The 60,948-nt window shown below is 43.7% G+C and overlaps 2 protein-coding genes and 1 pseudogene across 2 annotated transcripts; 1 reads left to right on the plus strand and 2 right to left on the minus strand.

Annotated features, from left to right (window-relative positions):
- Positions 1–31,469: 31,469 nt before the first annotated feature.
- LOC133727327 (sugar transport protein 10-like) lies at positions 31,470–39,068 on the minus strand (annotated as a pseudogene).
- Positions 33,983–34,677, plus strand: LOC133736590 (uncharacterized). Its single transcript, XM_062164134.1, has 2 exons — positions 33,983–34,106; positions 34,215–34,677. Exons 1-2 carry the CDS (start codon positions 33,999–34,001, stop codon positions 34,524–34,526), a joined length of 420 nt encoding a protein of 139 aa, XP_062020118.1. The 5' UTR covers positions 33,983–33,998; the 3' UTR covers positions 34,527–34,677.
- A 1,241-nt stretch (positions 39,069–40,309) lies between the features above and the next one.
- Positions 40,310–40,960, minus strand: LOC133727337 (secreted RxLR effector protein 161-like). Its single transcript, XM_062154930.1, has 2 exons — positions 40,555–40,960; positions 40,310–40,401 (listed from the first exon to the last, which is right to left on the minus strand). Exons 1-2 carry the CDS (start codon positions 40,958–40,960, stop codon positions 40,310–40,312), a joined length of 498 nt encoding a protein of 165 aa, XP_062010914.1.
- Positions 40,961–60,948: the final 19,988 nt, after the last annotated feature.

Here is a 60,948-nt window from a genome sequence, read left to right on the forward strand (position 1 = left end):
CATCTGACCATATGACCTATGATCGTAGTTTCTTTCTTTTTCTCAATCCACCCTCTATTTCCTCTGTTGTCAATACCAATGGTGATTCTTTTCTTGTTTTAGGAATAGGGTCTGTTCGTCTCACCCCTTCTTTGACACTACATGATGTTCTTTATGTCCCTGATCTCTCTCATCATCTTATATCTGTGCCTCAGCTTAATACTCAATCTCGGTGTTCTATAACAGTTTTTCTGTACATACATGTACATTTGCAAGCATAATTAGCTATAATGGGCCACGCTCATTCGACCGCCAAAGGTACTAATTCCAACCAAAGGAATGACATGCAAACACACCGCCAGGCGGGCTACAACCTCGGCGGCGGATCACCCCCAGATCACCGCTAACGCGCCGCCACGCGCCGCTCCAAGATAGCATCAGAAGCTCCCAGAGCTGGGGACTGAAGCACATCAGTCCCACATCGAAAACAAAGAGAAGATCAACCTCTTCCTCACCTATAAAAGGTTCTCTCCTCTCTCCTCATTAATTAGGCATTCAATACTTACCTACTGTTACTTTGTCAACATAAATACATTGACTAACTTAGGCATCAGAGAGTTGAAGACCGCCCAGCGCGGTCTCCCTCTGACGCCCTTTGTATTTTACTTGACAGGTAGCGGAGGCTTTGAGAACGTCACAAGTATCGATCCGCCCTCCGGATCAGCGTTAACAAAGGTTCAGCTACCGCCGAACTTTTAGACATTAACATTGGCGCCGTCTGTGGGAATCCTTGAACAAAAGGTCATCCCACTACATCCACCATGACTAACGGTAGCGGAGGGAACGCTGAGGAGCGGGCGGACCAGTCCACCATTCCCCAACCCTCCGATCCAACGATAGGCGTTAACCGCGCACTATTTACAACACCGGTCAACCCCGGCGGCGAGGCAAACCCAAGCAGCAGCCGCCCGCCGGGCCAGGATCTCGTCGCTATGTACGAGATGGCACTGGCGGATCTTCATAGGGCAAACAGTGACAGAACCCGCCCCGAATTTCACCCTGAAATCCGAAGTGGACCTGCGGGGCCCACCTTAGAAGAAATTTTGCCAAAAATTTGGCAGAACTTCCCCTAAAGTGGACAACCCAAAACCTGTAGAAAAAAAATTTACACTTCTAAATCACCCATCCTTATTCTCCTGGAGCCACCCTGCTCCCCCAAACAACATTCCCCAACTCTCAAAACACAAAACTCAACTTAACAATTCAAATCCCAAAGGTTATCAGAGCAATACTAATTCACAAGGAAATAAAAAAGTAGAGTAAATGATCAAGGGATCCTACAATGCGGAAGTGGTGACAATTATGCCTCAAATGTCATGTACGCCCGACCTCCACTAATTTGCCTGCAAACTGGGCATTTGAAACCGAAGGGCCCAGGGGAAAGTACGTAAAAACGTTAGCGTGAGTGGACAAAAATAAATAATTTAATATGAATAAAAAAAAATAAAACTTCATACTTTCCCACATTTTTCGATATATATAAAATCCGGATGCATGCAACATTTATAGAACACTTAAGAAAATAATCCGAAAAACGTTGAACTCCAGAAAACCGACTAGCCCCGCTAGTCAAAACAACAAAGTAAAAGATTGAAATTTCAATACTCGAAAATATAAGTCCAGCCCCGCTGGTTAAGAAAACTCAGACTAGTCCCCGCTAGTCAAAAATAGTATAAGTAGGGGAAGATGATAGCCATACGAATAAGCCACTCAGGCTTGGTTGGGTGATAGCCTCCCAGGCTAAGGAACTCCCATAACTCCCGTAATATACCCTTACGCCACTAAGTGTAGCGATAGGATACTGGGCTACAGAATTACTGTCACAGAGACAGTAACCTGCGCCACAAAGGCGGAAGGGCTACGGTGATCCCATCACCGCGCCACAAAGGCGGAAAATCAATGCTAGCATGATAAAATCACCCCTCAGTATGGCACAGGGAAACATAACCGAAAATCCAGTAAATCCAAAATACATAAGGCTTCCCCCATCTCTCGTTAAAGAATTTCCAACGACGTGTCCCACACGCCAAAAGTATCTCAAAATCAATAGCAGAAAAGCGAGATCAAACAAAATCACAATTCTCAAACCGAAATCATTACTAAGGCATTCCCAATGCCAAAACCAAAGATCGAATAAATAAACAAGAAATAATTCCATCGAAATCCCATTTCGAAACTCCTTTAAAAGTCTCAAATCGAAATAAAATATAATTAGAGAATAATTCCGGAAATAACCTCGGAAATAAGATAATTCACCATTAAGATTATAAATCAAAAGCAATTTCGGAAACGAATCAATAATGAAAGTATTTATATGAGATAATACGAAATCAATTTATAATCTCATACTCGAAATGTAAATTGATGAATAAATAGAGCATACTTTAAGAAATAATGCATGCATCAATTACTTAAAAACAAAAGTCCACTCACAGTACTATTCCGACGATCACGTATACGAGTTCCTTCATCGAGCCAGGGCTCGGTACGACATCCTGTACACGATTATATTCCGTGAATAATTATTCAACAATTTAATATAATTCCTAAACTCAATTCCTCATAAATTACATCTCCCATTCTCCTCGGATTCAGCCCAAATTATACCACTAATACCAATTCGTTAATTTAAAGGTTCCAAAGTAGAACCGAGAGATATCCGACGGTCGGATTCTCGTAATTTGATAATCGAAACCCTAAACTTCAAAAATTCATAATTAATTCCAAGTTTCTCCAAAAATCACCAAACTTCACATACAAGCTCTACAACATTTATAGAATTTAATGGGCTAAAAACTGGAATTAAAACACTGCCCTACACGCCTCCACGCGCCACCAACAGTGGCGGCGCGTGGGCCCCACGCGCCGGCGGCCACCACCTCCGATGGCCACCAAATTTGGACAGTAGCATCTACTCAACACACCCAACCATTCATTCAACTACAACAAGTTCCAATTTTACCTGAAAGAGCTCCAATTCGGCCGATGAACACAAGCCCAGAAATTTCTCAAGAACCCTAAAATTTCAATTCATCAATTCGACTTCTACACAACAAATCGTGACACAAGGCCATAGGGGAAATGATCAGTGATGAAAACCGAACCTTCGATGCCAATTTCGTGGCCGGAAACGGCCGGAATCGCCGGAAATCGATGAAAGTTCCGATCGGCTACAGTAACCTTCACAGCTAAATTCCGAGCTCCACCGGTCGAGCCACCGCCAAACACCACCCCAGGCGTGACAAGGAGGAGGAGGCGAACCTGCCGGTGCCCGGATTCCGTCGTGGGTCGGCCGGAGAAGGAAGAAACCGGAGGGAGAAGAAATCGGGCCAAAGAGGAAGAAAATGTCGGGGGAGAAGAGAGAGAAAAGGCCGGGTAAGTTTCCAAAAATGGAAACTTACCACAGTAACTTGGCTATTTATAGAAACTTACCATGAACAGTAACCGTAAACAGTAACTTTACTATTTCGCTTATAACTATCGCATACGAGCTCCGATTTTTACGAACCACATATGCACGCGCTCGGTTTAACGTCCTCTACAACTTCCATGAAGAACATTTTCCCAAATTTTGACCCGAACAAAAAGTCAACTTTTAGGGCCACTAAAAGTACTAAACCGAAAGTAAAAGTGAAAGTAAAGGTCGTTTACCGTCCAAATGACTAGTAAACGGATAAATTAAGATACGGGACGTTACATTCTCCCCTCCTTATAAAAATTTCGTCCTCGAAATTTCATATCGCTGAGGAGTGCACACCAACCCGAAGTACACATTATTAACACACCAATCTCACACATACATAAATTCCAGTATAAAAGAAAATTCATTTCAACGGTTGGCTCAGATGATACCTGGTAATGACGTCACAAACCACCTGTTAAAAGTATAGCATTCATAAGTTCCTCACAAAAGTCGCTTAGTGTCAATCCAACCCATTCACCATCAATATTGCGATAATCACAAGATGGTCGTTGCTAATCGAAAATTCTAAAACAACAACTTCCTTAGCAACTACAAGGACAGCACTTCCTTCCTTGTTTGTTTGTGCTTAAATTCCTAATAGAAGATCGTTCACGTAAAGGTCCCTTAGTTGTCAAGCATAAAAAATGTCAGCCTCGAATGAACCTATAAGTTTTTAATCAAGTAGGTAAGGGGCCACTACACTTCCGCTGCGCTACTCTGATACCTGACTAAAATCATTGGTCCAGCCTTGAGCTGACGCGGCGAGTTAACTAAGAAAACTCATTTGATAGCTACCTTACTAGCCACACATAAACACCTTCCTCAAAACTTTTTATAAGTACGGTAATGTGGAAAACTTTTCTAACTCAAATGTGTCTCAAGATCTCTACTAATTACCAATGCCTCCAATCAAAACTGTTAATATTTCTCACAAGTTAATACGCACTTGACTACCGTGTCCTGTACCACGTCCTCAATAATCCAGTGCAAGCAAAAATTATAACCACTAGCTCAACGATTCAAATCCGGAAGAAAATGCATCACCCTCAAGTTGTTCTTAGCCGAGGTTACACTTCTTTAATAGTCATAAACCTGCAATCTGGTTGAATCCATGCCATTCCCGTTGATCTCTGTTGCCCTAAATGGTAATCTTAATTCGTATGCCCAGGTAATTCTCACTACTGAGGGCACCACAAATTTCCTAAGTCTCTTCTCACTAAGAGATAATCCAACACGACTCAACCATATTACAATTTAGTATTTTAATGGTCAGATGGAACCTTGATAAAACTTAAGCCTAATCAATTAATTCAAACTCAGCTCTTACTACCTGTTCAAGTCCTCTTACCGTTAGTCAAGTGGTGACCGGTTATCACTCGTACCAACAGCTTCCTATACATTTCCAATTAAGGGTCACTAGGGTGGCAAAACTCGCTCAATTACTCCAACCACTAATATCAAATCACCAACAATTCCAAACTCCTCCAAACGTGACTAAGAAACCCGATGTTTGAAGCAGCCTGTGAATGGTTCGATAAGTAAACAAGAGTGCATCGTGTTACGTGAGCGTAGAGCACCCCAAATACTGCAGAGAAGAAAATCAATTCGTGAATTAGGAAAAAGAGATATTGAAGCAACGACGTAATCCACAAATAGGAAAGAAATTCTTCCGTAGTCCCCAAAGGACTCATCGAGAAAACCATCATTAAATGCTGGCAGAATTCCAAAACTTATTGACTAGCATCGCCCCGCAAGGAAACTATCACCAAAACTTCTTCGTTACTCTAAGCTTCAAAACTTTGATCATAACCACATCACATGGGAATTCCACTTGCATTACTACGGACACTCCGTGGGGTTATTACGACCCATTCTTGATCCCAAGTTCAATGATTTCACCCAAACGGATATCCAACGACACCAAACAGTACCTTCATACGCGACAAAACGATCGCAGCCGTCGTAAGACGATCCGAATGTCCTTGATTCTGAAACCTTTCAATACCTCAATACTTCCTTTTCGTGCTTTTAATCGGTTCCAACTTCCAACTTTCGCTACATAGTTCATCCTCCGCTGACAACAACACTAGTTTTTAAGATGAAGGACACCCGTCCAACATCACGTATCACCTCCAGCGATACCAAGATCCGAAAGTGGTCCCACCACCCAACAATCAAATTCCAAGTTCAGACAAATAATTTCCAAACTCAACTCCAACATCTTGCCAAGTCATCGTACCTATAAATCCGTGATGGTGACCGAAACTCAATCATACCCACAACTTTCTATTCTTTCCCATCAAGGGTTACCATACGGTAGAAAGATCGATCAAAGTGAGAATTATATTTCAAACAGCTTAACCCTATATCACCAGTAATGGCACCAAGGTAAAAAGAAAAAAAAATTTAACTAAATTCCTCCAAAACAATCCGTTAAATATATTCAACCCGAGCAACAAACAGTTTACTAAGACGACAAAACACCCTTCGTAAAATCTTTCCTCGTATAACATCATCAAATCACACAAAACAATACCCGGATCCAATTTCGAACTAATCACCACAAGAATATATATCGTTAACAAACGTGTCACAATACATCTCACCCGATCTCAAAAATTTAGAACTCTGATAAAGCCTTAAAATAACTTCTGAGTAAACTAAGGGAACTCTCTCCCATGAAATATATCAAACTGTCAAGTAGCACAGCCCCACAAAGACACACACTCACGTACAGTATTCTTTACAAAGAGTTGGTTCAAATCCTCTCCATTATTTACTGACCAAGATCAAACTCCATTGCAAAACTTTAAGTGTCCCGTCTGCTTAAACTAAAAACACAAAACGGCTTCAAAACTCACTTCAATCCATCTCCATACTCAATACGATCCAAAACTTAAGAAGACATATTCATAACTCAAAGAGCCAAAAAAATCAATTTCCTTTACTTGAACAAAACTATGCCCACCAGTCATGGTCAGGTCAACAGACCAAAGTGTCCAAAGAGGAAAATTCCAATCTGGTTTTCCTTGTAAATTGCAAGGTATCATTCCAAAATGATGCTCGCAACATCAACCACGTATACGTGACACATTCCTCGAAACTCAGTTCAAAGTCAGAACCACTATTACTATTAGTCCCACTTCAAAAACCATTTTGATTCAAGGTATTCGAAGACGACCCAAAGCTATAGTCGCTCATCACGGTCACTCAAACACATAATCGAACTCCGTTCACGCACCTTAAATCTTGCCCAACAAACTTATTATCATCGAGGGAGAAACAACCACAACATTTCCTCGAATTACACATCGTAGCACAACTCGAAATTGTAGAGTAGTCTTACTCTACCATCAGCAGGGAAATGTGCAAAACATGCGAATAATCCGCTACGCAACGAAAACCCTAGGAGGTCGGCGTACAAGAGGCATAACACCTAAAGGAATATCATCTAGACATGCACCTTACACACTTAATGAATACATCAGCACCGAAGAGTAAACGATGGGGAACCGCTGCAGTCGGGCCATCACTCGGGAGGTACTGTGTAACATCAAGCATATAAGGTGACAAGATCGAAAATGGTCTACAGAATCAGACAACCTAATGCTCTGATACCAACAGACAGAACCCGCCCCGAATTTCACCCTGAAATCCGAAGTGGACCTGCGGGGCCCACCTTAGAAGAAATTTTGCCAAAAATTTGGCAGAACTTCCCCTAAAGTGGACAACCCAAAACCTGTAGAAAGAAAATTTACACTTCTAAATCACCCATCCTTATTCTCCTGGAGCCACCCTGCTCCCCCAAACAACATTCCCCAACTCTCAAAACACAAAACTCAACTTAACAATACAAATCCCAAAGGTTATCAGAGCAATACTAATTCACAAGGAAATAAAAAAGTAGAGTAAATGATCAAGGGATCCTACAATGCGGAAGTGGTGACAATTATGCCTCAAATGTCATGTACGCCCGACCTCCACTAATTTGCCTGCAAACTGGGCATTTGAAACCGAAGGGCCCAGGGGAAAGTACGTAAAAACGTTAGCGTGAGTGGACAAAAATAAATAATTTAATATGAATAAAACAAAATAAAACTTCATACTTTCCCACATTTTTCGATATATATAAAATCCGGATGCATGCAACATTTATAGAACACTTAAGAAAATAATCCGAAAAACGTTGAACTCCAGAAAACCGACTAGCCCCGCTAGTCAAAACAACAAAGTAAAAGATTGAAATTTCAATACTCGAAAATATAAGTCCAGCCCCGCTGGTTAAGAAAACTCAGACTAGTCCCCGCTAGTCAAAAATAGTATAAGTAGGGGAAGATGATAGCCATACGAATAAGCCACTCAGGCTTGGTTGGGTGATAGCCTCCCAGGCTAAGGAACTCCCATAACTCCCGTAATATACCCTTACGCCACTAAGTGTAGCGATAGGATACTGGGCTACAGAATTACTGTCACAGAGACAGTAACCTGCGCCACAAAGGCGGAAGGGCTACGGTGATCCCATCACCGCGCCACAAAGGCGGAAAATCAATGCTAGCATGATAAAATCACCCCTCAGTATGGCACAGGGAAACATAACCGAAAATCCAGTAAATCCAAAATACATAAGGCTTCCCCCATCTCTCGTTAAAGAATTTCCAACGACGTGTCCCACACGCCAAAAGTATCTCAAAATCAATAGCAGAAAAGCGAGATCAAACAAAATCACATTTCTCAAACCGAAATCATTACTAAGGCATTCCCAATGCCAAAACCAAAGATCGAATAAATAAACAAGAAATAATTCCATTGAAATCCCATTTCGAAACTCCTTTAAAAGTCTCAAATCGAAATAAAATATAATTAGAGAATAATTCCGGAAATAACCTCGGAAATAAGATAATTCACCATTAAGATTATAAATCAAAAGCAATTTCGGAAACGAATCAATAATGAAAGTATTTATATGAGATAATACGAAATCAATTTATAATCTCATACTCGAAATGTAAATTGATGAATAAATAGAGCATACTTTAAGAAATAATGCATGCATCAATTACTTAAAAACAAAAGTCCACTCACAGTACTATTCCGACGATCACGTATACGAGTTCCTTCATCGAGCCAGGGCTCGGTACGACATCCTGTACACGATTATATTCCGTGAATAATTATTCAACAATTTAATATAATTCCTAAACTCAATTCCTCATAAATTACATCTCCCATTCTCCTCGGATTCAGCCCAAATTATACCACTAATACCAATTCGTTAATTTAAAGGTTCCAAAGTAGAACCGAGAGATATCCGACGGTCGGATTCTCGTAATTTGATAATCGAAACCCTAAACTTCAAAAATTCATAATTAATTCCAAGTTTCTCCAAAAATCACCAAACTTCACATACAAGCTCTACAACATTTATAGAATTTAATGGGCTAAAAACTGGAATTAAAACACTGCCCTACACGCCTCCACGCGCCACCAACAGTGGCGGCGCGTGGGCCCCACGCGCCGGCGGCCACCACCTCCGATGGCCACCAAATTTGGACAGTAGCATCTACTCAACACACCCAACCATTCATTCAACTACAACAAGTTCCAATTTTACCTGAAAGAGCTCCAATTCGGCCGATGAACACAAGCCCAGAAATTTCTCAAGAACCCTAAAATTTCAATTCATCAATTCGACTTCTACACAACAAATCGTGACACAAGGCCATAGGGGAAATGATCAGTGATGAAAACCGAACCTTCGATGCCAATTTCGTGGCCGGAAACGGCCGGAATCGCCGGAAATCGATGAAAGTTCCGATCGGCTACAGTAACCTTCACAGCTAAATTCCGAGCTCCACCGGTCGAGCCACCGCCAAACACCACCCCAGGCGTGACAAGGAGGAGGAGGCGAACCTGCCGGTGCCCGGATTCCGTCGTGGGTCGGCCGGAGAAGGAAGAAACCGGAGGGAGAAGAAATCGGGCCAAAGAGGAAGAAAATGTCGGGGGAGAAGAGAGAGAAAAGGCCGGGTAAGTTTCCAAAAATGGAAACTTACCACAGTAACTTGGCTATTTATAGAAACTTACCATGAACAGTAACCGTAAACAGTAACTTTACTATTTCGCTTATAACTATCGCATACGAGCTCCGATTTTTACGAACCACATATGCACGCGCTCGGTTTAACGTCCTCTACAACTTCCATGAAGAACATTTTCCCAAATTTTGACCCGAACAAAAAGTCAACTTTTAGGGCCACTAAAAGTACTAAACCGAAAGTAAAAGTGAAAGTAAAGGTCGTTTACCGTCCAAATGACTAGTAAACGGATAAATTAAGATACGGGACGTTACAAACAGAGAGCGGGAGGAGGAGCGTAAGGAGAAGGCCGAGGCCCAGGGACAAGTGGCTACGCTCTTGGCACGTTTTGAAGAGCTAAAGAGGACCCTGGAGCCTACCGCCGGCCCGCCCAGCACTGAGCGAGCAGTCACGCAGCACCAGGCGTAGTCGACCCGGCACTGACACATTGGCACCAGGACCAGTCATACAGATGCAGGTACCGCTGAACCCACCTGAGTTGTCGGGAATGGGACCACCGCCCATCCCCCAACTAATGATTGAGCAGGAAGCGGAATCGGTGCCGCGTACCAACCGTTCGGAGGCTAGGGCAAGAACTGAGGGCCATCCGCCTGCGCCAAGGCGCAGGCAGGTCCAGCGGAGTACCCGGGCTGACACAGCCAGCGATGCAACCGCCCAGATATTGGAAAGGATGCACCAACTGGAGCAAAGGCTGATCCGGGCGGAGTCGGGCGCACCAGCGCCAACCCAGAATCCACTCTTCGCTTCCAGACCTGGGCCATTCACCGCTGAGATTCTGCAAGCTATCAGACCAGCGTCAGCAAAAACCCCAAAGATGGCGCATTACGGCGGATTGTCCGATCCCTTTGTCCACATGGACACCTTCAAGAAAGTCACCAACAACAAAGGATTCGATGACGCCACCTTGTGTCACTTGTTCAGTGAGACGTTAGACGGTGAGGCAATGAACTGGTTCTTTGAGTGTCTGCCGGGGTCTGTCAACTCATTCTATGCACTATCACATGCCTTCCTCTCCCGGTTCATCCTATTGTCCGCCGGACACCACAACACAAGTCAACTGTTCAGCGTCAAGCAGGGGGAGGACGAATCACTGAAAGCCTTTGTCACAAGGTGGCGGGCGGCAGCATCTCAGTGCCGTGACCTAGACAAAACAATGGCGTCAGCGGCCTTCAGGAAGGGACTGCTCAAGGGACCGTTCCTCTATCACCTCAACTACAATCATCCCAGTGCGACGTATGACCACGTCATGAGTGAGGCGGTCATTCACGCCCAGGCGGAATTCGTCACATACGGAGAAACCCCACCGCCACCACTAACACCAAAATCAACACAGCCATCTTCCAGCCATCAGGAAACCGCTAGCAAGACCCCCTCAGCACCATCAACTGACAAAAAAAAGGGAGTGGCAACAGGGCCACCACCAGAGCAAGCGGCAGAAGGACCAGCATTACCATAAGGGCAACCGCCCAACCCATGGGGATAACCGCAACAAGCAGGCGGAGTCCTCACAGCGGTATGCAGTTTTCACGGTCCTGACTGCCTCATATGAAGACATCTACAATCAGTGCAAGGATCAGATCCCACCGCCACCCCCTCCAAAATACCCAAAAACAGGCAAACCCAGGAACACAGGCAAGTGGTGCAAATACCACGAGGACAGCGGCCACAATACCAATAGCTGCAATGCTCTCAAAACGGCCATCGAGACCTTGTACCGTGACGGCAAGTTGGAGCAGTTCAAGGTGCGTCAACCACCACCGGTAATTGCCAACGCTGAGACCTTGGGCCGCATCAACACCATCGATGGCGGTGCTCCAATCACCAGCATGTCTCACAGGGCAAGGAAGCGCTATGCACGCGCTAATCACCCAAAGGAAGTCTGCAACATCCGCTACGAAAGATCCGCCAAGCTCCCAAAATCAGGTTGGGAACCTATTACCTTTTCGGAGGAGGAGGAGCGCGGAGTCAATTTATCCCATGACGACCCATTCTTGGTCGACGCCATTCTTGGCAAATTCTCAGTGGGGAGAATCTTGGTGGACAGCGGCTCCGCTGTCAATGTCATTTTCAACGGCTGCTACAACAACCTCAAACGGAACAGGAAATTACTCCAGGATCACGAACCACTGCTCAGCTTCTCCGGCGACGTCACACAACCGCTGGGGTCTGATTACATGAGACTGGTTATTGGCACTAGTCCATGTATGGCGGAGGTGCATACGGAATTCATTATTGTCGACTGCTTCAGTTCGTACAACGCCATCATTGGTCGACCAGCACTTAACAAGCTCAAGTGCATCATTGCCGGGTACATGCTTCTCATGAAGTTCCCCACACCTAACGGCACGGGCTGTGTCAGGGGAAGCCAACAGCTGGCACGAGAATGTTACTCAACGACTATAGCGCGGTCGACGCGCCGCCATGAAATTCTGACAGTGGGTAGTGAGGCACCGCCACCAAACATCTGTGAGGATCCTAGGGATGAGGAGGAGAAGTATGTGCGGAAGGAGCCGGTCGACCCTGACACGTCGCTAAAGGTTGTCTGCCTCTCGGACGAGCACCCTGAGCGGACAGTCCGCATAGGCGCCCATCTAAACCCAGAGGTGGAGGCGGAACTCACTCGGTTCCTACGCGATAATGCCGCCGTCTTTGCATGGTCATACGCGGACATGCCAGGTATCTCTCCTGAAATTATCACTCATAAACTGACCATCAAACCCTCCTTTTATCCCATCAAGCAGAAGCGAAGGGCCTTTGATGAGGAAAAATACCGGGCAATCAGAGAGGAGGTTGCCAAACTCCAGGACATTGGGTTCATCCGCCAAGTCATCTATCCCCAGTGGATCTCAAACCTGGTAATGGTCAAAAAGGCCAGCGGCAAGTGGCGGATGTGTGTCGACTTCAAAAATCTCAACAAGGCATGCCCAAAGGATAGTTTCCCGCTACCTCGTATCGATCAGCTAGTCGATGCAACTGCCGGACATGAGCTCCTCAGCATGATGGACGCTTTCTCCGGATACAATCAGATCAAGATGCACCCCAGCGACCAGGAATGCACCACCTTCACCACCGACAAAGGCCTCTACTGCTACAATGTCATGCCTTTCGGTCTGAAGAACGCCGGTGCAACTTACCAGCGGTTGATGAACGCCATGTTCGCTGAGCATCTGGGAAAAATCATCGAGGTCTACGTGGACGACATGCTAGTCAAGAGCGTAAGGGCCAGCGGACATGTGGCAAACCTCAAGGTCATAGTAACCATTCTCTTGGCCTACGGCATGCGCCTCAACCCAGAGAAGTGTTTCTTTGCGGTGACCGCAAGCAAATTCCTGGGCTACATCGTCAGCGAGCGAGGCATCGAGGCTAACCCAGAGAAGGTCCAGGCCATCCTTGACCTGGCAGACCCTGAATATAAGGTACACGTCCAGTGCCTCCAGGGCAAGTTAACCGCCCTTTCTCGATTCATCTCCAGACTCACCGACAAGTGTGCCCCATTCTTCAAGCTCCTCAAAACAACTCACAAGAAGGTCATCAACTGGAACCCAGAATGTCAGGCGGCGTTCCAAGGCCTGAAGGAATACTTGGCGGCAGTCCCTCTCCTTTCTGTCCCTGTGCAAGGGGAGACGCTATTCATATACCTAGCGGTCTCAACATCGGCAATCAGCTGCGCCATTGTCAGGCGGGAGGCTCAGGACGAGCTCCCAGTGTTCTACGCCGGTAGGGGCATGAACGGGGCAGAGACACGGTATCCTCCCTTGGAGCAGCTCGCCCTCGCACTCATAGTTGCCGCCAGACGCCTCCGCCAATACTTTCAGGCTCACACGATCCACGTGTTAACCAATCAACCGCTGAGGCAGGTTATGCAGAACCCTGAACACTCAGGGCGCCTCAGCAAGTGGGCCATTGAGCTCAGCGAGTTTGACATAGAATACAAGCCAATGACCGCTATGAAAGGTCAGGCGGTGGCGGACTTTATCGCCGAGCTCACCGAGCGTCAGCCAGAACCCGGCACCGGGGCGGAGCCTGGAACAGAAATGGTTACCGCGGAGGAGGCGGCTCCGCTACACTCAGACTGGAACCTGCATGTGGACGGCTCCGCAAGCGCCAAGGCCAGCGGCGCCGGAGTCATCTTAACAGGACCTGGGGGACTGAACGCGGAGTATGCGTTGAAATTCAACTTCAAAGCTTCAAACAATATGGCGGAGTACGAGGCCCTCATTGCTGGCTTGCTCCTCGCCATTGACTCAGGGGCTGACAGCGTCAACATATTCAGCGACTCTCAGTTAGTCGTTAACCAGGTCAACGACAGCTTCCAGGCCAAGGACCAGCAGTTATCGGCATATTTGGGGTACGTCAAAACGTTGCTCAAAAAGTTCAAATTTCACACCATCACACAAATCCCCAGGGAAAAGAACGCCAAGGCTGATTCACTGGCGAGACTGGCAACCGCCCTGGCGGAGATCTTCAGCATTGAGATCAACCCCAGCTGGATGGATGAGATCATTGCATACAAGCGCAACGGCACGGTGCCGGAGGACAAGGTTCAGGCGCGGCAGCTCAAGCGGAGAGCAACCCGCTACAATATCCAGAATGGTAAACTTTACCGCCAAGGATTCACTCATCCCAACCTCCGCTGCCTAACCCCAGAGGAGGGAAAGGCCGTCCTAGCGGAAATCCATGGCGGAGAATGCGGAAACCACTCAGGCGCCAGATCCTTGGCCAACCGCACAATGCGGCAGGGCTACTTTTGGCCCACACTTGGCGATGACGCCAGGCGGATTTCGCGATCTTGCCACAAATGCCAACAATTTGCAGATCTCCCACATGCACCGGCAGAGCCGCTGTCAATTATCGTCGGCCCATGGATTCACTCCACGTGGGGCCTCGATTTGATGGAAAAGTTCCAAACCGCCAAGGGTCAGTCAAGTACATCATCGTCGCCATCGACTACAACAGCAAGTGGATAGAGGCGGAACCACTCACGGCAATAACTACCGCCAAGGTAATTCGCTTCCTCTGGAAGAACATCTATTGCCGCTATGGTGTCCCGCATACAATCATTACAGACAACGGCACACAGTTCAACAATAAGGAACTCATATCTTTCACCGCCAACCTTGGCACCAAGATGAATTTTGCGTCAGTCGCTCATCCCCAAACCAACGGCCAGGTCGAAGCGGCCAACAAGATAATCAAGAAGCTGCTCAAAAAGAAACTCGACGACGCCAAGGGTTTGTGGGCGGAGAAGTTACCAGAGGTTCTATGGGCCATCCGGACTACTTCAACTTCCGCCACCGGCGAGACACCCTTTTGTATGATGTTCGGAACAGAGGTTGTCCTGCCTGTTGAAGTAACTCAGCCCACCGCTAGGGTCGAAGGCTACTGCCCGGAGACCAACAGCAACGGCATCAACCTGGACAGAGACCTCCTAGAAGAAAAAAGATACAAAGCCCATTTGCACAACTTGCAAAACAAACAACGGGTATCGCGTTTCTACAACGCCAGAGTCAAGGCCCGGAACCTCCAACTAGGGGACTGGGTAATGAAGGAAGTAATTCCACCGCCAACAAAACTCCGCCCAACTTGGGAAGGTCCATACAAAATTGTGGAAGTCGTTAGCCCAGGCACCTTCTACTTAATGGACAAGGATGGCGTCACGACGACCCACACTTGGGATACCGAACACCTTCGGTATTACTACAAATAGTCATACCGCTACCCAAGAGCATCTTGACTTAGCTAAATTCTTGCTCAATATTTCGCTAAGGGAAGCTACCCAACGGGTACTACCCCACTTTTGTACACGCTGATCAGTCAGCTATCAATGAAACGAGGAATTATTCAAACCATTGTTACCAAGTCTAGCACTGAGGGCAACTGGCAACGCCAGCAATCGTCAGCGGACCTCGTCCGCTACGTGGTGCACTTGGACCAATCTTAATTCCTTTAATGTTTCATTGACACAAAAAATATACAAGTCAAGCTAGGTACTAGCGGTACAAACACATCATAACAAACGTCGAAACTTCATTCCATTTCAAAATTTCTGTTACAAGCTATTGTACCTCAACGGCTACATATATAAAAAAAAACAAAACAAAAAACAAAGTTCATGGGGGAATCTCTGGCGGTCCCAGCTGGCTTCAGGGGTGGCCCTCGGCACCTTCTGTTGCAGCAGGCGGCGGCACGATCGCTCGACTCGTTTGATCGGACCCTCGAGCTGTCGGGCTAGGGGTCTCTATTGTGCCATCCGCCCGGGTGTGCGCCGCCAGAAATCCGGCACGCGACACCTCCGACGGTGTGGGAGTGGGGGTCTGCTGGGACCCTTCCATCGGATGTGCACTGCTTTCCCCACTGCCTGAGCGGGCACCTCCCGCTGGGCCGGGCACGACCTCTTTGTTCGGCGGGGCACTCTTGGCCAGCGGCGCATCAGGCTTTGACACTTTGGCGAAGTCGATGGCGCCCTTCCGCTTCAGCATTTCTATGTTTGCTAAAGCCCCGGCCTTCGCAGACTCGGTCATTGCCTTCGCATATTCCGCCGACCGCTTGAACGATTCCACAGCGGCGGCCGCGGCAGCATCCCCTTCAGCCGTCAGACGGGCAACCTGGCCCTCCAGCCGCTTCAGCTCCGTCGCCCTGGCGACCGACTCCCGCTGCACGATAATAAGTTTCTTATCCTTGGCAGCTATCCGCTCCTCCAGCAGGGAGTTCTTCTCCTCCAGCTTAATCACGCGATCATTTCTCTCCAAGTCCCGCTCGATCGCCACGTTGAGCTTACCGCGGACGTCGGCGAAGTCACTTTCAGCCATGACAAGCCGCCTCTCTGTCTCCGCCAGCTTCTCCCTCGACTCCCCCAGCTCCTTCTGGAGACTTTGAATCTCCTCCCTCAGCTCCCCTTCGACCAGAGGCTGCTTCTTCGCCGCCTCAAACATGTCGTACAGCCCGGCTGATACCTGACCAAACGCCGAGCTGTAGGGCGATTGGTCAATCGCTGTCGGGCGTGAGATCCCCGCAAGGCCGCCAAACCCTAGCCTTTCGCATAGGTGGAAGAGGAATTCCCGCTCGCCACCTGTCATAAACTCCGCGTAGGCGGCAAATGAGTCCAGGTCGCTGGCGGTGGGCACCTCTCCCTCCACTACCGCAGCTTTCAGCGGAGCTTGGCGGGCCTTCTTCTGATGCCGAGCCCCAATCGTCTCCACATCTTCATCCTCTTCCTCGTTGGGGGAGTTTATCTGCCGGCGCTTCCTCTCAAGCACCCTGGTATTTCCGCCAGCAGCCCTCGTCACCCTCGGCGGCGGGTCCTCCCTTGGGGCGGTCACATTCCCTGCCGGCTGCACCGGCTTTTCTTTCTGAGCACCACGCCGGTTGGCGGGTACCCTCTCCTTCGTCGCAGCCGCTGTGGCGGCCCCTTGGACAGCGGGCAGCCCATCATCGCCAAGGTGCGAGTGAAGCGGCATCTGCAACAAGACGGGAACCTCTGACTGGCTTAGCGCCAGTGTCTCGGGGTCCACCACGGTCTGCTGGGCCACCATCCCCTCGGCGTACATCGTCTCCAGGAAATTATCAATCTCCGCGCGGTCCATGGCATTTTCGAAAGCGTCCCGGCTCGATTTGTTACCTGGCGGCGTTTCTAAAAAAAAAAAAAAAAAAAACTAGGGCAACCTGACGGCAATTTCTTACCAACGGCCCGAGTTAATTTCTGAGCAACTAGCAACTCCCAGCCAGTCAGAAGTCGGAAGTCCAGCAAGTTGCGGCTCCGCCAACAACCTCTAATCCGCGCCACGCGACACTCCTCCTCGCGCGTTAAGTTGTACCGCAATCCCGCTGCACAAGCACAAACCAATTAGTCAAAATACATACAATACGGGCGCCCGCCAGATGCAGTCAGCGGAACTTCGTTACCGACCTCGAATAGGTTGGAACTCCGACTTAATCCTAAACGCCGGCCCTCCCTCATTCCCCACAGCCTGGTACTCCCACCCTTCTGTGGCGACGCAGAAGCTTCCCCGCCAATAGGACATGGAATCCCCTAGATTCTCAATCAACTTGGGCGCTCCCTGGCGGCGGCTCAGATTCACTTGCCCTCTACAACCCTGGCGCCTCACGTAGGTTAGCTCGTAGAAGTGCAGCACCTCCACCACAGTAGGCCCCTCGCACCCGGATAACCGCCACAGCGAGTTCATCGCCAACATCAACCGCCACATGTTGGGGCAAATCTGACCAAAAGCAAGGCCAAACTCGCACACCAGGATTTGAAGATTCGGCACCAGCGGGAGTGTCACTCCTTGGCGGAATATCGCCTCGTGTACAGCCGCCGCGCCCTCTGGGAGAATCGACGCCTTCTCATCTACCGTCGGCGGGCGCAGCTTCACCGATCCCGGCAGCCGAAAGGCCTTCTTCATTCGGGTAACGGCGGCGGCATTCATCCGCCCTCCTGCCTCATCAACAGCAGTGCCATCCGGGAAGAACCACGCTGACTCAACGTGCTCCCCCGCCGTTTCTTCTACCTCAGCGGAGCCGCTGGCGGCGCTATTGCTCGCCAAACGCTCGTCGCACCTAGCTTTTGCAGCAGCGGCCTCGCCCGCCCTAGAGCTCTCTGGACGTGGACCACGACCCATGGCTACTTCCCAGAATATGGTCTGTAGCGGCTCAACCTCTAGCGGTTCAGGCAGTGAGGTTCCTGCATGGGCAGACGGACGCAACGAGTCAATAAAAGCCCTATCCGCCGCGCTGAATGACACGTCAGACCCGGAATCCTCACTGCTCGAAATCTCTATGACGTTAGCCATCCCAAACCCTAAAACCCACACCAGTTAGCACAAGCACAGATCTAGCCTATTCTTACATCAGTCACAGCCAAGAACATCAAGGGCAATTTACCCAGAAAATGCCAAAACAAGAACAAGCACACTCCACCCAGATTCGACCATCTAGCACATCCCTAGACACCAACTCTCTGCCAACCACAATAAACCACCCCCCCCCAAATCTCGCCTCACACCTCAGAACACGGAAAAGCACAGAAAAACTCCCAAAATCCACAACACCAAAACCCAGAAAATAGCAGATTCAATAAAACAGGGACAGAAATCAAGAAACCAACCTTAGTGAGCGAGAGCCTTCAGGGGGGAAAATCTTCGTTTTTCCGGAAACGATACCTCCAAACTCTGGCAGCCTCTCCCTTCGGTATCACACGAGCAAGGCAGGAAGACGACGACTACGTTTGAAGCTTTTGCCAAAGTGTCAAATCTCGCTGAGTTTCCCCCCCTTTTATGTCAACATCAGCGCGTTCTCAGCCGTCCGCTAAAAACGACATCACGCACCGGCCGTACACGTGTCACGATCTTCCACTTACTCTCCGGATTAACCGAGGCGTCGCCTCGGTTACGGAATCCATGATTACCATCATTAATGGCGAGAAGACGGCTAGGCTTAGGAGACAGACCTCCGCACGCTAACCCTCTACGGGTTGGACACGTGTTAACCACCACCAGACGAAGCGTCTGGTGGAAATAACCACTTGCGATTCCGAAGTCTCCGCTGAGCGAAACGCCGCCAGCGGAACTTCTCCCTTGTCATTTTCCATGTGACGAAGTCTCCGCTGAGCGAAACCCCGCCAGCGGAACTTCTCCCTTGTCATTTTCCAAGTGACGAAGTCTCCGCTGAGTGAAACCCCGCCAGCGGAACTTCTCCCTTGCATTTTCCAAGTGACGAAGTCTCCGCTGAGCGAAACCCCGCCAGCGGAACTTCTCCCTTGTCATTTTCCAAGCGACGAAGTCTCCGCTGAGCGAAACCCCGCCAGCGGAACTTCTCCCTTGGCATCTTGCAAGCGGGGCATCTTCCGCTACACACCTCTAGCGGAGCCCCTTATCATCTTGCAGGCCGCGTACTTCGTTCAGCGCAGTATCGCTCAATAAAATACCGCCAGGCACGTCTATTGGACGCTGCTTCCTGCTCCAATCAGCGGGGGGACTTCCGCCAGCGGCGGATCCCGAGGCCACGCCTCACTCTGATAACGACCGCCACGCGGCGTTACCGTCAGACGGTCCCTACGGGACACGGGGACTTGTGTCAACAGTCTACGACGGCCCTGATCAGGCACGTTGACCCCCGTCACTTGGGTGCTAAAGATTGGGCTCGCTACCCAACACCCTCTGCTCCGCGCAGCTCCCCCTCAACAAACAATTTACAGACCATCCGGAGGTCTATCTTAGCCGGGGAGTGGGGGACTCCCTGGGGGGCCTAGCAGAGGCCCACCCGAAAGGGTATAAAGCGTTTGCTCAGTAAAATCCATGGTTGACAACGCACTGACGCTAATTATGCTCTTGCAAGCCTAGCGGAAGAAAACGCTTCGAACCGCCGAACAACTCCCCAACCAAGATTGCCCTCCTTGACTGGGGAATTGGGGGACTTGTACATACATGTACATTTGCAAGCATAATTAGCTATAATGGGCCACGCTCATTCGACCGCCAAAGGTACTAATTCCAACCAAAGGAATGACATGCAAACACACCGCCAGGCGGGCTACAACCTCGGCGGCGGATCACCCCCAGATCACCGCTAACGCGCCGCCACGCGCCGCGCCAAGATAGCATCAGAAGCTCCCAGAGCTGGGGACTGAAGCACATCAGTCCCACATCGAAAACAAAGAGAAGATCAACCTCTTCCTCACCTATAAAAGGTTCTCTCCTCTCTCCTCATTAATTAGGCATTCAATACTTACCTACTGTTACTTTGTCAACATAAATACATTGACTAACTTAGGCATCGGAGAGTTGAAGACCGCCCAGCGCGGTCTCCCTCTGACGCCCTTTGTATTTTACTTGACAGGTAGCGGAGGCTTTGAGAACGTCACAAGTATCGATCCGCCCTCCGGATCAGCGTTAACAAAGGTTCAGCTACAGCCGAACTTTTAGACATTAACATTTTCCTTTGTATGTGATTTTTCAGGACCTGCTCACCAGGGAAATAATCGGCAGTGGTTATCTGAGGGGTCGACTATTCCATCTGGATTGCGTGTTTGCAGGAATGAAGCCGGAGAAGGCAGTCCAAGCAGCTTTGATTTAGACTGGGGTTACTAATCAAGTTGAAGAATTATGGCTATGGCATCGGAGATTGGGACATCCTTCCTTTAGTGTCATGAAGAAATCTATGCCATCCTTGTTTCTGGGCATTGATGAGTCTAAGTTGCATTGTGAGTCTAAGTTGCATTGTGAGTCATGTGTCTTAGCTAAAAGTCATCGTACTAGTTATCCTTTGAGTACTACTAGGAGTTCTTTTCCTTTTGATCTTATTCATTCTGATGTCTGGGGACCTTCCAGTGAGTCAACCTTGTCTGGCAAACATTGGTTTGTTTTGTGTATTGATGATTATACCCGTCTTACTTGGGTCGCTTTGTTGAAACACAAATATGAAGTCTTCTCTGCTTTCCAAGAATTTTTTGCTCTTGTTCAAAATCAATTTGGAGCCAATATTAAAGTCTTTCGTTCTGATAATGGGGGGGGGGGGGGGGGGGGAGAGTTTGTCAATTCTCAGTTTCACCAATTCTTTCATTCTCATGGGATTATTCATCAAACTACTTGCCCTCAAACCCCTGAACAAAATGGGGTGTCAGAAAGAAAGAATCATCATGTTCTTGACATAGCTCGGTCTCTTCTATTTAGTGCTCATATGCCTAAGTATCTTTGGGGAGATGCAATTCTTACTACTTGTCATCTCATCAATAGGCTACCTTCCTCTGTTCTCAATGGTCAAACCCCCTATGCTGCCCTTTCAAATCATGTGTCTGTCCCTTCGTTTTCTAATCTCCCTGCTCGTGTCTTTGGGTGTGTTGTGTTCGTCCATGTTCCTAAGAATCAACGGTCCAAACTCGATGCCAGGGCATTAAAGTGTGTATTTGTGGGCTATGGTGTTCATCAGAAGGGCTACAAGTGTTTCCATCCTCCTACACAGAAAGTTTTTGTTACCATGGATGTCACCTTTTATGAGGATGCATGTTATTTTTCTCCCATCAATCCTTCACTTCAGGGGGAGAAACACACTTTTTTGGAAGAGAAGTCTTATGGGATTAAAATTCAGCCAATTGAAGCCAATGACACTCCTGCAGAAACAAAAAAGGCAATTACTGAATCGTCTACCCTTCATCATGCAACTGCCGAACAGAGCGTTGCAAGTTCCGAACCAAAAAATACAATTGTCGAATCGTCTACCCTTCAAGAAGAAGCTCATAATCACTCAGTCTCTCCCTCTCCATCAGTGGTCTCCCCTGTTCAATCTTCATTTGAGCATGCCAGCGAACACGACGTCCAAAATTTAGCAGTTCAAGAAGGCCAAGCTCCTCCACCCCTCTTAGATACAGATAACCCTTGTCAACCAATCCCTGAGGAGCGTCCCAATCTTGAGGTTAGTGGTGTTTCTTCTAACTCTGAGAATTGTGATAGTGTGTATGTTTTTCCTCCTAGGTCCACCCGTGGTAAACCACCTCGTCAATATGAGCCAAGTTTAGATGTTAAGTCTAAGTATGCCATAGCTAACTTTGTATCCACCCACCGGTTATCCAAATCCCATGCTTCTTTTGTGAATCAAATATCCTCTGTATGTGTTCCCAGTAAAGTGCAGGATGCTCTCAAGGATCCCAAATGGTCTCAAGCGATGAATGAAGAGATGGAGGCATTGGAGAAGAATAATACTTGGGAGTTGGTGCCACCTCCACAAGGAAAGAGAGTTGTTGGATGTAGATGGGTGTTTACTATCAAACACAATGCAGATGGTTCAGTGAACAGGTATAAGGCAAGACTTGTTGCAAAGGAATATACTCAAACATATGGCGTGGATTATGAGGAGACCTTTGCTCCAGTAGCAAAGATTAATACTGTTCGAGTGTTGATGTCTCTAGCAGCTAATCTAGATTGGCCTTTGCAACAGTTTGATGTAAAGAATGCCTTTCTTCATGGAGAGCTATCTGAAGAAGTTTATATGGATCTACCACCAAGATATGAGGCAAGCACAAGAGGTAGATTTGTGTGTAGGTTAAATAAGTCCTTGTATGGACTCAAACAATCACCACGAGCTTGGTTTGGAAGATTCTCTCAAGCTATGCGTCGGTTTGGGTACAAGCAGAGCAACTCTGACCATACATTATTTATGAAACGCAGTGAAGGTAAATTAACTGCCTTGATTATTTATGTTGATGATATGATAATTACTGGTGATAATTCAGAGGAGGTTGAAAGATTAAAAGATCTGCTTGCATCAGAGTTTGAGATGAAAGATCTTGGTTCTCTTAAATATTTTTTGGGGATTGAGGTCGCCAGGGGGAGTTCAGGAATTTTCTTGTGCCAGAGAAAATATGTGCTTGATTTGTTGACAGAGACAGGAATGCTAGGGTGTAGACCTGCTGAAACTCCTATTGAGCAGAATCATAAACTGGCTGAGTACCCTAATCAAACTCTTACAGAGAAAGCTCGTTATCAAAGATTAGTTGGCAGATTAATTTATCTCTCACATACTCGGCCAGACATTGCATATGCAGTTAGTGTTGTGAGTCAATTCATGCATAATCCAAGTGAAACTCATATGGAAGCTGTGATCCGTATTCTGAGGTATTTAAAGTCTGCGCCTAGAAAAGGCTTGATGTTTTCAAAGCATAATCATCTGGATGTTAGTGGTTATACAGATGCAGATTGGGCAGGTTGTGTTACAGATAGAAAATCCACTTCTGGTTACTTCACTTTTGTAGGTGGTAATCTTGTTACTTGGAGAAGTAAGAAACAAAAGGTTCTGGCAAGGTCAAGTGCTGAAGCAGAGTATAGAGGTATGGCTCATGGAGTTTGTGAATTACTTTGGTTGAGAAATTTACTTCGTGATTTGGGATTTAAACCCAAACGAGCCATGAATTTGTATTGTGATAATAAGGCAGCGGTGGATATTGCTCACAACCCAGTTCAACATGACAGAACTAAGCATGTTGAGGTTGACAGACATTTCATTAAAGAGAAGCTTGATGCTAAGCTTATCTCTTTTCCGTTTGTCCACTCAGAAGAACAGTTAGCTGATCTCACGAAAGCAGTATCGAGCAAGGCATTTCATGACTCACTTGGCAAGTTGGGCATTCGTGATTTGTATGCGCCAACTTGAGGGGGAGTGTTGGCGTGAGTCATACTTACCTTATTTATGTAGATATTCTGTAATATGATGTGATCTGTAATATTCTGTAATATCTGTAGTATTATTATATTTACTACTTGCCTTAGGAGTAGTACTTGTCTTATTAGGCACAATTGTAATTTGTATATAATTTCTTCTTGTAAGGTGAATGAAATATCAAAAAGTAATTCAGCCAAAATTGTCTCTTGTTTCTTGTTATATTTTTGACTGTTCCTAGCCGTGCCATCCTCCATCCTTGCCGTGAATTCCACCTTGTGCCACCACCTTGGAGCTGCTTTGGGTCTTTGGGACGTGACTAAGGGTTGTTCATACCACCTTCCATATGTCTTCTTCACGGTTTAGTGTTCTTGTAGTTAGAATTTCTGTTTTTGATTTTTTTTGTGTAAAACTGAAACCATGAGTGTATAAACTGAGTTTTGGATGCGATTTTGATGATCTTTTCAATGTTTGATTTGTTTATGTGTCTTTGATTTTTGTTAGTTGCCGAAATATGGAATGATAATCTGGTTTTGTTTATAGAAAACTCTTATGTTTTCTTGTTCTTTGGGTGCGCAACTTAGAATGATTGCATGTAATTGGAGCTAGTAATTAGGTTAACGCTTCATGACCCTAATTCAATTAAGTAGTAAAGGCTTTGGACAAAGGTCGAAATCAGATTATGCATGTAATGAAAAGACTTGCTTCGAGTACTTGAATTTGCATGTTTATTGACTAAACTTTCACTTGTTCTTAATGATTCGAATGCATGAGATTACAAGTTGCTTCAATTATGTGATACTTGCTTTTGAAATATATTGTTTGGGCGCTTGGCTTGATCAATTGTGTAAAGGGAAGTCAAATAAGGGACATTGGTTGCTTATATCTTTGTTTCTTGGGTTGATAACGTTCCATGGTAACTAATAAGATAAAAGATTGCATGAATGAATTGATCTTGAATTGTTCTTGATAAATTGTTTTCCAAAAGTTCTTCTTTTCCCACCTATGTATACAAAACGTTTTCTTTCTTTATTGTTTTATGAAAATTCATATTTTGATCTTCAAAACCCCCCTATTTTACTTTTTCTTGTTTGTGTAAATAAATAAAAAGGGAAATGATGGAAAAGGTCACTTTAGAGAGTGAAATGATAAAAAGATCACCTACTTTCCCACTTGATAAAAAGGTCCATTGTGAATTGTTAGTAATATTAATTTAGTCCTTATGAATAATGATGTGATGTTAAAAAAGGTCAATTTTTAATTTTTTGATTCTGATTCTGCCCTTCAAGCTAATTCTCTCTATATTCTTCTCCTCCACAGCGACACAGATCTCCTCTCTCGAGTGTCAATGGCGAAGAACGACGCGCCCTTGGGATCAGTGGGCGAGTTCTTCAAGCGGTGCCAGCAATCCGGCCAGCCTTTGATGATCGACGTCTCCAGAGATCGGAGCCAAACTTGCACATGAGGCTCTACGATGATCTCCTTACCAACGGGTTTGATTCTCTTCTCAATTCTCCCTAGTTTTTTTTAGCTATGGTATTTGTAATTGTAGTGAATTAAACATTCTGGAACTTGGAATTGGAATCAGGTACTACACGACGCGGCTGTGGATTGGGACACCGCCTCAGATATGCACTCTGATTGTGGATATGGGGAGTAGAGTCACTTATGTGCCTTGCTCTAACTTTGAAGCATGCGGTAACCATCAGGCAGGTTCGGCTTCATTTCCGATCTTGACTTAGTCATTAACTTAGTTACTTTCGTGATCTGTTTATTCCTGATTGGTTTTCCATCAAATTCAATCTTCTCTGATTTTGTTGTTATTGCTTTGTTCTCAACATCTAGATCGCTGTATAGGTTTTGCTTTTAGATGCCTTTGTATTGGTGTTTGCCTTTCTAGGCTTGATTTGTGGTTCTGTACTACTTGTCTAGGAATTTATGGCTATATATTTGGCATTTGTGTGTGCAGAAACTGAAGTCCTCTTTTATTTTTGCATAATTTCTGCTTAATTGAAGTTCTCTGATACATGCATGGAACTTGACAATTTTGTTTTTCCAAGTGTTTACTGGTTCAAGTAAATTTTGACTCCTAGGTCATGTATGAAAAGGTGATACTTGGTGTATTACCAGGCAATAGTTACCCATTAATGCACTGATATTCTTTACTTTATTTGTCTATACTTGTTGGTCTACTTTTGTTTGTGTACATTGTTATTTGCTTTCCAGTGTTTGCTTTGGCTCATGCTGTCGAACAAGATTGGTGTAAAATTTAAGATCCATCCGTGCTTTGAAGTTTTATCATTGCTGCGAATTTTCTATTTAAGTGCATATTAATTTGGTCTATCTCTTTTGAAATGAAACAAGCGGTTAGATTGCCATATGTAACCAAAGTACACTTTCTTTAGTTTCTATTCTGCCAATTCCCAGCTTGACACCCTTGTAATAAAATGTGAGGCACAACCTAGGTTGAATAGTTGTTCATAATTTCGTTGTGATTTTTCTATTGTCTTCCTCGACCATCTATTTGGTTTAATTGAACCTCAGAAGCACAAGGTAGCTACTGTCGAATTCATGAATTCTAGACAAAGATATTGTCTTCCACCATCTTCTTCGTTGATCCATTCTACCTCAACCCCAGCTTTGACTGTAAAGCTTTGACACCAGTTCATTTGATTTGGAGGCCTGTTATAGAGTTTTAGAATTTCATATGAACAACAAATGGGGTAATTGCAAAGTTAATTATGCTCCATCTAGTTATCTCAGCTGCTTGAAAACTGTGTGAGTGTATTAGTTTTCTGTAAAATGCTTTCTTGGGAGAATCAAGGTTTGCTATTTTCAATTTTTTTTTCGAGTTTCTTTGTTCATCCTTATCCTGGCTTAGATTTATGACTAGTTTTTCTTTGAGATTATTATTCATTTTGTTGTGGATAGGTGAAAGATCAACAATGCGAAACTTGTTAGGGGATTTGGCTTCCATAATATATAAATCTGCCTGAAAGGCCTAAAGTTTACTCCATGATATATAAAGTTGTTGACCAATATTGTAGATGTAATGATGTATTTTCAGTTGCATTTTAACGTAATAATTGCTTTGCTAATGACTTCACTGGCCAGTGACTTAACCAGTGACATGGTCAGTGACTTGTACGTATAACAGTGACATGGTCAAGGACTTGCATTGTAACATGGTCAATGCATGAATATAACAATGATTAGCCAGTGACTTGACATGTTCTTGTTCCATTTTAGATATAACAGTGACATGGTCAAGGACTTGCAATGTAACATGGTCAATGATATGAATATAACAATGATTAGCCAGTGACTTGACATGTTCTTGTTCTATTTTTAAAATAAGAAGGTTAGCATTGAGTTTGCAAGTTACATGACCAGTAACTTGGCCAGCTACTGATCTGGCCAGTGAAGTCACATGCCATGTCAATGACAATGTCAGTGACATGATCAATTACATGGTCAGTTACATACATTGTAAGTTACATGGTCAGTTACATGATCAGTTACATACATTGTAAGTGACATGGTCAGTTACATGATCAGTTACATAATCTGTGACATGAGGTTAACACACGTTGCCAAGGAGTTAGCCTTTTCCAGTGACTTCTCTGGCCAATGACTTGTCTAGCGACCTGGCCAGTGACCTCACTGGCCAGTTTCATTATATCATCCTATAAAGTATGCATTTGAGGTTAGACTGGTCTCTTTTCTTTCGGTGTTTTTTTTTCTCCTTCTTTAATTATTGAATTTCTAGTGTCACATCTTGGTCTGTATGTTAGTGTGGTTCATGGTAGTTTTGGAGGTTTGGATTGGTTAATTGTGCCGACTTGGTCTCTGTTTTGTTTATATTCAAGAACTGATTGTTTGCTTACAAATCAAAAGTTTATCTTCACTTTTATTAAAGCTTTTGGGTAATTTCTCAATCCATTTTGGTTTCTGGAGAAGATTCGAGAATGTGTGCTGCAACCCATGATGTCCTCTCTACACCTTCTCTCTACCATATCATTATTTTCAGTTATCTTACTGATCTATTAATTGCTTACTGTAAGCCGAAATACTAACAGAAGAAGGTACAATAGAGAAAAAAGGAAAGACAAGAAGTTATTTAGCATGCGAGGCTATTGCTATGTTAGTTTGTAGTTTATGCTTTGTTTTTGTGTGTGTGTGTCCATCTTATTTTGTTGCTGTTTCATGATTTCATTTCATATGGTATTGTGTGTTAATACTCATTTGCGATGGAAGTACAATTAGTTAGTTTATCCATTATATGACAGCACAACACAATATGCATATAGATAATAAACTTCACGGACCCTCACTTGAAGATGAAAGACTATGTTGAATGACCATGCCTTCAAATAACCCTCTTTGCCATAACCAGCCCCTGTTTTGCATTTTTTTCTTTTTTGATGCACTGAGTAGACATTAAATCTATACTAGGTTTGATGCTGAAATATGCATATAAGTTGAGATGTTCATGTCAGTTACATCCAATTCAGGTCACTGGCCGGGTCACTGTTAACCTCAAGTCATTGACCATGTGACTGGCCAAGTTACTGACCATGTCACTGATCATGTAACTGTTAAAGTCACTGATGATCTTCTTATTTTCACAATTTTGTACAGGATATACAAACAGAAGACACAGGGCGGGGTAAAGGAAAACATGGGGAAGAAAGTGAAGAAGAAGCAGAAATTCCAGCGAGGAAGAAAAATATTATAAAGAAGAGTAACAAGGACAGATGAAATTTTTAGAAATATGTTTAGGGCTTAGAATGCAATTGACTAGCCAGTGACTTGCCCAATTGTAAACTCCAGCTTACTAAATCAATTAGTTTTTTGTATCTTTTTATGGTGTCACTGTTATGTTTAGTTTTTCTTAATGAAACATTATTGTTATCGACCAGTGACTGATCAGTGACATGTAATGTGACCTGCCCAGTAACTTGGTCAGTGACGTGTATAACATTGATATAGTCAGTGACATGCAATGTAACCTGACCAGTGACTTTTGAAATAGATTTTTCTAAAGATTAAGAAAACTATCCAGATTAATAATGTTATCAATTTCAATATTAAAACGAAAGTTTTAGTCTTAATAAAATGAAAATTGGAATAAAGAACAAAACTATATATTTGTTCAATGAAATTTTGAAACTGTACTATATTACAAGAGGATTTACAGTAATCCAGTTAGAACAATCTTCAACAAGTTCATCAGGGACATGATTAGGAAAATTGTGTTTGGTGATGAAGTACAATATGTCCATGCTCAGGAAGAATGCCCTTGTTTCTGCTGATAGAATATGTTTCTGAACCAAGCTAAAATTGTACCTTAACTTGAGGCCTACAAACAACTGATCCCTGGATTTGAACCTCCATCATACTGCAGCATAGGCAATCCAACAAAGACACAATTAGACAACAACCGGTGATAGTGCAAGCCATGGAGTAAATAGTTTCTCTCATGACAGCTGCTGGTTATGTTTAGAAAGGGAAATGAAACATGCAAAACAAATAAATCTTTTGAGCATCTTAGAATGGTTGTATATGAGGCAACTACCTCAAGTCCCCATAAATGGTTCAGTTGGAAGCTGAAATTCTAACAGAGCTCCAAAATCATGCTCAGACTTCTTTCACTCTAATTCATTCAAAAACGGATTAGAGTAGCTATTATTTAGATCTCAAAATAAACACCAGAATTGAACAAATGCTCTAAAAGCAAACTCCGTTTCAACAAAATTCAAATCATGCAACACCCAAACCAACCAATATCAGATTCAAAAATGGCATCATAATAAGGCATGATAAATAAACAAAAACAATAGCAAAGATCATAGCTTTTCCAATGCTCCACTTAGTGTGCAGCAAAACACATAAGACAAATTCATGTGATCATAAACAATCAAGATCAATTGAAAACACGAAAAATGAACCACCTTTACCTTGGAATTCTCATTGCCAACCTGGTTCTCTAGTTCTGCAGCTTTGAATTCCCAACCATCATCATCGTCGTCATCAAAATCTGAGATTCAAAAATGGCATCGTAATTTAAAATAGGTTTTGAAATTACCGCCAGAGACGGAGATCTAGTAGGCTGAGTCGTCGAAATCACCGGAAGAACCCTGATCCCGCCGATTGGCGCCATTGCTGGAGTAAGAAGACGGTACTTGCATAAGGTGGCTGACCAGGGAATCGAAAACTGAGTTCATCATCCTCGTCGTCGTCATCGGCGGTCGTCTGCGATGGTGGATGGTGACCTGGATTTCGGTGGATTTGAGAGAGAGCAAGAGGGGTTATTCTAAAATGGATCAGGGAAGAGAGAGAGAGCTGATGGCATGAGTTGTAATTAAATTTAACTCTAGTGGTAGGTTGGAAAGATGTGACCTTAATTATCATGGGGATATTTGTGTCCTGAATTATAATAAGACACTTCAAAATGACCTTTTTTTATCATTGGCCCTAAAGAAAAATCGGTTTTAGGTTTTCTAGGATGCATGTTCACGTAAATAGTAGTTAATATAATCTGAAAATAACTTAAATAATTCGTAAATAATTGTTCTTGTACATGTTCTTGGCCGAAATATATGTTAGTGTTTTCTAGGAATTATTTTAGTGGTTTTTAGGAATTTGTTTTGTGTTTTTTAGGGATTGCTAAAAAATAGGGATTTCTTTGGTGTTTTTTAGGAAAAGTAGTTAGAGTTAGTTTTAAACTTGTATTCCTTGTTTGACTTGGTTTAGAATTTGTTTTCTTGTAGATTAAGTATTCCTAATTAGTGTAGAACTAGTAATCCTTGTTGTATGTGGATTTCTAATGTAACTATGACTTGTAAAATGTATATAAATAGGAGTAGGATTTCCATAACCTTTTCTAACTTAAATTCTCTCTTTGTTTCGAATTGTGTGAGTATATATATGTTAGTTTTCGTTGCTTTCTCATTATTTGTTCTCTAACTTCGTGTTAAATGTATGTCTCTAGCTTTCTAATTCTTTCTTTGTTGTTCTTCTAACTTTTGTGTGAACTTGTAAATGGTTTTTAATATTTTTCGTGAACTTTGTATATTCTCCTCTTAAATTTCGTTTCACATGTTTGTACCATCAATCCCCGGCTTGAACGATCCCTGCTTATTCTATACTAACAACTACATTTTTCGGGGTTTAAATTGGCGAATGCTTTTGCACGTATCACAAAGATATGTCCATAACTTAGGTTTCTTTATAGGATGCCCTGCATTGTTAGAATTGCTCAGAGTGAAGTGGGGATACCAGTAGACTTTTGAGGCATGACGCATGTTCGATGAATTAAGGTTTAGTACTATTTCTTCTTTCTTTCTTTCTTTTTTTGTTTTTTTGTTTTTTGGTCACAAAGAAGCCTAATAAACTGAAAACAGAAAAAGCAAAAAAACTACTTATTCTGGGCATTCCCAGTTCTTCTAGGCCTAGTAATCTCATCGATGGTAAGCCTAAAGTGCGTGAACAGAAGGAGAATTAAATATGATGAACCCAAAATCGCTCTCATTCGAGATGGTTTAGTACTATTAATCCTTGCTGTTATGAATATTCATGGTTTATTACTTGATCGAGTGTTGCAGTAGTACGATGGTTTAAGGGGTTTTCTACTTGTCTTCAACTGCGAAGAAAAGATTTGATAAAACTCGATCATTTCTTGTCATCCACAAAACAAATAATGTACGTACATGTATATCAAACTTGTCTCACTGAACTATAGTTTTGGTATGTCTACCATCAATAACAGCATCAACCGGGATGTACTTGCCCCAAAACCATTGAGCTTTCCAGACTGCATTGATCTCTTCAATGGGAACATTCTTTGTCTCAAGCATAAGAAGCGCAACGAAAATGGTCATAATAATCACAAAGCTAGCAAAGAAGAAGAAGAGACCAAACTTCATTTTGCAGAGCATGGTGAGGAACCCTTGGCCAATAATAAAAGTGAATAACTACATGTTAACTGAGACATTGATGGCCTGTCTAGCTGATCGGATTTCCAGAGGACATATTTCACTAGGCACCAACCACCCCAACAGACCCCAAGACCATGCAAATCCAGCTACGTATGCACAGATCAAGAACAGGAAAAAATCGGCTTTGCCTTTTGCCAATGATCCTTCTCCACAGAAGCCAAACTTCAATGCAATCATGATGCACTACAAGAAAAGTAGTCTACCACAACATCACAATAACAACATGCTCCAAATGCTCGTTGCTACTTACAGTATTCGATAACGAGCAAATAATGTGCGTTGTAGTAAACAATTTAACACCATATGCGTCATTTGCACGTTGTTAATTTGGTTATCAACATTAACCTACTTTACGTGTTGTTATCTGCAAGTTGTCAATTAAGTTATCAACAAGCAGGTGTGCACGTTGTTCAAAATTTTTCAAAATGACAACATGTGACGAACGCTGTTAAAACTTTGAGATAAAAAATATATATATAAAATTATGAGGGGAACTGTCCGTTTTATTCTAAATTTTAGGGAAAATTTGAAATTTGGTTAGACCTAGTTTTTACAAAGTCACTAAACGCCCTAGTCAAAGCCAAAAGCTCTCGCCATAGTCGACGGTGACCTTCATAATGTTTGACGGTGTCGGAGCCACCTAGTCGTTTCAGACTTCAAGTAGTCCTTCCCTCCCGCCATCAACTCATCTCCAGGTACTATCGCTCTTCATTCTCAATTTTCCATTTCAAATTCTCAGTTTCAAATTCTCTCAAGGTATCAAAATCAAATTAAGCTCAGATATCTCTTTCTCCCTCACTCACTCACTCGCAGCATCTCTCAGCTCAGCTCAGCTTCTCTGTCCTTGATTCCCAAGAAGATCAGCTCGCTCTTCTCAGCTCATCTCTCAGCTCAGATCAACTTCTCTTTTTCTATTCACAAACTCTCATCTCCTAAGGCCAAATATTATGCCAGTATTTTAATTTTGTGCAGCTTTTGAACACTGATTTGGGTCTTGTACTTTCGCAGGATCTTCCAAGCTACTAGTGTCAAATACTATCAAAACTTTCCCTGATATGTCAGGCACAGGTTACTTTTCTTCTGCTCACCTGTCAATTTTTTGTTGTGGTTGTAAATTAAAATTAGTCTAATGTTCCATTCCAATTTCTTTTTGACTTTGCTATTTCTGACTTCCTTTTTGGTTTGAATTTGTCATTCTGAGGTTCTAAAGTACATCATTTTTTTATTCTTGGAACATAGAGAGAGCCAAATGGCAGCAATGAGGAGCCAAATGGCAGCAATGAGGATCCAAAGTGGGTTAAACAAGTGTATACTTCAGCCTTATGGTATATTATTGTAAGAGAGGCAGAAATTTTAAAGTTGGTAAGAGAAGCTGAAACTCCCTTGTTCTTTGGCTGTACAACTATACAAAGATGTCAGCATCAGTTGCTTTATTGAAGATGAAAGCAAGACACTGTTTGACTGATAAGGGATGATGCACAAACTAGCAAAGATGTACAAACTAGCAAATTCTATAAGGGATGATGCACTTGCAATAGTTTTAGGACCTGAAACTCATGGACGAGTTCGTGGGCTTGGGTTTGGTGCTACACCATCTCGAGCCAATGCTACTATTCAAGGCAGTGCAAAGGTTAAAGAACTTGAAGCTACTGTATTAAGTCAATGACAGAGGCTTGCTCAGGTTGAAGCGAAGCTTGAAGCTCTTTTAAAGGCCACTCAGGAGGTAAAATCTGCTCTTGAAGCTTGAATGCATTACTACTCTTTGCTTTGAATTGTGGCAGCTCTATGAACGTTGTGCGAGTATTTGCTAAGTTAAAGAATCTCTTATAAAGACTGATTTTTCTGGTTAATCAATGAATCACTAACTTCAAATATGAACTTGAATTGAGCTTTGAGCTAAGCTAGATGTTAGCTTTGATTGGCTGTGTATTGGAGTAGCTGGGTACATGTTAAGCCTTATTTGGTCTAAATTGATTGGATTAGTCTTGTGAGGTTAGGAATGATTGGCTGGGTACATGCTTTACCTGATTTGGATAAAGCATTGTATTCTTTTTCTTTCTGATTTGTTTGGCATGCTCATAAGCTTTGGTGGCAGAGTGCATTTCTGTTTCATGTTGAGTGGTAAGGAGAGAGTATTCATGTAGTATAATTTTTCTGGGGGGAAGAAAGTAGTTATGTTAGAGAAATGTAGTACCTGCCACCAATAAGACCCCATTATATTCAAGTCCTTCAGCATTGTGCTTAACTAATCCATTGGGAATGAAGAAACATAATCTAATGTGTCTTGAACTTAATGTTATACAGGGACCTCCTCAACAGAACAGAAACTTAGAGAAACTGATAAATGCACATGCAACTACTTCTCAGGTATGTAATCTCTGCTATAATTTGTAAGATTTACGAATTTAAGTTGAAACAACTTCTAGTTAGATGTTTAAACCAATATTTGATTCTCTTAATTTCTTATATTTGTAGTCACAACAATCAAGTCGACCAATCAATGCTCCAAGCAATGATCTTGAAAATAGAAGATGTGCACTTTTGAATTGGAACAATTATGAAGAAGATGAAGTGGTGGCTGAAGGGAAGATCTCTTCAACAAATCCAAGTACAAAAGTTCATTGTGTGCCTCTTGGACGAGATTGTTGGAAGGTTTGGGTTGATGTGGTGTTTGATGAGTATCAGACTATGGAAGTGTATAGAGCAACCATGGATGCCAAACAACTTGGTGAAGCTGTAGGAAGCACTCTTGCATGGCCCAAAAGCTCCATTAAAATGCTCCCTTAGTAGTTGAAGTAGCAGGTACATTTTGCTTTACTAGAGAATTTATGTAGGTCAGGAAGTACCATGCATGTTTTGTCAATGCTGATGAACAAAGAATCCAGTACTTTGTCATGCTTGTTTTGTAAAGAACATATGTATAAGAGAATGTGGCACTCTTAATGAAATGTATATTTTTCATACATGGTTAGTGTGTACTAATATTGGCATGTGAATGTGTTTTGGTAATGGTGAATGTTTATAGAGGTACAGGAAAGCATAGCCCAGCAAATTGGGTGCAATAATATATACTGAAATGTTATAACAACGTATTCAGTAATATGACAACATACCATGTTTGCTGTCGAAAACTAAAGACAACATGCTGAGAGCGTTGTTAAAACTTACAACACGCGCTTGAAACGTTGTCGAAAATTTATGACAACGTGCAGAGCTCATTGTTGAATAATTACAACAACGTGCTTCGCCTCTTTTTGATAACGTGCAAAGCGCGATGTTAAGGACTCAGGGACTTTTAATGACTCTGGCATCTACAACATGCGCCAAACGTTGTCAAAAGTTATTGACAACGTGAATTGCATGTTGTTAAACATGTTTTTTCTTGTAGTGATGGCAACAGCGATCTGACAAATGATCATTTGCACACCACCTTCGAGGAACAGTTCTCTTCTTCCAACCTTATCAACTGTGGCGATTGAAACCAAGGTAGCCAAGGTATTAACGGTGCCAGTGATGACTGCAGAAGCATCATCTCCCATACCTAAAGTCTTGAAAGAATAGGTGCATAAAACATGATCACATTGATGCCGGTAAGTTGTTGGAAGAAAGGAATGAGACAGCTAATAACAAGTTGAGGCCTATATCTGGGCTGTGCTATGTTTCTCCATGGATTCTCCACTTTCTTTGCAGCATCACTTGCATTAATAAGGTCTTGGAACTCATCGTCCACGTTTTCTATGCCACGAACCTTTTGTAACATTGTTTTGGCCTTATCAGGATAACCTCTAGATCTGTAGAATTGAATTTGGAGTGTCAGGTAAAAAAAAGTGCTCCTACGCTCATCATCAATGCCAGTATGGCTACAAGAGCTAAAGAAACTCTCCACCCATGTCCGCCCTTGATCTTCGAAGTGCAAATAGTTAACAAGATTGACCACTAGAATACCAAGCGTGACGGCTATGGAAAAGCCAATGTTAAGTTCCCCTCTAATCTTTGCTGGTGCCATCTCGGCTAGATAAACAGGAACAGCCTTCATCCCAATTCCCAAGTATGGTTTCAAATTAGCGAGCAGCCTAGCATTTATATGTATAATTGTATATGGAGTATAATTGCATACTGGGGTTATTTCTTCAAGCCCTTTTTTTTTTCTTTGGTAAAGCAATTCTATTAGAAGCACATAAAATATTTAATCAATTAGCCAAACACTTCTTTCGTATTCAATCGAAAGCGGTAACTAGAAAAAAAAAATCTACATATCATATGCTTTTTCGAAAAGTTTTTTTTTTCTTTTTTTTTTCCCTTTTTACTTTTAGTAAACTCAAAAACCATTTAAACACTGTAGAAAGAGCATGATTTTGTAGTTTTAATGGAGTCCCGAACAAGCCTTCATAAGAGAAAAAAAAAATAGAAAAGATAATGCATATATGCATGTTACTTGATTAGCAAATCCAACACCAAAACCGAGTAAGAGATGACCAATAATTAGTAACACAATGCTGTTGGCAATACCATTTAGAACAGAACCTAGGAGAAAAACAAGGCCTGCCACAAACATGAAGACTTTTCAACCGAATCTCCTAGTTACTAATGAAGCAAAAGAAGAAAGCCACCAAAGCTGCAAGGTAGAGGGAAGAGGTGAACAAGGTGAGGATCTGGCTCTCAAATTTGCAATACATATTGTTACCGGCCATCACCAGACTCATTCTTCATCTTTTTCGCCACAAGAACTTGCTCAAGAATGGCTCCATCGAAGTCACTCTTCCTACCAATATCATATCCGAAGAGGAGACCGCCTGAGGCCGCCACTATGCAGGTGAAGACCACAAAGAGGGTGACCCTTCCTTCATAACTCTTACCCCCACCCTCTATGGTAAAAGCACCCCCAGCGATATTGTTCTAGCTAGCTAGCTAAAGCCTTTTTCTTGGCCAAAACGATGCCTAAATGAACGAGAGACAAGTATGTTTTGCTCTTTCTACTTTTCCAAATGTTACAGAATGTCTCTATCTCTCTAGTTTCTATATATATTGTTAGCTCTTTCCTTTCTACTAATAACTAATCCCGCAGTCTGCAGGGATAACAAGGGAAGTAAGCTTGGATTGTGAGCTATATCAACTGAACTTTGAAAATGTAAAACAGTGTGAAGAAAAAGACTTGCATACTCTTTCAAAAAAAAAGAAAAGACTTGCATACTACTAAAACACTAACAGTCCTTAATTTGTTTTTGAACAAATCACAAACGACTTTCATTAAGTTGCGAATCATGCGCCAAACTAAAGGCACATCACAAATTCACAACATGCACTACTCTCATACTCGTATTTTGGATATGTCATATCTGGTATTTCAAAAATGACAAAAAAGATGCCCGTTGTGAATTTAGACACCCGGTATATGTCATACTATGTTGAGTATACTATTTCGGATATGTCACTATATACTATTATACTTATCTGGTATATGTCATACTATCTTGAGCCAATGGCTAAGCTTTCAGAGCAAAGATGTGGTTGTCCATATGTACGACCCATATTTACCTAAGCTGTTTTGATGTTTTTTTTTTTTTTTTGGGCTGAAAGATGAGTGAAAGAGAGGAGTAACCTCCCTAACACTCTAATGAATTAATCAAAGAAAAAGTAGATAACAAGAGAGGGTGAAAATACTAGATGGAACAAGTATTGATGAAAGTGTTTTACTTCAACGAATTTATCCAAGGAAAATACAATTCACAACACAGAAATTTACTGACGCAGTGTAAACCTCTCCACATGAGGAAACTTCACTGCGTGGCTTTTAACGTAGCCAACACGAAGGAACAATCCAATATGAAACACCAGAGTTTACAGAATACAAGTAGTGTTGTTCATAACAAACACTTTCATTTAGCAACAAATGCTAACTTGTTTTACAACTGTTCTAACTCCTAATACAACATTCTAGACAATCTATCTTCAACCTTCATTGCTCTCAAATGAATCACTGATCTTGAGAATGAATGTGAGAGATTATGCAATAGAATACATGAAACAAGTAGAGAGAGTTTTTCTTTCTCTTTTTTTTTTTTTTTTTTTTTTTTTTTCTGAAACTGATTTGAAAAACGAGTTGTTCACGTAGGAACAATTTTATGCATAAAAACTCTACATCTAACTTCAGTTTCGAAACCTTTTATAAGGGAGGAAAACTCCCCCTCAATCAAATATTTTCTTAATTAACAAATAAGATAAATATGGAAAGATGTAAAAACTGAAATCAACACTTCCTATTTATCTACCATGCATGTCAAAAATCTTTAATGCAAATGTATACCAAATCAATTTAATCGACATGCATATCAATTTAAATCATCTAGCATGATATGAAATGAATACCACTTATACTCAAGATCAGTGAGAGTGATCCTCCTTGATTTCCTCTTGAAGATCTGATCTTGCAGACTTCTTTAATTTCCTTTAAGCCACGAACAAGTAGGAGAGATACTCTCCTAGTGCTTTGTAATTTCTGATTTCCTTATGGCTTTGGGAAAGTCATGTGTCGAATAGGGATAGTCCAATATACTTACAATCTCCCCCTTTGGGCATTCCCATTCAACACATGACTTTTTCATGTTTGAACCCCTGCATGTTAGATCTTATAGAAAACAAAGATTTGCTTCTTGGATCAGGAATCAGTTTCCATCCTTTTCAAGATCCAAGTTGCCAAAATAGATCTTACATAATATAGTAAAAATAAGCATCCCAATTAGTTTGTGCTTATGCACTTACAACCTAAAAAGCAAAAATAAGTATTGTTCAACATAAATTAAAATGCAGAAACATAAATAACAACAAAAAAAATTAAAAAGTTGTTTACTTCTCCCCCTTTGAATGGGAAGGCCCAACGAACTCCTCCATAAGCTTGGTTACAGTGTCTCCAAACTCCTCGCTGTCCATTGAAACTGAGCTCTCCTGCGGTGCAACTTCCTCCGGGACTGCGGTGGATGGACCGGGAGCGTCAAACCCGGGGGGTGGCGCTGCATGTTCCGGATCTCCTTGGTGAGGTTGGTCAGGGCATGATGAGTACGAACCATAAGAGAGTGCATGTCGTCCATGTCGGTAGTGAGGCATACATGCAATCCGCCAGTCAGCCACCAGGATGGCGTCACGAAGGCTATCCAGGGAGACAGGAGGAGGAGGTGCACCAGAGGGGGAAGAGCGAAGAGGAGGACTCCGACTGCGTTCTCGGTGCATGCCAGGATGGAGAAGGCCGACTTGTGCAGCGGCCTGACGGCCCTCCTCTGGAGGAGGAAGGCGCCGGTGTCCACCGAGGCGAGTAGTTATCTTTGTGTGAACCATGGTGAAAGAGAAACAGTGTATGAAGGAGCCTACACACTTAGACAAACAAGAGTGAAATCCGAAAGAGATATCACATGTTATTAATATCGAACCAGTAGGGTTATACAAAATCAAGGGACACACCGGTTGGGATAGCGTCTCCAAAGTGGAGAGGAATTATGACAATTTAGTTATCCGAGATACACGCATGCAAATTACTTCTCCCCCTCAACTTAGGCTCAATCAATAAGGAAATTAAGTGCAACCAGATGGCAATCAAGTGAGAACTCGAAGAGACAACTAGAATCACAAAATCAGCAATTTTATCACACAATCTTTTCTTGTGCTAAGTATCAAGGCAATGAATGCAGTTGTCATATTGAACAGAGAAAATATAGCATAGTTGAAACACAAAGAGCACTAATCAATTAATGAAAGGAACATATTTCCAGGTATCAACCACGATGTATTCCATCAACAAATAGAGTTTGTACTCATTATTAGACATGACCTATTAAACCGGTGAAGAATGTGAGCATGAGCAGTACATGGGGCTTAGAGACATGTTCAGTGAAAGAGAGAAGAAGTGAAGAGGAAAACTTCACACATAGACTGAGCTCAGGAGATCTCCTAGAAGGAGTAGGAAACATTATTCCCAGATACTTATTTGATTTGAGTGATAGACTTCTTTATTTTGTAAACAAGAACTCATGTAACAAGACCCGTCTTAGTAACTCCCAGACCAAACGATCTTAGGGTACTAAGCATAACAAGGATGCTCCAAGAAGAGAGTCTCGAGTTGTTGTTTGAATTTTCACAATTTACGTACACATTTCACCTACCAACTCGTTTCTTGCAAACCTTGGAAAGTTCACCACAACCAAGGCCTGATTACTTTGAGTGATAGGATACATATATCCATTCTCGTTTCTTACAAATCCTTGAAAGTTCACCACAACAAGGACCTGATTACTTTGAGAAGAGGGAATTAGCCATCTGAGCATATTAAGCATTTTGCCTACTTCACCTATTCTCCCATGACAAGGAACACGAAACATGCCACCACATAAAGCTATAAGTGAAGTACATAGTAAAGTGACGTGATTCAATGACTAATCATGAGTATATAATCATTTGTCCAGAATAAGGCATGGCCATAAAATATACATAGCTGAAAATATATGCATTTCACTAGTGACAGTGGTCAGAGTATACTACGATCACAATTTCCTCAATCAATAGTGGACAAATGTCTTTGTGCCTTACTGCTTAGAACATATCCCTAGAGCATTTCTCAACATCTCAAACCTAGCAGTGTCAAGTGGTTTAGTGAACAAGTCAGCAAGTTGACTATCTATGGGCACAAAACTTAGTTCAAGTATATTGTGTTCAACCAATTCTCGAATAAAGTGATATCTAAGATCAATGTGCTTTGTTCTAGAGTGTTGTACATGATTTTTTGTGATGTTGATAGCACTTGTATTATCACATAAGATGGACAACTTACCTTGAGAGATGCCATAGTCATGAAGCATTTTCTTCATCCAAAGCATTTGCGTGCAGCAACTCCCAGCTGCAACATACTCAGCTTCGGCAGTAGATAGAGAGATACAGTTTTGTTTCTTGCTATGCCATGCAACCAGATTGTTTCCAATGAAAAAGCATCCCCCAGATGTGCTTTTTCTGTCCTTCAGATTTCCTCCCCAATCAGCATCAGAATATCCTGCAATCTCTACATTAGTGTCGAAGGTATAGAAAAGACCACAGTGAATTGTACCAGCAACATATCGGATGATCCTTTTTACAGCTTCTAAGTGAGACTCTTTGGGTTGAGCTTGAAATCGAGCACACACTCCCACACTGTAGGAGATATTAAGACGACTGGCAATGAGGTATAACAAACTACTAATCATGCTTCTATAGATAGAGGAATAAACTCATTTGCCTTCCTTATCTTCACTCAACTTTGTGGTGGTGCTCATGGGATAGTTGACTATTTTCTTGGATTGAAGACCAAACTTCTTGACCAGGTTTTCCGCATATTTGGTTTGAGAAATAAACAAACCTGTGTTAAGCTGTTTGACTTGTAATCCAAGGAAAAATGTTAGCTCACCACACATACTCATTTCAAATTCACTTTCCATGATTAATTGAAATTCTCTGACAAGATTCCTAGATGTGGAACCAAAAACAATGTCATCAACATACACTTGAGCAATAATAACATCATTGTTTTCATGTTTCACAAATAAAGTCTTATCAATGGAACCCCTGGAATACCCCTTTTTCACAAGATAATTTGAAAGCCTTTAATACCAAGCACGAGGAGCCTATTTCAGTCCATACAAAGCCTTCTTCAGTCTATACACATGGTCCAAGTGATGTGGATCTTGAAAACCTTGAGGTTGTTCCACATAAACTTCCTCGTGTAACACGCCATTGAGAAATGCAGTTTTGACATCCATTTGATATAGTTTGAATCTGAGATGACATGACACAGACAAAAGTAATCTCATAGACTCTAATCGTGCAACAGGAGCAAAAGTTTCATCAAAATCAAGTCCCTCGACTTGTGAGTATCCTTGAGCCACTAACCTAGCTTTATTTCTAATCACATTTCTTTTTTCATCACTTTTGTTTCGGAAGATCCATTTGGTTCCTATAATGTTGCAGTTACTAGGTCGAGGTACCAAGTACCACACATCATTCCTAGTAAATTGATTCAACTCTTCCTGCATAGTACTAATCCAGTGATCATCTAACAAGGCTTCCTTAACATTTTTTGGTTCAATTAAGGACACGAAACCAAAATGGGATATCACATTCATACTTATCAGATTTTCAGTGATAAAGCATAATAGAGCATTTCCTTTACTTACCTCATCCTGACTTACCTGAGCTGCAACTTGCCTTCTTGTTATCAGTCCATCTGATATATTACCAATGATGTCCTGACTAGAGTGATCTTTTTGTACCTGCTTGTAGCCTCTTCTCAAGGTGGGGGCAGGTTCAAAGATGCCATCATTTTTACCCTCTTCCTCAGCTTGAATATCCTTGCTTGTTGTTGTTGTGATTGAAGAGGATGATGTATCTGCACACGCTTCTTCCTGTTTCATACATTCATCATTAATAGAGACATTAATAGACTCCATAACAACACGAGTTCATTTGTTATAGACTCTGTAGGCCCTACTATTCAAGGAATACCCCAGAAATACACCATCATCACTTCTAGCATCAAACTTCCCAAGATGCTCTCTGTCTTGTAGAATGTAGCAGGGACTTCCGAAAACATGAAAATGTCCTACATTTGGCTTCTTTCCTTTCCATATGTCATATGCTGTCTGATCAGTACCTGCTCTCAAGAACACTCGATTAATTGTATAGCATGCAGTACTTATAGCTTCAGCCCAAAAATTTGTACTTAATCCTGCTGCATGTAGCATAACACGAGCCATGTCCAGCATAACCCTATTTTTCCTTTCCACAATGCCGTTTTGCTGTGGCGTAATTGGAGCTGAGAACTCATGAGACACACCAAGCTCACAAAAATAGTTAGCAAAGGAAGGGTTTTTAAATTCTGTGCCATTACCTGATCTTACCCTGACTATGCTAGTATCAAATGATTTCTTTTCAATTATCAATTTTTAACTCAGATTCTTAAATGATTCAAATGTTTCAGCCTTATCTTTAGTATATGGTGAGAAATCATCCACAACAACTAGTATATAGCTCTTACCTCCAATGCTCTCAGATTGAGCAGGTCCCATCAGATCCAAATGTAATAGTTCCAGTACCTTTGTGGTCGTTGCTGAGTTTACCACCTTGTGAGGTGCCTTGGTTTGCTTTCCAATTTTACAATCACCACAAATCTTGTCTGTTTTACCATTTAGATTAGGTAGACCCCTAACATATTGCTTGGAGGAGAGCTTCAGCAAATCTTGATAGTTCACGTGTCCCATTCTTCTGTGCCAAAGCTCAAATGTTTCCTCTGTGGATCTTACAGATAAACAGGACTGCAGGTTGAAATTTTCATTAGCTTGAATATGGTAGCAGTTATCAAAAGATCTCTTACCTCCCATGATACTTTCTCTTTTCTGATTCATCACTAAACACCTGTGTTTGTTGAACCAAACATCTTCATAGTCATCAGCCAAATGGCTGACACTGATTAGATTTGCAGTTAAGCCTTCAACATACAACACATTTTTAAGATTTGGTATACCTAGAGTGTTTACTGTGCCCCGAGCTAGGATACTTGCTTTTCGTCCATCTCCAAAGGTGACTGAACCGGTCGTGCTTTCATCCTCAAATGAGGTAAACCAGGCTTTGTCTCCAGTCATGTGTCTGGAACAACCACTGTCTACATACCAGAAATCTCGTTGCTTGTCAGCCAAGGCGGTTAAAGCTACCAGGCAAGTGGCCTCTATATGAGTAGTTTGCTGATCTGAACTAGCACTTTCCAAAGAAGATGGATCATCAGTTTCTTTAGTAAGGGCTAGAAGACACTTGTAATTTTCTTGGTCCAGACAGGCTTTCCTATTCTGGTTTGAAAGTCTTTCTGAGAGAACATATCAGTTAGTTTATTAAGGAGTTCCTTCTGTTCTCTAAGTTCACATTGTAAAGATTCAACAGTACTTTTTTCTTGAGAAACTTGAGACATTAACAATCTCTCTTTACACCTAGGTCTGATATGGCCTATCATACCACAGTGATGACAAGTTGGAATAAAATTTCTAGAGTTAGGATACCTGTTTTGACCAGTGGAGGATTCTTGGTCAACTTTTACCTGAGGAGTGTGTGCTGGCTGACCTTCCTTCATGCTTCTCAGTATTGAGACTTGATCATCATATGCGACTTCCTCCTTTTTGACAGGTGATCCAGATGCTCTTACAAACTTTGTACTTTTGGAATTCTCTCCTGTGTATCCTAGCCCAAAGGTGTCATGTGGTGCTCTTCTTGCCCCAAGTAATTTGGTCATAGTGCTAGAGCTTACCTCAAATCTGGTGAATTTATCTTGAGTCGATTTTAGCTCATCTTGTAGGGACTCATTTTTAGCCAATAACTCCAGATTTAGAACTTGTTGTCCCCTCACGTCCAGTTCCAGCATTTTGATTTTGTTGAGATATTCAGCCTTTTCAGCCTTCCAACTTGATGAGCCCTGATCACTTGACGAGATAGCCATCTCAGTTACAAAGTTGCTTCTTTCCTGTTCCCATGTGGATTGTGAAGTCTCCAACATGTGCTCCACTTTTTCTTTTTCTGTTCTTAGAAATTCAACTTCCTTTTCTAAGCTTAAGTTTCTTAGTAATGTGGCATTAGAAGCTTTGTAGAGTTGTTTGCAGCGGATATTTGTTTCATCATCAGAAAATGCTTCGTCACTGTCAGAATCAGGTAGAAGTGACGATACAAGAGCCAAATTTTCCACTTCTTGAGACTCATCATCACTCCAAGTTGAAAGAAGAGATTTGTTGTTGTTGTTTCCATGCTTCCTATTTCCACAGTCAGTAGAGATATGGCCATAGCCACCACACTCATAGCATTTAGGTTTTCCAGAGTGAGTTCCCTTGAAGCTTCCTTTTCCACTCTTGCCATTGTAGTCACTGCTGCTACTGCTTCCGCCATAGGTGTTTTTCCTAGAAGCATTGGGATTTCTAGAGGAGTTCTTGCTTTTGAGAAATCTTTTGAATTCCTTTGTCAGTAGAGCAAGATCTAGTGTTTCTTCTTCCTCTTCAACTCTTTTTACTGCCTTGAAGGCTACACCCTTATTCTTCTTCTCAGGTTTTAACCTCATCTCATAAGTTTTGAGATTGCCAATGAGCTCATCAAGTGGGTACTCATCAATATCAAATGAGTCTTCTATACTAGTGACTTTTGAATGGAATTTTTCTGGCAAGGCCCTGAGAATCTTTTTGACAATCTTATCTTCATCAAAAGGTGCTCCCAGACTACGACACTGACCAGAAATTTTAAGAATTCTACCATGGAAATCATCAATAGTTTCATCATCTCCCATAGTCATAGTTTCGAACTCAAAGATCAGTGCTTGTAATTTCTGGGCACGTACCTTTTTATTTCCTTCATATGTAGTCTGTAGAAGATCCCATGCCTGCTTAGCAGTATCACAGTGACTGATCCTCAGTTTTTCCCGTTCAGATAGGGCTGTGAAAATGCTGTTCTTAGCCTTGAAATCTGCTTGCAGATCACAAACTTCTTCCACAGTCCAGTCCTTCCTTGGTTTGGGAGTGGCAGTGGAAGAGCTTTCTCCTTTTGCTTTTACCATAGGTATAGTCCAGCCATTTTTTACAATATTCCACACATGTTCATCTTGAGCATAGAGATATGATTTCATGTATATTTTCCACAGAGTATATTTTTCACATCCACCTTCGAACCATGGAGGACTATTTATAGATCCACCAGCAGCCCTATCACGTGAATGTTCCATCTTTCCTGGGATCACTAGAAAGTTCTAGAACCCGCTCTGATGCCAAATGAAAATACTAGATGGAACAAGTATTGATGAAAGTGCTTTACTTCAACTAATTTATCCAAGGAAAATACAATTCACAACACGGAAATTTGCTGACGCAGTGTAAACCTCTCCACTGAGGAAACTTCACTGCGTGGCTTTTAGTGTAGCCAACACGAAGGAACAATCCAATATGAAACACCAGAGTTTACAGAATACAAGTAGTGTTGTTCATAACAAACACTTTCATTTAGCAACAAATGCTAACTTGTTTTACAACTATTCTAACTCCTAATACAACATTCTAGACAATCTATCTTCAACCTTCCTTGCTCTCAAATGAATCACTGATCTTGAGAATGAATGTGAGAGATTATGCAATAGAATACATGAAACAAGTAGAGAGAGCTTTTCTTTCTCTCTTTTTTTTTTTTTTTCAGAAACTGATTTGAAAACGCGTTGTTCACGTAGGAACAATTTTATGCATAAAAGCTCTACATCTAACTTCAGTTTCGAAACCTTTTATAAGGGAGGAAAACTCCCCCTCAATCAAATCTTTTCTTAATTAACAAATAAGATAAATATGAAAAGATGTAAAAACTGAAATCAACACTTCCTATTTATCTACCATGCATGTCAAAAATCTTTAATGCAAATGTATATCAAATCAATTTAATCGACATGCATATCAATTTAATTCATCTAGCATGATATGAAATGAATACCACTTATACTCAAGATCAATGAGAGTGATCCTCCTTGATTTCCTCTTGAAGATCTGATCATGCAGACATCTTTAATTTCCTTTAAGCCACGAACAAGTAGGAGAGATACTCTCCTAGTGCTTTGTAATTTCTGATTTCCTTTTGGCTTTGGGAAAGTCATGTGTCGAATAGGGATCGTCCAATATACTTACAGAGGGGGACAAAATCAAAACCTCTCGAAGCAAACTAAAAATTAAACAAACCTAGCAAAACCGAAACTGAGGAAGACCCATAGTGGAAAAGAATACTTCAATTCAGGGTTAATTCGATAATTCTATTTATCCCACAATGAGGGTATATATACAAGTACAAAGGAGTAGTCTAACTCTAATAGGAAACAATCTTTCCATAATTACAGGATATCCTAATTAAATAAAATCCTAATTACATACAGATTTACAGCGATTCTACACTCCCCCTCAAGTTGGTGCATAGATGTCTACCATGCCCAACTTGTCAACTGAGCTGTCAAATACCTTCCTGGACACTCCTTTAGTAAGAACATCAGCTAATTGCTCCTCTGAGTTTACAAATGGAAAGCGAATAACCTTTCTGTGAAGATTTTCTTTAATAAAATGACGGTCAACCTCCACATGCTTTGTTCTATCATGCTGAACTGGATTATGTGCAATCTCAATGGCAGCTGTATTATCACAATGCAAATCCATAGGCTTTTTAAGCTTGTAACCCAGGTCTTTCAAGACATTACGAATCCACAACATTTCACAGACTCCGTGTGCCATACCCCGGAACTCAGCTTCTGCACTTGATCTGGCAACAACTTTCTGCTTTTTGCGACGCCAAGTGACAAGGTTCCCTCCAACAAAAGTGAAGTACCCAGATGTAGAACGTCTGTCAGTTTTATCACCAGCCCAATCTGCATATGTGTACCCAACAACTTCCAATTCATCTTTTTTCTGAAACAGTAACCCTTTACCTGGCGCCATCTTCAAGTACTTCAAAATACGAAAGACTGCATCCATATGATCTTCACTAGGACAATGCATAAATTGACTAACAACACTCACAGCATAAGCAATATCAGGTCTAGTATGTGAAAGATAAATCAACCTTCCTACAAGACGTTGATACCTCCCTTTGTCAGTTAGAACTTGATCAGGATAAATAGCAAGTCTGTGATTCATCTCAATGGGTGTCTCCATTGGTCTGCAGTCCAGCATTCCTGTTTCAGCAAGTAAATCAAGGACATACTTCCTTTGTGAAAGTAAAATCCCCTTCTTAGACCTTGCAACTTCAATACCCAGAAAATACTTCAGTTGTCCCAGATCCTTCATTTCAAACTCCTTTGACAGATACTTTTGCAATTCATTCATCTCTTTCGAATCATCCCCTGTAACAATCATGTCATCAACATACACAATAAGAGCTATAATCTTACCATTCTTGCGTTTGATAAACAAGGTATGGTCAGAATTGCTCTGTCTGTACCCAAAGGCTTTCATGGACTTTGAAAAACTTCCAAACCAAGCTCTTGGAGACTGCTTCAGGCCATACAAAGACTTCTTCAATTTACACACCTTGCCAACGCCACTTGGGTAATTCTTAACACCTGGGGGCACATCCATGTACACTTCTTCCTCCAAATTCCCATTAAGAAACGCATTCTTCACATCAAACTGGTGCAAGGGCCAATCTTTGTTTGCTGCAAGTGAGATTAGAATCCGGACAGTATTAATCTTTGCCACAGGTGAAAAAGTCTCCTCATAATCAATCCCATAGCGTTGTGTATATCCTTTGGCAACCAACCTCGCCTTGTATCTATTAATAGTTCCATCTGCATTAAGCTTCACAGTAAATACCCAACGACACCCTACAGTCTTCTTTCCAACCGGCATAGGTACTAGCTCCCATGTTGCATTCTTTTGAAGAGCTTCCAATTCTTCATTCATCGCCTTTGTCCATTTTGGATTGGTCAATGCATCCTGCACGTTACTAGGAATAGATACAATAGATAATTGATCAACAACAAGTGCATGTGACCCAGAAATCCTATGGTTAGACATAAAATTAGCTATAGGGTATTTAGCTTTGGCTTTGATAGCTGGTTCATATTGTTTCTTAGGAATTCCCTTGGTAACCCTTTGTGATTTCCTAGGTTCGACACTTTCTAACCCAGAAGATTCATTAAAGTTTAGGGGTACCTGAGGAGGATCATTCTGACCGGGATCTTCAGTTGGTGATGCAGAAGGGGGAATATCTTGTGTGTGAGCTTCAGATACGTCTTGATTTTGATTCAAACTATCCAAAAAAGTCGTCTCTTTAGTCTCGGAATTCACAACACTCTGTTCGGCAGTTACATTTTCTGTTTCGGAATTCACAACACTCTGTTCAACAGTCGCATTTTCTGTTTCGGAATTCGCAACACTTCGTTTGGCAGTCGCATTGTCTATTTTGGAATTCACAATGCTCTGTTCGGCAACTGCATTTTCTGTTTCCAAATTTCTACCCTCAAATGTATCCTCCAAATTTTCCAAGTCTTCAAAGACATCAAAATCAAAAATAGAACGAGGATTCCCTTCACAACCTCTCTCCCCCTGAAGGGAAGACTGAGAAGCTCCCCCTGAGTAATAAGGCTCGGATTCACGAAAAGCAACATCAAGAGATACATGTATAGTGCCAGTAAGGGGATCATAACATCGATAACCCTTCTGGAAGTCAGCATAACCAACAAAGATACACTTACGGGCACGGGGATCAAGCTTACTGCGTTGAGGCTTGGGAATATGAACATAGGTTGTGCACCCAAACACCCGGGGCTCCAAATTAGGCATAGAAGGGATGGTCAAAAGTGTATAAAGCTTCTGATGAGGATTCTGAAACTCAATCACCCGTGAAGGAGTACGGTTGATAAGATATGATGCTGATTTTACTGCTTCTCCCCAATAGGACCGAGGTACATTCATGCCAAATAAGGAAGCACGAACAACTTCCATCAACTGCCTGTTCTTCCGTTCTGCTAAGAATTGGAGGTATGATGACGAATTCCATGTGACCGGCAAAACTCAATCATAGGGCCATTCACAAACTCTCCACCATTGTCAGACTGAAACACTCTGATGGATTGTTGATACTGAGTTGCCACCATTTTGTGAAATTCGGTAAACATTCCAAATACATCACTCTTATTCTTCAGTAATGACACCCATGTCATGCGAGTGCAATCATCAATAAACGTTACAAAATACCGAGCTCCAGAAAGAGAAGGAATTTTCGCAGGACCCCAGACATCGGAGTGAATCTTCATAAAAGGAACAGGACTTTTATTAAGACTTGCTGAATATGAAATACGGTGACTCTTGGCCAGTTCACAGATGTCACAGTGGAAATCCAAATCACTAACAACTGAAAACAATTGAGGTTGCAGCTTCTTAAGATAACGAAAGGATAGATGACCTAAACGGCGATGCCATAACCATACAGCTTCCTTCGAATTCTCTACCCCGTTGATCTGATTAGCTTGTCCCAAAAGATGCTTCTGTTTCTTTCCAGTCTCTGTCAGATCCAGATAGTATAATTTCCCCCTTCTAACACCATAACCAAGAATCCGTCGAGTCAGAATGTCCTGAAACACACAGAAAGACGAATAGAAGGTCACAATACATGCAAGAGCTAAAATAACTTGACCAACAGACAGGAGATTATAAGCTAGTGATGGAACAACTAAGACAGATTCAAGGGTTAAGGTATCAGATAAAGCAATAGAACCTTATCTGGTGACCGGAGTTGGAGTACCATCAGCAGTAGAGACAACATCTTGAGGGGAACGTCTATGGTTTTTCAAAAGACTTGGGTCATTGCTCATATGGTCAGATGCACCTGTATCAATTATCCATGTACTATTAAAAGCAACCTTACCCTTCATACCTGACTGCGCTACATTAGCGGAGGCATTGTCCAGGTAAACTTCCTCTTTAGTAGCAACAGCGGCCTTGCCCAGATTCTTTCGCGGTTTCTTGGTGAAGTCCCACCAATCAGGGTAACCAATCACTTCATAGCACCGCTCCTTGCTATGACCTAATTCCCCACAGATAATGCACCTTTTGTTTGCATATGGATTTGGTTTACCTAGAGGACGGTGTGGAGAAGGTCCTGAGAAGCTTGGAGGACCCTGTTTGCGTTGAGACATAACAGAAAATTTGGTAGTCACCGAATGCCCCATAGCCTGTTTCTCTGATTGCATCATTGAGGAATTCATGATTTTCGCAGGATTGGATTTTCAAGGGTTTCAAGATGGATATGAATGTTTTTGAAAAAAAAGTTTTTTTTTTTTTTTTCGAAAAAAGGTAGGGTGATGGTGGTTTAAAATTCAGGATGGTTTGATTTCAATGGTGGTGGTACGCAGCGGTTTGTGGTGTTCTTCGGGATTCAGGATTCAGGATTCAAAGGATGCAGCGCAAGTTCAAAGGATTGAACCTGCTCTGATACCAAGTAGAAAAGAATACTTCAATTCAGAGTTAATTCGATAATTCTATTCATCCCACAATAAGGGTATATATACAAGTACAAATGAGTAGTCTAACTCTAATAGGAAACAATCTTTCCATAATTACAGGATATCATAATTAAATAAAATCCTAATTACATACAAATTTACAGCGATTCTACAAATGTCACTGTTACAATTGCACAAAATAAAAGAAGGAGGCACATCCCACCACACCAGTTGAGTTAACGACGTACTATGATTAGCCAATGAATCTGCAACTTTATTCCCTTCACGAAAAATATGAGAAGAGCGCAATGTCATATTTGAGATGCAACTTAAACAATTAAGCCAACGAACATGAAGTTGCCAAGGTACAAGCAAAGGAGAGCGCAGGTAGTCTAGCACAAGTGATGAGTCAACCTCCAACCAAATGTGTTTCTAATCACGAACCCAAGCAAGCTCAATAGTCATTATCACTGCCAAAACCTCCGCCACTATATATAGAACTAGGAATGTCAATGTTGGAAGAAAAAGCACCCAAAACATGACCATTAAAGTCACGAAATAACGCACCAAAACCTCCAATACCCTCTGTTCATACCTACACTAGCAAGGCTATTTGCTACATCTTCAAGCATAAGTAACACCCTCTTTGGGACATCCACAAGCCATGGTGAGGCCCAACCGAGACTTGCATCTTGTAGCCCTATGTTCAAGCTACGCTACGGTATCCGGAAGTCGCAAATCCGCCACCGGGAAGCCACCTTTCCGGCCTTGCCAACATGCCCTCACAACTAGGCTTTCTACACTAGAATAGTTGTTTACTTGTCCCACATCGAAAACCATGTAAAGGAGATGGATTCCTTCACCTATAAAAGGAACTCTCCTCCCACAACTCAATCCGATTACAACCAACTCCACAACACACTTTGTAATCCCCCTTTGGCCGCAAGGCTCAACACACTAGTATAAGCTTTCAAGTGGACGTAGTCTCCCGCTAAGGCGGGAGGTGAACCACTATACATCTCGTGTCAACTCTTTCTCTCTCTCTATCTCTCTCTCTAAAGCTAACTAGCGACCCCCTCGGTCACTAACGTTAACATTGGCGCCGTCTGTGGGAAGCCGTCACACAAAGGCTTCGTCACCTACCATGAACTTTGACCCGTAAGCGTTGAGTCAATGCTCGGTCAACGCCCGGCGGAGGCGGTCAACGTCTGGTCAACGCTGACAAGGTTGGTCAACGCTGAACCTTCAAAAAAAAAAAAAAAAAAGTGGCGGCAAACTTCTCTGGGCACCCCTCCAATTTTCAAACTTCCCGCCAGCCACTACCAATTGCAGCTCCGTCCACCATTCGACCTGGAACTCGTGGTCTCCGCCGAACTTGGCACCGCCGAACTCTTCCTCCGCCAGAATCCTCCGCCGACCTCCAGGTCACCGCCGAGCTCTTCCGCCGAGCATCTCCGCTGAACTTGAGCTCGGAGCCTCAGCTCTGCTCTACTTTGCAGCTCCGCCGGACCCAATTGCTGCTCCCTCCGCTAGCCAGCTCTGCTCCACCAGCACATCCGCCCAACTTGCAGTTCCGCCAGCTGCAAATCCTCCGCTCCGCTAGGCACCGCCAGTGGGCCATCCTCCGGAGGCGGATCGCTAGCTAACCTTCGACAGAAAATCTTCTGCCACACTGTACACCGCCCAACTTCTCCGCTGCAACTAGCTGGACCTCCGCTGCAGCACACTCGAAGCTGCAACTCCACCCAACTTGCAGCTCCGCCCAAGCCTGCAGCTCCAGGGCTCCGCCCAGCTTCGCCGCCGGGAGTTCCTCCGCCTAACTTACATCTCCGCCGAACTGGTTCTCCGCCGAACTGGTCTCCGCCACACTTTGAGCATCCGCCAGACTTTCGGGCCACCACCAGCGGCAGAAGCTCCATCTTCGCCGGCTATCCTCCGCCCAACTCCTCCGCTCCGCCACTGCTACACTGCTGATTGGGCTGCACCTCTGGGCACCCTCCAACTGCAGCTCCGCCCTCCTAGCTTCGGCCCTCCCATGGAAAACGCCGCTGGGCACCGAGTCAACAGTCCACTCCAAGTCAACGCTTGGGTGCATGGTCAACGTTGCAGCTCCAAGTCAACGCTGCACTCCCACTCTTTAGGTACCTCCTCCGCTGCATTCCCTGGGCGGTATACCTACTGTATGCAAGGAAAATCATTTTTTCCTTCAATCATTCCACCTCCACTACGAGTTGATGCACGTCCTCGACACCCCGCATCCGCCAGATAAGTGTTTTCCTCTTATCTTTTCCGCTCTTACAATTTGAGCTACCGCCGATACCATGTCTCTATAACCCTTAAGCATGCCTACAACATGTTATTAGCAACTTTTCTACAAGCACATGCTACACACATACATGCTTAAATTCACTTTCATGTGACATTCACCTAGAACCTTGTGACACTTATAGCTCAATTAAACATGCTCGGATAAATGCTTGCGAAACGGTTACGACTCGCTTGGGTATCAAAGCATGGCCGCGACTCGTTTGGGCTACGCCCCGCACGCTCGTACAGCGCCTACACCCAACCCGCTCGAACACCTAACTCGCTCCACTTATCCAACATGCTTTAGTTACGCTCTCGGTTCACAATGCTTCATACATGTGGTCTAGCCTCCGGGCACCACACTTTTTTACGTTTTCTTACATATGGTCTAGCCTCCGGGCTCCACGAATCTATGGTCTACGATCTACCGCCATGCGGTAGGGCGACGCCCCATTATCTCATGCACTTCATACATTAGTGCACCGCCGATGTAACTACATATACGAATTTTTGTGTCTTTTGTGATGCAGGATTGCGAGTCCCTTCTTGCTTGCGGAGCTCGGGGACTTGTAGGGGCCGTGCGCCTCTCGGATATTACTTATGCTTGATGACTCCATGATTTGAACTCCCCAACCAAGAAGCTACTCTTACTCGGGGACTTCGGGGACTTGTTCATACCTACACTAGCAAGGCTATTTGCTACATCACCAAGCATAAGTAACACCCTCTTTGGGACATCCACAAGCCATGGTGAGGCCCAACCGAGACTTGCATCTTGTAGCCCTATGTTCAAGCTACGCTACGGTATCCGGAAGTCGCAAATCCGCCACCCGGAAGCCACCTTTCCGGCCTTGCCAACATGCCCTCACAACTAGGCTTTCTACACTAGAATAGTTGTTTACTTGTCCCACATCGAAAACCATGTAAAGGAGATGGCTTCCTTCACCTATAAAAGGAACTCTCCTCCCACAACTCAATCCGATTACAACCAACTCCACAACACACTTTGTAATCCCCCTTTGGCCGCAAGGCTCAACACACTAGTATAAGTTTTCAAGTGGAAGTAGTCTCCCGCTAAGGCGGGAGGTGAACCACTATACATCTCGTGTCAACTCTCTCTCTCTCTCTATCTCTCTCTCTAAAGCTAACTAGCGACCCCCTCGGTCACTAACGTTAACACCCTCTACATGCTTCCAAGCACCATCTGAGTTAATCTTCACCCACCCAATGATCGGAGGATGCCAAACAACCTCAATTACTCTAGGGGCTCTCCGCAACCGACACTCTGCTCCAAAACACTCGAAGATCTTGAACTGAATTACTCATTGGACCCTTTGCAGGCCGACTAGCCGCTCTAACATGACCCAAAATGAGTTGACAAATTGAAGCAGTAGAAAACGACTTGCAGTCAAATCTGGTCTTGTTCCTAGCATGCCATACAAACCATAAGATCGATGTGAAAGTGATCAACCAAAGCTCTTTAAGCTGTGAACTACGTCCCATACTCAAACCCTTGTGAAATATATCCATAAGAGTATGAGGAACAACACCCAATTCAAAAAGAGACGAGAAATAAGACCATATAGCAGTTGTAAAAGGACAAAGCAAGAATATATGCTGTAGGGATTCAGTACATGCACCACAAATTTCACATCTTGAAACCCAAGCCACTCCCCATCTTTGAAGAAGATCATCACAAATTATTCTCCCTTTTAATACTTTCCAGGCATGTAGAGACATTCTAGGCAATATAAATTTAGACCGTAAAGTCTTACACCAAGGCTGGGAGGGAGATGGATGCCTCAAAAATTGATAAGCATGCTTTGCCGTTAACTCACCAATTGATGAAGGCATCCAAATGAGCTTGTCCGCCATTGATGCGCAGTTGCAAAAGAAACTTGCCTAATTTTATTACACAATGCTGGAAAATGATCTTGAAGAAGATCTGGAAACACCCAAGAACGACCAACAATAAAATTAGAAACCAAGTCCTTATTACCTCGCAGGTCAACATGAGCACCAAAGTAATCAATAATAGGCCTCCCCATAAAATTCTCATGCCAAAAAGAAATCTTGCCTCCTGAATTGAACCAATCAACCATTGAGAATTTTCTTTGACAACACCCCAAAAAGGACCAACTCCCGGCCATATAGAGGAAGAGGCATAAGACCGACGTTGAGAAAATCTATTCCGAATAAACGAACAACCTTCTGATGAAAAAGAATAGATCTCCCAACAACGCTTCAACAAAAAGAGAACGATTAAGAAGCACAAGCTGCTTCAATCCGAAGCCACCTTCATCCACGGGAGTGCAACAAGATCTCCATGCCACTAGAGGAATCCCACGAGACAATACAATAATCGGGAAAACAACACCCTTGTAGTATGGTCCACGACTGTATTCGATGCCAACTCGAGTTGGCAGTTCATCGTGCTGAGGTTCCAATCGTTGATCACAAAATATGAAAAAGAGAAAACAAAATATAAACATAAGGTTCTCGACTGGATGACAAGCACAACCCTGACAAATAAAATTCTTCATATCATGGTTCGTACAAAGACGAGTTGCTAATTAGAATGCCAGCTGAAGTAATTCGATAGGGATCCTTTTGGGATGACAAGTCGATGTTGAAACTAGAATCCAGCAGTTTCCCTACTCTGAAAAGGAGAGTCACTATGTAATAATTACAAATATTTTTGGTTATGTACACGTGGAAAATTGTGTGATAAAATTTATTTTCATTTTAGTTGTTGCATGTCATTGGTACCTGTTAATGCTTGGATCCGTGGGGATCCTAATTAACTATAAGTAAGAGAGAGATAGAGAGAGAGAGAGAGAGTTGACACGAGATGTATAGTGGTTCGCCTCCGCATGAGCGGGAGACTACGTCCACTTGAATGTTGTACTAGTGTGTCGAGCCTTGCGGCCCAACGAGATTACAAAAGATGTAATGGGGATGGTTGTGGTTGGAATGTCTTGAGTTGTGGGAGGAGGCATTCCTTTTATAGATGAAGGAATGCTCTTTCTCTACTTGTTCTTCGATGTGGGACAAGTTTCCACATATTTCTAGTCTAGAAAGCCTAGAAGCATGTAGAAAGCTATGTTGTGGAGGCATCTTGGCAAGGGCGGGAACGTGGCTTCCCGGTGGCGGATTTGCGACTTCCGGATACCGCCGCGTAGCTTGAACATAGGGCTACAAGATGCAAGTCTCGGTTGGGCCTCACCATGGCTTGTGGATGTCCCAAAGAGGGTGTTACTTATGCTTGGTGATGTAGTAAATACTCCATATTGTTGGAGGTATGTACAAGTCCCCGAAGTCCCCAAGTAAGAGGAGCTTCTTGGTTGGGGAGTTATAAACATGAAGTCACCAAGTATAAGTAAGTGGGCGGCACGGTGCCCCTACAAGTCCCCGAACTCCGTAAGCAAGAAGGGACTCATTAACCTGCACAACAAAGGCAAAAAACAGGCATATGTAGAACGCTTGTTGCATTGGGCAACAAATGTGAGTTGCATTGATATGCGTTGGCATATATGAACGTATGGGGTGCGTGATACATGTTGATGCATATATGCGAATGGTGCCGAGTACGATCGATTATGACGTAAAAACTCGAGAACGCGTATGGTCGTGTGAGCGTATGGATTGCATATGATAAATGTAAGTTGCATGAGCGGTGCGAAGGTAAGCGTTTGTAACTCATGAACGATGACCGCGCGTACGGTTGTGTCTGTGTGGTTTTCGCTCGTATTAATGGAACGCGAAAAGAAATTGATTTGTCGCGGTCGGTAAACGACAAATGGTAGAAAAATTCAATGTTCCATTAACGTGTGGTGTGTCGAGTAGACATGAGCGTAAAGCTTGAGGAATGCCGGGAAGGCATGAGCAGAAAGCTCGGGGTTGCCGGGAAGGCATGAGCGGAAGCTCGTGGATTGCCGGGAAGGCATGAGCGGGAGCTCGTGGGTTGCCGGGAAGGCATGAGCGGGAAGCTCGTGAGCGGAAGCTCAAGGGTTGCCTGGAAGGCATGAGCGGGAAGCTCGTGGGTGCCGGGAAGGCATGAGCGGGGAGCTCAAGGGTTGCCGGGAAGGCATGAGCGGAAGCTCGGGGTGCCGGGAAGGCATGAGCGGGAAGCTCGTGGGTGCCGGGAAGGCATGAGCGGGAAGCTCGTGGGTGCCGGGAAGGCATGAGCGGGAAGCTCGTGGGTGCCGGGAAGGCATGAGCGGGGAGCTCGTGAGCGGAAGCTCAAGGGTTGCCGGGAAGGCATGAGCGGAAGCTAGGGGTGCCGGGAAGGCATGAACGGAAGCTCGGGGTGCCGGGAAGGCGTGAGCGGGAAGCTCGTGAGCGGAAGCTCAAGGGTTGCCGGGAAGGCATGAGCGGTGAGCTCGTGAGCAGAAGCTCAAGGGTTGCCGGGAAGGCATGAGCGGAAGCTCGGAGTGCCGGGAAGGCATGAGCGGAAGCTCGTGAGCGGAGGCTCAAGGGTTGCCGGGAAGGCATGAGCGGAAGCTCGGGGTGCCGCGAAGGCATGAGCGGTAAGCTCGTGAGCGGAAGCTCAAGGGTGCCGCGAAGGCATGAGCGGTAAGCTCGTGAGCGGAAGCTCGTGGTGCCGGGAAGGCGTGAGCGGTGAGCTCGTGGTGCCGGGAAGGCATGAGCGGGAGCTCGGCGGTGCCGCTGAGGCACAAGCGCGAAAGCCTGGCGGTGCCGCTGAGGCACGAGCGAGAAAACTCGGCGGTGCCGCTGAGGCACGAGCCCGGAGCTCGGTGTTGCCATGAGGCTTTAACGGGTAGCTCGATGGTGACGCCCTGAGGCATGAGCGTGGTCGTTGCTAATTATGCTGGGCTGTATGTATAAGTCCCCGAAGTCCCCAGTCAAGGAGGGTGTTCTTGCGGGTTGATACCAAAGTGTAGCTTTGTGCCGTATATCAAGCATAATTAGTGCGAGTGCGTCATCCATCTAGAATTGGTTGGAGCGAACGCTTTTGCCCTTTCGGGTGGGCCCCTGCCAGGCCCTGCGAGGAGTCCCCCACTCCTGGCTATAGACCTCCGGATGGTCGGAAAATTGTTTGATGAGGGGAGCTGCACGGAGCAGAGGGTGTTGGGTAGCGAGCCCAATCTTTGGTACCCAAGCGTCGGGGTTAACTGCCGGATCAATGGCTGCCGTGGGCTGTGTTAACTAGTCCCTTGCTGTTTTCTCGAAGGAGAAAAGCTTGACTGCAATGCCGCGTAGCGGTCATTGTCATTATGAGGCGTTGCCTTACCGCTTGGCGGTTGAATGAAAAATGATAAACACATAGAGCAAGTAATAATATTTTGTTTGAGTGTCCCATGTTTATTTAATTGAGTTGCAATTAAAATAGAAGCATGGCATATGTGTATAGCATGTACTTGTAGTAAAGTTGCTAATAACATTTTTGCATTTTTGTAGATATGGTGAAGGATCATTGAGATCGGTATGTGAAGTATGCCATATCTAGTATGTGAGATCTAGAAAGTGTTGCCAAATCTATGAAATGTTGTAGGCATGCTAAAACGTTATGGAAGCATTTAAAGATATATCAAGTGTGATATTCTATAAGCATGCTTAGAAGTAGTAAAAGCATGTGAAGACGTAGCAATAACTCTAATTGCACGAGCGTAAAAGATAAGATATAGTTACTTATCTTATGTCGATTCAGAGCGAGTTGGAGTTGGAATTGATGTAAGTACCCAAATCATGTTGGAGTTGTCCAAGCATGACGCTCCATTGCCTTTAGCGAGTGTACCGTAATGGATGACCAATGCTTCATTGACCGAAGAAGTGTTCGGTATGCCTCCTTAACAAGATAATCTGTCGACTGCCGCTGAAGCCTGAAGAAGCATTGCCCCGTATGCGACCTGGTGTATACTGAGGGTGTCCACTACAGCAGTATTGGGTGCCCAGAGCAGAAGCATTCTCACTTTTTTTTTTAGGTAGTGCAGCGGAGATTCTTCAGTGGGGGTGGCTAGCGGAGGCCGCTCAGAGGGGTGTGGTTGGCGGGGGTTGGGTAGCGGCACTGGAGCTAGTATGGCCAGCGGGGGTTCCCAGCGGTTGTTTGCTAGTATCTAGCGGAGGTTGGAGCGGAGCTGAGCGGAAGAGAGGTTCCGCTGACGTAGAGTAGCGGAGCAGTTGAAGTTGGCGGTGCTGGTTCCAGCGACCATTGCAACTGATGGAGCCTAGCGGACGAGAGCTGCCGCTGACAGTCTGGCGGTCTGTCGGCACTAGCGGTTGGCTGCTAGGCTTGGAGCTAGCGGTTTGGCGGGTTAGAGGGCTGGCGGTAGCTTTAGCCAGCGGTGGAGCTTTGGCTAGCGGCACTGGAGCTTGCTCTTATTGTTCAGCGGAACTTGCTGGCGGAGTTGGCCGGCGGTGGTCCTGGAACTTAGAGGAGTCCGGCGCGGCGGAGCCTTATCTAGCGGTTTCTCCTAGCAGCGTTGTGGCTGGCGGAGCCCTGCCGGCGGAGGTTTGATCGAAGAACATGGGTTCTTGGCGGAGTGTCGCTGATGGTTCTTAGCGGTGAAAGTCATGGCCGCTAGCGGTGATGGTCAGAAGCTGGTGCTTGCTTTGCCGCTGATGGGAGCTAGCGGTGTTGCTGGTTTGCATCTGGCGGACTGATGCAAACTGATCTGCAAATGGGTGTCCACAGTGAATTGTTGGGTGTCCACAGTTGCAGGTTCTATGCTTTCTAGTCGGCGGGGCCGCTGAGGTTGGCTAGCGGAAGCTCGGAATGTTGCTTATCAGCGGAAGCGGAGCTCTCGAGTGGTGGAGTTCCTGGCCGGCGGAGCCCCTGTCCAGCGGAGCGGAGCTCTCGCTAGGGTCAGCGGTGGTGCTTGGCGGAGAAAGCTTTGCCGGTGAAGTTTGCCGCCGAAGTTTTTGCCGCTGGGATTTGCTAGCGGGAGATGGCCGGTGGACTGCTGCAGATGGCGCACCAAAGATTGGCGCTGAAGGTGGCGGAAGAAGATACTCGGCGGACTGCTGCAGATGGCGAACCAAAGAGCGGCGCTGAAGCTGGCGGAAGAGGAGCTGCTCGGCGGAGCGGCGGTGAAGTTGATCGGAGGTGCCAGCGGTGAAGTTGATCGGAGCTTGCAGCGAGCTGTGCAGCGGAGCAGATCGTCATCTTCATGCCTTGTTGTTGGGTGCCCAGAGAAGATTTCTGGGTGTCCAGAGAAATTAGGCTCCATTTTTTTTTTTTTTTTTTAAGTGCAGCGTTGACCTTTGCTTGTCTGGCGTTGACCGCACGTTGATTACCATTGATCAGCCTCAATGGGCGTTGACCAAGCCTTGATATGTTGGTGTTTTGATCAACTCCTGCCAGCGTTGACCATCCCCTCGGAGTTGACCGGTGGAGATTAGCCCTTTAAGATGCAAATTTCTGCACTGGTTTTACCGCTGAAGTAATGTTGATTATGTTTTGGCAAAAGTTGCCGCCAAGAAGCATTAATTCAAACATAAACTCAAAGAAGGAAGAAATTTCTTCAAGCTCCGCTAAGCAGACTTAGCTCATGGAAGGTGACGAAGCCAATGTGTTGGCTTCCCACAGACGGCGCCAATGTTAATGCTTGGATCCGTGGGGATCCTAATTAACTATAAGTAAGAGAGAGATAGAGAGAGAGAGAGAGTTGAAACGAGATGTATAGTGGTTCGCCTCCGCATGAGCGGGAGACTACGTCCACTTGAATGTTGTACTAGTGTGTCGAGCCTTGTGGCCCAACGAGATTACAAAAGATGTAATGGGGATGGTTGTGGTTGGAATGTCTTGAGTTGTGGGAGGAGGCATTCCTTTTATAGATGAAGGAATGCTCTTTCTCTACTTGTTCTTCGATGTGGGACAAGTTTCCACATATTTCTAGTCTAGAAAGCCTAGAAGCATGTAGAAAGCTATGTTGTGGAGGCATC

This window comes from Rosa rugosa, chromosome 1 (genome assembly GCF_958449725.1).
Source record: "Rosa rugosa chromosome 1, drRosRugo1.1, whole genome shotgun sequence".
Lineage (NCBI taxonomy): Eukaryota > Viridiplantae > Streptophyta > Magnoliopsida > Rosales > Rosaceae > Rosa > Rosa rugosa.

Excerpts from the sequence above, each read along its gene's own strand:
- LOC133736590 (XM_062164134.1), top strand. The coding sequence starts at position 33,999 with ATGAAGAAACATAATCTAATGTGTCTTGAACTTAATGTTATACAGGGA. Across the intron at positions 34,107-34,214 it reads CACATGCAACTACTTCTCAG|TCACAACAATCAAGTCGACC; the intron begins GTATGTAATCTC and ends TTATATTTGTAG.
- LOC133727337 (XM_062154930.1), bottom strand. The coding sequence starts at position 40,960 with ATGATTAGTAGTTTGTTATACCTCATTGCCAGTCGTCTTAATATCTCC. Across the intron at positions 40,402-40,554 it reads TGACTATGGCATCTCTCAAG|ATAGTCAACTTGCTGACTTG; the intron begins GTAAGTTGTCCA and ends TTGTGCCCATAG.